The 72,089-nt window shown below is 43.7% G+C and overlaps 1 long non-coding RNA gene across 2 annotated transcripts; it reads left to right on the top strand.

Moving 5' to 3' along the window:
- Positions 1–43,127: 43,127 nt before the first annotated feature.
- LOC133388411 (uncharacterized) lies at positions 43,128–48,992 on the top strand. 2 transcript variants are annotated; one of them, XR_009763793.1, is made up of 3 exons: positions 43,128–43,291; positions 46,700–46,801; positions 48,649–48,992. It is a non-coding gene; the product is annotated as an uncharacterized LOC133388411 (long non-coding RNA). The 2 variants fall into 2 exon arrangements; XR_009763794.1 differs by lacking the exon at positions 43,128–43,291 and adding an exon at positions 43,337–43,432.
- Positions 48,993–72,089: the final 23,097 nt, after the last annotated feature.

Below are 72,089 nucleotides of genomic sequence, written 5' to 3'. Positions count from 1 at the left end.
AGCCACCTCAGCTGTTTACCACCTACAGTTAGTAATCTCAGGAGTTGGTCAGGTCTCCATAGGGTAGGGATGGGGAACCCATGACCAATCAGATGTTGGTGGACTCCAAATCCTATCAGCCCTAGCTAGTATGGCCAATGGTCAGGAAGGATGTAAGGATGAATATGTTCTCAATGATAAGGCAAAATCCTTCATATGCTTTAGCGTAATGAGGCATTATTGCAGAGAAAACCTCTGCATGTTTAGTTGGTTGGAATGGAGTCCTACTATGTTCAGTGGGGCTTACTCCCAGGTAAATGTATATAGCTTCTATTGAACTCAGTGGCACTGAGCAGATTGGCAATAAAACGCCTTTCACTGCAGTTCTAGGCAGTAGGCATGCCTAGGGTTGCAGTGGGAAAAAACATTTATGTCAGTATTGTTGCTACCCTTTGTCTTTGAGCATTAACTGGAATACTTTTTGGAGAAAATCATTTTAACCCTTTCCCCACTGTCTTGGCTGAAGAGCTAATGTTAGTTCTACAATTCATTGAACTAATTTAAAATAAATTAGTGCAATGAATTCCACTTCCATTGAGGAATTGCACTAATTATACTAATTAGTGTAGTTCATTCCACTTTCACAGACAGAAAATAAGGAATTTCCTGAAATATTTGGCGGTATTGCTAACTTAAGAACAAGAAAGAGGATTTGGAGGTAAAGAATATGACCAAATATAGACAGGGAGTAAATACATTTAAGTGCAGTAGCAAAAAACTGAAACACATACTAGATCTTTCAGATCATTTCTCTTGGTTGCAAACAAAGAGCAGGGCTTTTTTTTTCCACGGCAGGGAATTTTCACAACAAAAATGAGGAAGAGTAAGTGTACATTTTAAACAATAAACTGGGGGAAAAGCTACACTATTGATTATTCAGAAATAAGCAGTACACTCATTGCAAGCAATGTTCCTGGCACTAGTGTTGATTAATGCTTCACATACCCCCTGGGTTTCACAAAACCAGCTAGACCTCATCCTGGTCTGCCCCAATAAAATGCAACATTTATTTTGTACAGAATATGTAACTATGGGATTTCTCAGGAGCTTTCTTTAAAGGAGTACAGGTTTTTTTTTAATGCCAATGGTGTGTTTTTCAAATAAAATAATGATCATGCTGAATCAATATTTTATGTCGCTTTTTAAAATATCCATAACTAGAATCGCATACCAAAGGCTGAAATACATTTCATCTCTCTTCATATTTGCCAAACACCCTTTTCAGAGTTCCTTTCCTCCTGCATATATTGGAATGAGATACTCTGACAGCAGCAACAACAAAAGCTAACAAACAAAAATCTTGTGGTCATTAAGTCTCTCTGTTTCTTTATTAATATATATTAATGCATAGTAGTACATCTCCTTCCTTTCTAGTTATACTCAATGTAGCTAACATTAAAAGCATGCCAATTCCCCCACCCCACCCCATGCTAATAACCTAAGTCTTTGGGAAGCCTTTGGCCCTCCAGATGTTGCTGAACTACAACTCCCATCAGTGACAGGAAGCATGGCCAGGGATGACGGGAGTTGTAGTTCAGGAACATCTGGAGAACCAAAGGTCTCAACACACCTGATCAAAGTGTGGGAGGAAAACTCCTCAGACATTTGAGGTGCTCCAAAGGACAGAGTTTATTGATAGATACATAAACCAATGGAACATTGGGAGAGGGGTCATCAAAGACCGTCTCTGCACAAAATATGCCAAGCAGAGCTTTATAAAGTGATTACACATAATACAGATGTCACAACAAAAAGCACATCTTATAACCATATATAGCAGTATCTTACACATTTTTGGGTGGTCACCTTACACATTGTTGCCCTGCCCTATCCATGTGGCAGGTTGGTACCCACCTCAATCTGAAATCTGGTAGTTCTGTCTTTCGATCATACCATCCTAAAGAAATCACTTACAAACAGCTGCTTGCAGCTTAACATTTAAACTGACACTCAGATGTGAAATCTTTCGCTTGACCAGAACTTTCCTTTTTGCTTATCTTGGTTCAGTTCCAAGCGGCTAGCTGGCATCACTCATTTCCTTTGTGACTGCAATATGTAACTTAAGATGTGAAAGAAAGCCTCCCGACTCTTATAAGCAGATATAAGCATATTGATTATAGAATCCTATTTATCAGAAAGGTCAACGTTCATTATTCTTTCACAAAAGCAAACAAGGAAATAAAAATAGCAGAAACAGATAACTGTATTTCAATGGGAGAGTGAAACATATAGGTGTGAGTGAAACACATGAGTCAGACCGTTGGCCCATCTAGCTCAGAACTGTCTACTTTGACTGGCAGTGGCTCTCAGGCAGGGACCTCTCCCAGCCCAACCTTGAGATATCAGTAATTGGACCTGGGACTTTCTGCATGCACAACTGATGCCCTGCCACTGAGCTACATGCCTACATGCTTGCCTATCTCACATTGAAATAATGGGCCACCAAGATGCTTACCTTGGGTTGGATTGTGCCAATAGATTTGTCTTGTTATTGACACATCTTTTTTAATGTATGCTGGACAATCTTCTTTTGTCCGATCTAGTGGTAGGAGTGGGAAGAAATAGAGCTATAACGAGAATCCTTTTAGATCAAAAAATGACAGAAATTAATTGTCTAGTCATATCTTTTCAGAAGTAGGTCAGTAAGTGGGTATATAGGATTGCAGCCAAAGGGCATGGTACAGTCTAACAGTACAATCCTATGCATGTCAACACAGAAGTAAGTCCCACTGAGTTCAATGAGACTCATGTCCAGCTAAATGTGCATGGATTGTTGCCTAAGTTAAGTACTTTTCCATTTCATTGAGACCAACAGGACAGTTAAGCATGTACTGAACTCAATGTTATTAACAAGTGCTTCACTTAGGCTGTATCATGCCCTAAGCAATGGGCAGAACAATCCTAAGAGAAGCTGGGGAGCCACAGAGCAGTGGGTCCTCTGCTGCATCCACAGTTCTACCAGCTACTCCTAGCCTGGGCAGAAGGTGTTGTGTTGATGGTTTCCCCCCCTTTATTTGCTGCACCAGCTCCAGGTTGGTACAGCAGAATGGCCCAAATAGGGCTGTTGTCCAGGAAATGGTCCAGCCTAGGGTAATAGATTCATGGCTGACCCAAATCCACCCTGCCCTATTCTGCTGAATGCTGCTGGCAGAAACGTCTTTGGTTCTTGCCTGCTCATACTTTTGGTGGGCCCAGCAAAGGAATATTTCTGCCTGACTCTGGATTTGCCCCCCAACACCACTCACCCCTGGCACCACAGAGGAGGAGGAGGCAGGAGAGGAGGGTCCTGGCTGGAAGGATAGAGCAGAGGCCACAGGAACAGCATCCCCAGCAGGGCCAGACCACCAAGGAGGAAGAGGAGGTGCCACCCTGCAGGGCACAAGACAGGTTGCAGGCTGGAATGACAAATATACACTTAATCCTGAGCAGCCCCCTAGTCGGCCCTGAGCTGATGTTTTGCCCATCCCAGCCTGCAGCCTGTTACTTGCTTTGTGTTGTGGTACCCCCTCTTCCTGTTCCTCCTCCATGGTCTGGCCTACTCAGGGAGGCTTCTGTTGCAGCTGCCACTCTCTCCATCCACTCAAGGAGGGCCTTTCCTCTTCTGTCTCCCTCCATGATGCCAGGAGTGAGTGGAGCATGGCAGGGTAGATCAGATCAGTGGCAGACAAATCCCCATCCCTCCTTTAAATACATTAAGAGAATAAACTAAACTAAAATACTAGCAAAGCACTATGGCAAACTGGTCATCTCATTGACATTTATTATAAGGCCTAGAACCCTGGTACAGATAACGTGTGTTCTGTAAACAACATTTAATTCACTTTTTAAAATACAGCTGCTTCTTAAATGAGAAAAGCCTTGCTATTCTAAATTATTCCAAGGCTGGGGAAAAAGTAAACAGAATTGTGTAACTTATAGTACATACTTGCCTATTTCTTTTCTGGTTTCATGACTAATTTCTGTGGGCCTCTAATGTACAGAGCTCTCATCAATGTGTCTGCTTCTTATGGCCTGCCAGAATAATTATGTCTGTGTTAGGTAACCATGAACACAGATCCACAAGGCACTAGTATCACCATCATAGAGCTTAGAAAGTTGCAGAGTCATCCTGCATTAACTACTTTATCCATCTTCATTTGTCTCCTTAGATTTCATAGCAAAATATTGATTTCCAAACTTTCCTCTTCAGGTGGAAGTGATGGAACACCCAGATTCTCCATCCTTTATGTCTGCTGTTGGTTCTAGCAATGGAGATACTGTGGGCTGATTGGGTGGGTAATAACCCGATTCAGGAGTTTCTCTCAGGCCAGAAGGCTGAGATCCCTTGGGTCCTGCACTTCTCTCTGTAGAACATGCCATGTTTGTTAGTTGGACATCCTTTCTTCTCATATGCATCATTCACTGGGTTTCTTTGTTCAGTGCATCTGGTAGCCCTGGTCTTGTTGCCAACTGCCCTTTTACCACTGATATCTCCCTGGAGATTCTACACCTCAAATCCCCCAGCAGCATTGACTTTTCTTCTGCAGTTTCTTTGGGGATTAATCTCAACCTCATTTCTGGATGGGATTCCAGTGGCTTCTCCAGCTGCATGTGTGCAATAGAGCTAGAATTAGCTAGAGGGTGAATTCTGCACCATCATTGTTTTTTCTTGTGGGTTCCAGCAGTTCATTTGAGAGGTAATGTGAGCTGTTGATGGTCTTAATCAATGTGTGAACAAATGAGTCTTCATCATAGTGCTTTTACAGGCTTACAGTGCAATTCAGTACATGTCTACTCAGAAGTAAGCTCCACTGGTTCAATGGGACGTATTCCCAGGTAAGTACATATTGGATTGCAGTTTTAGCTAGCTTATTGAAACACCAAACCTGTGAGCTAAGTTGATGCTATTCCCATTTTTAAAGAGGGGAAACTAAAGCTAAAAGAGAGTAACTTGCTCAGAACTACCAAGTAAGCTGAGAATAGTATGCACACTTGCTTATTTATATAAATATTTTTATTTATTGAAAAAGATTTCGAATATATTTATATTTGTAATGCCACTAAGTCAACAAAAATCTCTAAGTGGGTCACATAAAACAATATAAAATATACGTAAGAAAATGCTGATAAAAGCAAACTTTGAAAACAAGTAGACATAAAATCTAAATTTGTTTTTAATATTTGTTTTTAATGTCTTTAATTGCCATAAACCGCCCAGAGAGCTTCGGCTATGGGGCGGTATATAAATGTAATAAATAAATAAATGTACACAATAAAATTACATGTCTGGGTAGGCTTGCCTAAACAGAAAAGTTTCTAGCAGGTGCCAAAAGCAATATAGCAAAGGTGCCTGCCTAACAGTAATGGTCGATTTCAGTGGGACTTCTTTATGTTTAGACATGGATAACTGGGGTGCAATCAGATGCACAATTACCTGGGAGAAAGCCCCACTGAGAAAACATGCCTGGGAAGCTCTCAGCAAATACAAGAGTTTGCTACACTACCCTCTCTACCAGCTCTCACTTTACACATATACCAACAGCTTTAAGTCTTTTTCAAAAATTGCAATACATAAAATGATATCAGGCATTCAGCCCGGATACCGAGAAGGCTAATTTCTTTCCTCTAGAGCACAAAAATGTATTTGTATGAACAGCGTCTCAGAAAATTTCTCATCATTAGTAGCCTGCCCTGCAATAATGGCCTGGAAGAGCCAAATGACCAGAATTCAGTCCGCAGTTCTCTATTTGGCCTTTTAAGACTTCTATTGATGCAGCGGATGACAGTTGTGACAGAATGGCATCTTTGATTGCACAGCCATTTCTCTGCTAGGTATTAGACTGATTTCACAAAGGATCTGAAATGGCTGTCAAATGCTCCTGTCAATCTGATACAGCTTGGATGGGTTACCTGGAGATTAAAGAAAACATCTAGGATTCTTCTTGCTCTCTTGACTATGATTCACATCTTGACAAACCAGCCAGATTTTCATTTTTGTGCCTTCCAGCCTTATTATGACCTCCTTACTCCCTGTTTTGCCTTGCCTTCCTTTTAATCTCTCTTTTTTCATGGTTTTCCATTTCTTTGAAGGGCATGCATGTTTCAAATAACATCCATCTTCAAATAAATGCATACAACTGTCTGCGTTTGTGTCTATTCTGAGGTGGCCCCTTTCTCTTGCTAACTGTGAGCAGTTTCTCTCCTCTGGACCATCAAATATCACAAGTGTTTCAGCAAATATAGTATGTTATATAAACTCAGGATTCTTTCAAGGAGAGCGGTATGAAATATTGAGGCAGAGATTCAAATGCCAACAAATACACTGTGTTGCTTAAATTCCTGTGATATTTGGAAATTTTTGCATGTGAAATTTTAAGACTGATTGCCAGTCATTTGTACTAAGTGCAAATTGTGTTGTCGAAGTGTTCTGATTATACATTTCAGAAACAGAGTTTCTCTCCTTCACGATTTGTTACTCGGGGTGCAACTGTTTGGTACCGTGTACTCGGAAATGAATTCACTTCTTCCCAGCTTACCTCTGGAGTTATGCAGGCAAAATTTTCAGACCCCTCAATGGTGCCAGTTGCTTCGTCATGGGCAGGACCAGCTTAAGATTGAGAAAGTACAAGGTGCTCTCTAACGGATCTCCTTGAGCATCTAGCAGGTCCCTGGCCCTGCACTTTCCTGGCAGCCATTTAAATTTCCCAGAGCTTGGAAAAGTTACTTTTTTGAACTACAATTCCCATCAGCCCAGTCCAGTGGCCATGCTGGCTGGAGCTGATGGGAGTTGTAGTTCAAAAAAGTAACTTTTCCAAGCTCTGAAATTTCCAATAATGCCCTGGAATTATGCTATGTAGGAGTATTGTCAAAAATTAAAATGGTTGTGAGCCTTTTCATCTGCCAGCTAAGCCTGCAGCTCGGGGACCTGAAAAATTGTTAACAAATCAACAGCCCAGTCAAGTAAATGCAAATGCACTAAACCTAGCAGCTGTCCAACAGTTCTGAGGGCTAATGCATTGTCTGCTCTTGGGTCCATGTGTGTTTGGATTGAGGCCCTCCATTCCATGGAATGTGCAATCTGTCTGATTTGGGAAGCACATGTATAGGTCCAAGCTTCCTGGCCATGAAAATAACACCCACAGTATCTATTTGTTTTGATCTGTTCCTCATTCTGCAAGGGATGTGTGGACTTAATTCAGAAAATTTCCCCCCTGCTGGATTGGAGCAATGCCCTTCAGAGTCATTCTCCTGAAATCAATAGGCCTTTGCCCAAATAAATGTATTTAGGATTAGGCTGTAAATTGGTAGCTGCTCAAATATTATTATAGCAACATTGATGTTTACAACTTGCAAATCTGTGGCTTACACATTATAAACCAGGCACTGCAAGCTCTGCAAACACTTAAATTAGGAGACATTTATCAAAGTCCTTAAAGAATGAGAATTTGAGTTCAAGCATTTATGAGAGGAAAGGTAGATAGGACAAGCTCTTAAAATTGCTGTTACACACCTGCTTCAATTCTGCTATATAGCACACATGGAAAAAAACCCTCTGGTTATTCAAAACATGTTACTGGATCATGCATTTGACAACAGGATGTTGCTAATGATTCACTCTGCTGAGCTAGCTGCTCACAGGAACAGGTATAAAGGTTGTATTACTAGAACAAGATGAAACTCAGAGCCCGAATGATGAAGCTAGAGAGAGCTCTGGGCCACATAGAGTACAACACTCCAGTGCAAGGACTGCTTTGTCATACTAGCAAAGTAGGGACAAGAGGAAGGCAAACTTTCAAGTGTCACAGCAGATATCCCTTTGGATTATGTAAATCAGATGTTATGTTAAATGGATCATATAATTCTAATATTGTTACTTTCATTAGCTGTCAGTTGGGCTGTGCATGGACTCTCTGATCCGATTTATGACTCTGATTTTAGATACAGATTAGGCCCAATCTGGTCTGGACAGATTCAAACCTGAACCAACCCGCTTCAAATCTGGATCACAACCTGAATATTACAAATTGCCGGAAATCCCATTGATTTACATTGCAAAACCAATAACTTTCTTTTTTTCTGACCTAGAGACTGTTGGTCAGTGAAGCATGCTGTGAGACTCACAGACAGGGTTTTTTAGCAAAGAGAGTGAAACCTGAAGCAGAAGGGTTAAACTGTGAGAACAGAGCGCCAGGTTTGCCAAGGTCAGTAGCTGGCTGGGAAGCCTGATAAGGTGGGATGCTTGGAAAAACTCAGTGTGGGGGAAAAGCTGTCTGTGAAGAGAACTGTGTCTAATGTCTTTGCCTAGTAAAGACTCTTACAAGAAACTTGCCTGGCCTGGCTTATTCCTGTTCTATACAACTCTTGGATTCCATCCTTGTATGATCTATACACGCACGCGCAACAGGGGTTATGGGCCCAGCTTATCATACAAGGTAGCGGGTTCGAGAGTCGTTGACGTGACGTTGGTGCAGAGAGAACCAAAGTGCAAGTAAGAGGCAAGTAAGAGTGGGCAACATGGCTGTAAACCAATTATCCGGGATGCCGATGGAGAGGCTGAATGCTGTAAACTACTCCAGCTGGAAATGGAGAATGAGAGCAGTTCTGATTAAAGAAGAGTTGAATGATGTCGTAGAAAACCCCCCTCCGGCAGCTCCTTCAGCAGCGTGGTTGAAGAAAGACGAGAAAGCGAAGGCTTTTATTACTCTGGGGCTGTCTGATTCTCAACTGTTGCTGGTGAGTAATGAGCCGACCACTAATCAGATGTGGGAAAAGCTAAGAGCCGCTCATGTGCAGCAAACTGCAGGGAGCAGGCTGTGTTTAGCATGGAAACTTTATCAGATGCGTTTTACAGATGAAGTGACTATGACAGAGCATCTGGCTGAATTTCGGAGATTAAATGCTGAGCTGCAAGATAGAGGAGTGCATCATAGTGACATTCAGATGGTCTATATACTGTTATCTTCATTTGATCAAAAATGGGATGTCACGGTCTCTAGCCTGGAAACTTTACCCGACGGACATCTGAATTTGGACTTTGTAGAACAGAAACTTCAACAAGAGTGGAATAGAAGACAAGAAAATAAGAAAACAGAGTTAAAAGAGACTGTGGCTGTACAACAACAACAATATCAAAGAAGCAGGCAAGAGAATAAAATATGTTATTTTTGTGGGTCCCGTGGACATATACAGAGACATTGTTTAAAGAAGAGAAATAACAGGGACTTTGGAAGTCAGAGAACAAGCGTGAACTTTGTTACTAAGGAGGACAATAAACTCATTAACTCTAAGTGGCTTCTTGACAGTGGAGCGTCTAATTGCCTAATCACAGACTCTAGTTTATTTTACACTTCAAAGCCGGCGCAGGAGAAGATTTATCTGGCTGACGGATCGACTCAGGACGCGATTGCGAAAGGCACGCTCAGGTTACATAATTTGGGAACTATATTAACAGATGTGTTATTGGTTTCTGGTTTAAAATATAACATTCTATCAGTAAGAAAATTGGCTCAAATAGGTTGTAAAGTTACATTTGAAGGGGATAGATGTTTTGTGAGAAAGGATGGTGAAATATGCATGCAAGGGAAATTACAGAACCAGATGTTTATGGTTGAGTGCAATCTTGATAAACCCACGTGTGCTTGGATAGGAGTTAATAAAGATAAACATGATAATTGTTTACATGAATGGCACAGAAAATTAGCACACACACTTTTCGAAAAGATACAAAACACCCCAAAGCATAGTCAAGATTTGAAATTAACACATTGTGAGCATGTGGATGAGTGTGAGGTATGCTATAAAACAAAAATGACTGTGACTCCGGTAAATAAGAGCTGTGAAAGCACGACCACTGAACCCTATCAGCTCATACATGTGGATTTGGCTGGACCTTTCCAGTGCTCAAAAGGTGGAGCAAGGTTTTATTTAGTGATTGTGGATGACTTCTCCAGATTTACACATGTGTTCTTATTGAAAAAGAAAAGTGAAGCAGAAGAGAAATTGAAGGCATTTATACAGAGAACAGAGACACAATATGGGGTTGTTATCAAAAATATCAAATCAGATCCAGGTGGGGAATTTACCAGTAATTCATTTAAAACATATTTGGAAAAGAAGGGAATAATACAAAGTCTCACTGCTCCCTTCAGCCCATCCTCCAACGGAACTGCAGAGAGGAGGAACCGGTCATTGCAGGATTCAATGAGAGCAATGCTAGCAGATGCTGATATGAATAACACTTATTGGGGTGAATGTATTCTGTACACTGTTTATATTCAGAACCGTCTCATGCACAGAACAATAGGCATGTCTCCCTATGAGAAACTGACTGGAAGAAAGCCCAGGGTGAAACACATAGAACGTTTTGGGGCAAAATGCTGGGTACATGTTGCAAAACAGAAAAGGCATGGTAAATTAGGCTCAAGAGCTCAGGCAGGACGCATCTTGGGATTTCAGAATTCATATTATAGAGTTTGGTTGCCTGAGAAACAACAAGTAGTGTTAAGCAGAAGCATAAAGGTGATAGATAAACCATGGAGAGACAGTCAAACAGTGATCCTAGATAGTGCAAGCAAGCAGGAAGCAGCAGATGTTCCTTTTGGGCAGCAAATTCCATTAAAAACTGCATTGACTGATCTAATACACGGTGGCAAACGTACTGTAAAAAGGCTGAGAGGTGAAGACATGGCAATGCAAGATACAGAAATGCCAAGTACCAGTGCAGGCACAGGTGCAGGTCCAAGTAAAATTGAAAGTGAGGAAGAAATGGAAATAGATAATGTTAGAAGGTCAGAAAGAAAAACGAAAGGTCAACCACCTCAGAGATTCACATTTAATGTTACACAACAGAATAATGAAACAGATGAATATCCAGTAGAATGGGAAAAAGAAGGACCAATAGATAAAGAAACAATGGATCTCATGTGGAAGTTTTGTGTTGAGGAATGAAATATAAATGTATTATCAAATAAAAGTGAACAAAATGACTCTGTAAAACCTGTGTGAATAAAGAAATAAAGAAACAAGAACTGAACTGAAAAATGTAAATAGAAACTGTAAGAAAACAAACCATGTACTGATATGTATTGTAATGAAAAAGTTAATATTGTAGAAATGTAATAATGAACAATGAAGTTTTGTAATCTGTGAGTCTCAGGTGGGGGCTGTTGGTCAGTGAAGCATGCTGTGAGACTCACAGACAGGGTTTTTTAGCAAAGAGAGTGAAACCTGAAGCAGAAGGGTTAAGCTGTGAGAACAGAGCGCCAGGTTTGCCAAGGTCAGTAGCTGGCTGGGAAGCCTGATAAGGTGGGATGCTTGGAAAAACTCAGTGTGGGGGAAAAGCTGTCTGTGAAGAGAACTGTGTCTAATGTCTTTGCCTAGTAAAGACTCTTACAAGAAACTTGCCTGGCCTGGCTTATTCCTGTTCTGTACAACTCTTGGATTCCATCCTTGTATGATCTATACACGCACGCGCATCAGAGACATGACATTTACAGACTTGGTAGCTGATATACAGGAATACCTCGCTTCACTTTACGGACACTTGCGAGTACGTACATACAGTAGCACCATTCCCCTGTTTATGTACTTCGCTTCGCAAGAACGGACACTTGACCTTTGGTAGTGGCCTGTTCTTTTGGTGGGGGTGGAAAGAGACGTGACCACGCGACCGCGAATCAGCTGGGAGGTGCGATCGCGATCAGCTGAGAGGCATGGCAGCACAGCAGCAGAGGCTTTAGTGCGGGGCTTTGAGGCTCCATGTGAAGGAGAGGTGGCACAGTGGCGGGGCAAGTGAAAAGAGACTATTGTGAGCTACAGATCTGTACAAATCTCTATAAATCAATTTGGGACTAGCTGATCTGTTCCATAGACATTTGTAGCTGGTTTAACCTGACTTGGACAGGACACAGATCAGCCCAAATTGGCCCAATTTATGATTTGTACAAATACAGCTATCAGCTTGGTTCTGGGTTAAATTAAAAATGCTGGTTTGTTCCAAACAGTCTGGGACCAAAATACGATAAGAACTACCTCCTCTGTACAAACCTTCCAAGTATTAAGATTAGGGTTGCCAGGTCAGAAGCATCCCAAACCCTGAGATTTCAGGGATGGGCCCTAGTGATGTCATTAAGCATGGTACATTAAGCATCAACCACAGTTGCTTGGAGCATACCACTTAAAACAAAAACATCACCCTGACTGGAAATTAAGATAGAAATCTTAGATATATGAGGGTGTTTCCAGGTCCAGCTGAAGTGATGGGATAATTCCTTCTCACCTGCTTAGAGATCCTGGGTAAGGAACATTTAATCTAGTCTACTTGCTTCTAGCATGAAGGGTCGAAGTGCCCTCAGGCCAGGCCAGTCACCAGAAGGCCATTGTAGGAAGAAAGCCTAGTGTTGTGGAGATGTTAGATGGGAGCACTCAGGAGTAAAGATGGATGCCCCTGAAGGCTGTGATGAGAATATTTTAAAACTGGCAAAAGGGTTGCCAACTGCTCACCTCAGTACACCCGGGTTACAGTGTGCGAGTTGAGAGTTCCCACTTATAAAATCTAAACAGACCCAGATATCATAAAGCAAGACAAAAACACTTCTTGATCAAAAAGGGGCTTTCAAGCTTACGTCGGCACAGCAGCCAGGCAAGAATGAGAGCCCTCGTTTATTTTTGGGGCTAGGTTATATACTTTTCTATAAGGCATTCACGCACAGTCTAGGGGTACATAAAATAAACATAAAGATACAATTACAGACTGCATATCGGAAGGTTACAGTGTGCATATCAAAGGGTCAAGATGTTCTTCTTTGAAACCCAAACCATTTCCCTGGTACATCCTTGAGATAACGAAAGAATGTGTGCCAAAGTAACACTCCTTTAAGCCATAAAACAAAGAGTGGTCTACAATTAACATTTTGGGGTCTTCTTCATTGATTAACAATACCTTGTCTGATAATACAACTGGCAGTTTAGTTACAGAGTTTGTTTTACATTTAAAGGGATGAACAACATAAACATTGAGTAAATCTTTATTATCTAAGCAAAGGCAAAACCTGTGAAAGCAGGAAGGGGGGAAGTAACAGGACTGTGAAACAATCAAGGACATTGCAACTGATCAGCAGCCTTATATCAACTGTAAATTACATCATGTCTGCCTCAGCAGACATGGAGGCACCATTCTTACCAGCTTATGGTGTTTTAGTGTAGCCCAGGTCATTTCCCAGCAGTCACTGCAACTTTGGTTCAGAAAACCTATATGCCAGGCCTATGTGTCTCTATTATATGTAAGGCCTGTGTGCCTCTAGATTAATTTTACCTAACAGCTGCAATTCTAAACACACTTACTAAGGGACTAAGCCCCATAGAACTCAACAGGACTTACTTCTGAGTAGATATGGTTAGGATTGTGCTGTTGGTAAGGCTTGACTAGGGGTCCTCTGGAAAGATATCCAAATCAAAGCAGGATTGGCAACCCCCTTGCCTGGAATGTCCTGCCTGCCTTTTAACATGGCTGCTCCAAACTTCTTTACAGACTTGACCCTTCACTGCAGAGAGAGGTTTGAGAAATGAGCAGAGCTTGGAAAAATTACTTTTTTGAACTACAACTCCCATCAGCCCTAACCAGCATGACCACTGGATTGGGCTGATGGGACTTGTAGATCAAAAAAGTAACATTTCCAAGCTCTGGAAATGAGTAAGAGTTAAGAAGATTCTCTACTGTTTCCTGCCTATTCTGTGGGTTGCTATAAACTCACTTTAACAGCCAATCCAATTCCAGTGAGTAAGAATTGACAGAGAGAAAACACCCATGGTTTGGTTTACCTTCACAGGCAGTAGATTGGGAACAATAGCAAATGAAGCCACACTTTCCTGTATGTGAACTCTCTTTTACCACTATTGGGCAAGAAACAGACCGTCATGCAAATAACAAGGTTCATCATCAGAGAGTTTAAGGGGATTGAGCTGACCACATGGAACCACTGTTGTTGCTTCTATGGATGTAAGGTCAGAGGTAAATGAAATGCCAATAGAAAAAGAAAAGACAGTGATGATTTCCTAAATGCAATACCATACCAACCACAAGATTCCTATGAGTAAGACAGAATCCTCAGCATCCCACAATCAGTCAGGGTTCCTAACCAAATTAAAAACATCCTGGCAGCCAGTCACCCAAGGTCACAGAAATCCCCATGTAGCACAACCTGACCCGAGGGGCTGCAGTTAGTGCAGAATGCTGCAGCACGATTGCTGACATGATAATACCTAGCACATAGCACATCACGCCTCTGCTCTGAAATCTGCACTGGTTGCCGATTTGCTACCAGGGCAAGTCCAAGGTGTGCTTTCCATACTACTTGTTCTGCTCTTGTAAGAAATCAGTCCTTGAGTGTGGCAGTACCTATGCTTTGGAACTCCCTGCCTATTTTCATTAGGCAGGAGCCTTCATTATACTCATTTTGGCACCTTCTAAAAACATTTTTGTTTAGGCAAGTCTACCCAGGCTTGTAGAAGCTATTATATTTTTAATCTGTTTTTTAACTCATTGTTGGTTTTATTATTTTGAATGTTTTAAAAAACCTGTCTTTAACTGTTTTTGCCAATAATTTTATTGTTTTAATTCCTTCTATAAACCGCTTTGAGGTTTTTTTTTACAATAAAGTGGTATATAAATGTTATCAATAAAATACATAAATAAATTTTGCAGTCACTGTGGCCCTTGAGTCTCTTTCCTCTTTTATACTGAGTCAGGCCATTTGGTACCATCTATCTCAGTACTGATGACATGGACTAGCATTGGCTCTCCAGGATTCCAGGCAATAGTCTCTTCCAGAGATTGAATTTTGAACCTTTGAATGAAAATCATGTGCCCTACCACTGAGCCACAGCCCTGTTTAAAAAAGCATATTTAAATTTTTGTTTTTCAATTCATAAATGAATGCACAGCATACTAGGACAGTTCCACACCATGCATTTAAAGAACATCCAACATACATTTGAAGCACATGAATCCCACTACAGAATCATGGGAACTGTAGTTTGTTAAGGGTGGTGGGAACTATAACTGTGAGGGGGAAACTACACTTCCCAGGATTCTTTAGGGGAAGTAATGTGCTTTAAATATGAGTTGGATGTGCTTTAAATGTATTATGTGGATCTGCATTACTTCATAAACTTTGCCAGTATATAAATCATTTTAATTAAATTTTGAAATGGAAATAAGCTACAAAGTATACTGGGTGACTATGGGCTACGCACCATTTCTCAACCTAATCTGCCCCTCAGGGTGAAAAAACATAGGGGGACCATGACCACCCCAAGGAAGAAGGACACACTTAAAATGTAGAGGAAATAATAATTTACAACCATAGTGTGAAATCAGATACATATCAAGACATAGTATGAAGGAATATTTATATAAGCATGAATGTCAAAAATGTTTACTATTAACATAACATGTAAAGATATTTATAGTGCAAGCCTATGCATGTTTACTCAGAAGCAAGTCCCAATGTATTCAGGGAAGCATGCACATGACTGCAATTCAGTGATAAGGAACTTTACTCACCCAATCCAAAATTCAGAATCATGCCATGTTAAGGTGTTTTGCAACTGTTTTATATTTGTGTTATGATTATTGGATTTTAAGGGCTTTATTTCTTGTTGTGAGCTGTCTTTCCAATCCTACCTCACAGAGTTGTTGGAAATATTCCATACACACACACACACAGGAGATGAAAATATACATACACCCCCATATCATACTTTATTGTCAAAACCAGTTGGTCATTGCAGAACATTTTTTAAAAAAAATAAGTATTAGTTTCCTGCCAAATAAAAGCAGTGACACCTAATAAGTCCTGCCTAACTGCTTTAAAAATGATTGGAGGGGAGAGAAAGATTTACAACACAATCCTTTTCTATGCTCACTCAAAAGTCCCATTAATTTTCAGCACAATCCTAACCATGTCTACTCAAAAGTAAGTCCTACTGAATTCAATGGAGTTAACTCCCAGGTATGTGGAATTAGCATTGCAGCTTTACTCCCCAAAACAGGTTATGAATAAGACAAATAAACTGCCCTCTTCAACAATCCAGTAAAAATTGAACTTGTTTGAGTCCTTAATTAGAAAAGTATAACACTGCAGCATGTACACTTTTTAAAACCTCTGCTCAAAAATTATTTGAAAGATAAAATGTACAATATGTCATTTTTGCAAGTAATTAAAAAACCCTGCATGTACAGTTTTATGCCTACCAAGATCCTGCTGTGATCTTCTGTTGTAGTGCAATCCTATGCATGTTTACTCAGAAGCATGTCCCAATCCTCTACAGAGAAAGTACTGTTTATGCTGCTGAAAGCTATATATTCACTGAATTCCTGATGTGAGACAAGCAGAAAAAGGAAACTGTGGGTTTAGCTATTGCCTGGGGGTCAACAAATCTTGTCAATCACAGCCCTGACTTCACATTGGTTCAGAGGCAAATGTTACCAAATTCTTCCAAGCTACATAGCAAGTGGATTGGACTGTGAAAGACCAACCCAAATTGTGTTTGCACTTTTATAAATTTGTAGGGCAGTACGATATCTCAGAGGTCAGGTCTCCTGCTCCTCTGGTGCATTCACCATAGCTGCCCAATTCCCCTTCTTTTTAAAGTTTTTAAAGTTTGATAGAAATATCTGCTGGCTATAGCTATATTCTTAAACTGCCAGGTTTTTTTGCCTATTAGTGAATTTTTAATTAATTTCAACTGATTATGAGAATTCTGACAGAAAAAAGTCCAAAAGGGTTCTGGTTTTTTTCTCTCTCTTTTTATTTATTTATTTATTATTTGATTTATATCCTGCCCTTCCTCCCAGCAGGACTCTTGATTCTCTCTGACTGTTTTATGTATCGCAGAGCTTGGAGAAGTTACTTTTTTTGAACTACAGCTCCCATCAGCCCAATCCAGTGGCCATGCTGGCTGGGGTTGATGGGAGTTGTAGTTCAAAAAAGTAGCTTTTCCAAGCTCTGGTGTATTGCCATGAAAATTAAGTGGGTTGTTAAGCAAGCATTTCTGACTTCAGGACTCTTCAAGTAGAGCTTGAACCTGGGACCTACTGTATGCAAAGCAGATGCTCCAGCACTGCACTAGGCTTTTTCCCCTAAGTGGGCCATACTGCCTTCCCAATGGTAGATCCGGATGGTGTCAAATGTTGGTATTATGTGGCACTTTGTTATGTTTCCCTAAAAGCAGATGGTAAGAACATAAGAACATAAGAAGAGCCTGCTGGATCAGGCCAGTGGCCCATCTAGTCCAGCATCCTGTTCTCACAGTGGCCAACCAGGTGCCTGGGGGAAGCCTGCAAGCAGGACCCGAGTGCAAGAACACTCTCCCCTCCTGAGGCTTCCGGCAACTGGTTTTCAGAAGCATGCTGCCTCTGGCTAGAGTGGCAGAGCACAGCCATCATGGCTAGTAGCCATTGATAGCCCTGTCCTCCATGAATTTGTCTAATCTTCTTTTAAAGCCGTCCAAGCTGGTGGCCATTACTGCATCTTGTGGGAGCAAATTCCATAGTTTAACTATGCGCTGAGTAAAGAAGTACTTCCTTTTGTCTGTCCTGAATCTTCCAACATTCAGCTTCTTTGAATGTCCACGAGTTCTAGTATTATGAGAGAGGGAGAAGAACTTTTCTCTATCCACTTTCTCAATGCCATGCATAATTTTATACACTTCTATCATGTCTCCTCTGACCCGCCTTTTCTCTAAACTAAAAAGCCCCAAATGCTGCAACCTTTCCTCGTAAGGGAGTCGCTCCATCCCCTTGATCATTCTGGTTGCCCTCTTCTGAACCTTTTCCAACTCTAGAATATCCTTTTTGAGATGAGGCGACCAGAACTGTACACAGTATTCCAAATGCGGCCGCACCATAGATTTATACAACGGCATTATGATATTGGCTGTTTTATTTTCAATACCTTTCCTAATTATCGCTAGCATGGAATTTGCCTTTTTCACAGCTGCCGCACACTGGGTCGACATTTTCATCGTGCTGTCCACTACAACCCCGAGGTCTCTCTCCTGGTCGGTCACCGCCAGTTCAGACCCCATGAGCGTATATGTGAAATTCAGATTTTTTGCTCCAATATGCATAATTTTACACTTGTTTATATTGAATTGCATTGGCCATTTCTCTGCCCATTCACTCAGTTTGGAGAGGTCTTTTTGGAGCTCTTCGCAATCCCTTTTTGTTTTAACAACCCTGAACAATTTAGTGTCGTCAGCAAACTTGGCCACTTCACTGCTCACTCCTAATTCTCGGTCATTAATGAACAAGTTGAAAAGTACAGGTCCCAATACCGATCCTTGAGGGACTCCACTTTCTACAGCCCTCCATTGGGAGAACTGTCCGTTTATTCCTACTCTCTGCTTTCTGCTTCTTAACCAATTTCTTATCCACAAGAGGACCTCTTCTCTTATTCCATGACTGCTAAGCTTCCTCAGAAGCCTTTGGTGAGGTACCTTGTCAAACGCTTTTTGAAAGTCTAAGTACACTATGTCCACTGGATCACCTCTATCTATATGCTTGTTGACACTCTCAAAGAATTCTAATAGGTTACTGAGACAGGACTTTCCTTTGCAGAAGCCATGCTGGCTCCGCTTCAGCAAGGCTTGTTCTTCTATGTGCTTAGTTAATCTAGCTTTAATTATACTTTCTACCAGTTTTCCAGGGACAGAAGTTAAGCTAACTGGCCTGTAATTTCCGGGATCCCCTCTGGATCCCTTTTTGAAGATTGGCGTTACATTTGCCACTTTCCAGTCCTCAGGCACGGAGGAGGACCTGAGGGACAAGTTACATATTTTAGTTAGCAGATCAGCAATTTCACCTTTGAGTTCTTTGAGAACTCTCGGGTGGATGCCATCCGGGCCCGGTGATTTGTCAGTTTTTATATTGTCCATTAAGCTTAGAACTTCCTCTCTCGTTACCACTATTTGTCTCAGTTCCTCAGAATCCCTTCCTGCAAATGTTAGTTCAGGTTCAGGGATCTGCCCTATATCTTCCACTGTGAAGACAGATGCAAAGAATTCATTTAGCTTCTCTGCAATCTCCTTATCGTTCTTTAGTACACCTTTGACTCCCTTATCATCCAAGGGTCCAATTGTCTCCCTAGATGGTCTCCTGCTTTGAATGTATTTATAGAATTTTTTGTTGTTGGTTTTTATGTTCTTAGCAATGTGCTCCTCAAATTCTTTTTTAGCATCCCTTATTGTCTTCTTGCATTTCTTTTGCCAGAGTTTGTGTTCTTTTTATTTTCTTCATTTGGACAAGACTTCCATTTTTTGAAGGAAGACTTTTTGCCTCTGAGAGCTTCCTTGACTTTGCTCGTTAACCATGCTGGCATCTTCTTGGCCCTGGCGGTACCTTTTCTGATCTGCGGTATGCACTCCAGTTGAGCTTCTAATATAGTGTTTTTAAACAACTTCCAAGCATTTTCGAGTGATGTGACCCTCTGGACTTTGTTTTTCAGCTTTCTTTTTACCAATCCCCTCATTTTTGTGAAGTTTCCTCCTTTGAAGTCAAATGTGACCGTGTTGGATTTTCTTGGCAATTGGCCAGTTACATGTAATTTAATAGCACTGTGGTCACTGCTCCCAATCGGTTCAACAACACTTACATCTCGCACCAGGTCCCGGTCCCCACTGAGGATTAAGTCCAGGGTTGCCGTCCCTCTGGTCGGTTCCATGACCAACTGGTCTAGGGAATAGTCATTTAGAATATCTAGAAACTTTGCTTCTTTGTCATGACTGGAACACATATGCAGCCAGTCTATGTCCGGGTAGTTGAAGTCACCCATTACTACCACATTTCCTAGTTTGGATGCTTCCTCAATTTCATATCTCATCTCAAGGTCTCCCTGAGCATTTTGATCAGGGGGACGATAGATCGTTCCCAGTATTAAGTCCCTCCTGGGGCACGGTATCACCACCCACAACGATTCTGTGGAGGAGTCTGCCTCTTTTGGGGTTTCGAGCTTGCTGGATTCAATGCCTTCTTTCACGTATAGAGCGACTCCGCCACCAATACGTCCTTCCCTGTCCTTCCGATATAGTTTATATCCAGGGATAACCGTATCCCACTGGTTTTCTCCATTCCACCAGGTCTCCGTTATGCTCACTATATCAATGCTCTCCTCTAAGACCAAGCACTCCAGTTCTCCCATCTTGGTTCGCAGGCTCCAAGCATTAGCGTACAGGCACTTGTGGCCAAGGGAGATTGGAGGGGGCCCAGATGCTCTTCAGAGTCCTCTCCCAAGGACAGCTAACCCCAGTCAGTATAACCATAACTGAGCTAGATGGGTCACAGCTTATGATTGTTTTACATGGTTTTGTGTAACTTGCATTTTGCACTTATCCATGTGACAACTCCAGTTGAGAACAATGCTCTCTTTTAGGGGAGAGATTGCTGTAAGAAGAAGCTTGCCACCAGTTTTCTCTGGCAGGGCTTTTCTGTCTTAAGCAGCTCTGCAACGGGCTAAAATGCAGCAGGTGATTATCCTATTCCTGGTACAGCAGTAAGAAAAACCAGATGACAGTTTTACAAGAAATGTTAAAAATGATTTTGGCATCCAAATAAATTCAATTCCCATGTTAAATGTTTTAAGTTCTCATTTTGAATATAGCTTTTCAGTGGACCTGTGTATGCTCAAGTACACCAGCATCCTGCATTTCTGGACCAGCAAACCCAGCAATCTGCATTTTTGGACCAGCAATAAACAGAGAGAATAGCAGCTCTCCTGGCCTGAGTGAACCTTATACAACAGTTGCCTAGCAACTATTAAGGCATTTTGTAACAGCAGCAAGTGTCCCTTTAGAGCCATACATTGCCTTCTTTATAAAATGCAGTGAGATGTAGAAAAAAGCATGCTATGCAGTCATTTGTCCATCTAGAGCAGCCTTTCCCAACCAGTGTGCCTCCAGATGTTGTTGGACCACAATTCCCATCTTTCCTGACCATTGGCAATGCTGGCTGAGGCTGATGGGAGTTGTGGTCCAACAACATCTGGAGGCACACTGGTTGGGAAATGCTGATCTAGAGTCTAGACTATTGATCCTCAGACTGTGAAATGAGCCTCACTAGGAAAGTCTGGACTATCACAAGATGGAGGCATGTGATTTTTCTCTTTGTCTTCACTCTCAGTGTTTTGATTGGACTAAATGAAGCAATGGCAATTTCCAGCCCACTCCACCAATGCAAAATAGATGCTCCAAAAATGGTACTGACTGCACATGCAGGTGTGCAATAGGGTGCCAATCCTCCCATTTTAAACGAACTGCTTGCTTCTCTAGATGTTGCTTCCTGTATGCATTGAGAAAGGTGCAAGTACAAGATGTGGTGAAGCTCAGCATACTTGTTGGGAGTTACAGCATGCTAAACTGGATGCACGTTCCTCATATGTCATATCCCAGGTGTGTGAGAACTTAATGGTAAGGGAAAGGCATTCTCCAGTTATATCCAGAGGCACTCCTTATGTGTATGTTGCTGGGTTCTAGCATTTTCTGGGGCTAGGTAAATTCAATTATGTCCTCTGAATAAAAATAGTAACTCCTGGGATATTGGAAGATAGTGAGGTTTCCTTCCTGAAATATGAGTGTCATTCTGAATCTGCACGCTGTAACTGTATAAGTAAGGCTTCTGCAGGGTAACATTTATTTACTATCCAATTTCAATAAATATTATCCTACATCAGTGTGTGTCACTATTTTTATTTGTTACAATTTGCAATGATTGTTGGGTCTTCATTGGCTGTTTGTCTTAAAACGTTGTAGTCTTTTTGTTATCACACGAGCTGCATAGGCTTTCCAAGTTACTTACTGGTATCTGCACCCTTCACCTTTCACTGTATCTTCATCTTTGCTAGCAATCTGACTTGTGCCCAAAAGTGATAATATGGTCTCATGCCTGCTATCCATTATGGATAACTTTGAGCTCCTGAAAGTGTATTTTGCCTGGTTTCCATTGAGTTGAATTCTTTAATAATTTAATAGGCTTGTATATAAAGATGATTATGCAGTTTAATAGCAATCTGGTTCCTATAATTATTTTTAGTACATCATTTGGAATTCCACAGCAGGGATACAACTTTCCATTTAATTCTTAATGGTTTTCGTGGAGAGGTGAGCATGGCAAGGTAGGATTTTTCCAGCCAGTAATTCAGACTTGGAGGATGCACTGAAAGGGAAGGTAACTTTTCCCCTCACTTCCTTAGTAGCATAATGGCCAGTTGGGGTGCCAGCATTCAAGGGGTTTCCATACTTCATTTGTTCTTAATTTTTAAAATATATTTGTTTTGACATGCATGCACAATGCACACATATGTGCTTGGCTGGAAGAAGTTGATGTGTGTATATTGATGTGTATGCCCATATGTGTTCAGAAATAATTTCAGATCATGCCACATTGCCTTGATGTAGCACATGAAGATATTTATTTATGAATTAAATTTATATTCTGCCCTTTCTCCCAAAAGGAGCCCAGGGCAGCAAACAGATGACAAAACAGCAAAAAGTATATAAAACTCTTAAAAAGCAAACATCTCATTAGAAAATCTTAAAAATATATTTAAAAACAAAACATCTTAAAAATGAATTCCAGCACAGATGCAGACTGGGATAAGATCTCTATTTAAAAGGCTTGTTGAAAGCGGAAGGTCTTCAGTAGGCACTGAAAAGACAGTAGAGACAGGGTCTGTCTAATATTTAAGGCGAGGGAATCACAAAGGGTAGGTGCCCAAACACCAAAGGTCTTTCCTATGTTGCGTGGAGCAGACGTCCTGATGATATGGTATCTGCAGGAGGCCCTCACCTGCAGAGCACAGTAACCGACTGGGTATATAAGGAGTAAGATGATCTTTCTAATATCCTGGGTCCAGGTTGTATAGGGCTTTACACACCAAAACCAGCCCCTTGAACTTAGCCTGGAAGCTAAGCAGTCAGTGAAATCCTTTCAGTGTGTGTGTGTGACATGCTGGTGATGTCACACCAGCAACACCTCTGGACCAATTCAATGGCAGCCCTGCACAGACTGCATTACAATAATCCAGCCTGGAGATTACCAGTGCATGGACAACAGGGATCAGGCTATCCCAGTCCAGAAACAGCTGCAGCTGTCTTACTAGCCAAAATTGGTAAAAGGCACTCCTAACCACTGAGGTCACGTAGGCCTCTAGTGACAAAGATGGGTCCAGGAGCATCCTTCTGTTCTTTCAGAGGGAGTACTATCCCATCCAAAGAGGGCAATTGACCAATTATCTAAATTCAGGAACCACCAATCCACAGCAACTCTGTCTTGCTATTCATTATTGGACCTCATCCAGCCCACCACTGAGTCTAGGCACTGGCCCAGGACTTGCATGGCCTCTCTCGATTCAGATGTTATCAAGAAACAGAGCTGGGTATCATCAGCACACTGCTGACACCTTGCTCTTAATCTCCTAATGACTGCTCCCAACAGCTTCATATAGATGTTAAATAGCATTGGGGACAAGATGTTACCTCACAGCACAACTGCCAGGGGGCTGAAAGACCATCACTCAATGCTATTCTCTGAAACCAACCCTGGAGATAGGATTGGAACCACTGTAAAACAGTGCCTCCAATCCCCTCTCACTAAGTTGGCTCAGAAGGATACCATGATCAATGGTATCAAAAGCCAGTTAGAGATCAAGTAAGAATAATAGGGTGGCACTCCCCCCATCCTCCCAATAAAAATAATCCATTTGGGTGACCAAGGCCAATTCAATCCCATACCCAGGCCTGAACATTGATATAGCATATAAAAGGTGGCAGGTGAGCAGGCTGCAAAGAGGAGCTACCTCCTCACTGACTGTTTGCTGTCTCTCTTGGGTATGCAACTACTAGGTATTGCAACTTTGTATGACCAAGTCTACCCATGTTATTGTCTAAAGTCCAGAAGTGAATGCTGCTATGTAGCCAAAATACATAGGAAATAAAAATGCAATAGAAATACAATTAAAAATCATATAACACCTAGCACAAGGCATCACGATTGCTACAACAGGCAGAAAAATCACTAAGTGGTCCACCTAGATCCTCAGCCATTTTCAAGTGGTCCATGGAGGGAAACGTTTGTGAATAGCTGCTTTACAGTCAATATCCTCCGAGCTGCTATCTTGGAGCTTTCCTGTCAATGGAGGGACTTGAGGTGCTTCCAGACGTCAGTCTTATGTAGCCAAAGACCATTTTTCTGTGTGCATAATTGGCATGGGACTGTCCATTCACTCCATTTTGTTAGCCTAAGATTTGATGGAATTCAAATTGTAATACAATAAAATGCACCATAAGAAATACAAATCCATAAAAATACTGTTGAAAATCAATATGAATATTTAATGTGGACATGCTGCAGACTATCTGAATGAAACTCACGGACCAATGGTGGTGCATGGACTACAGTTTGGGAACCCCTGCTGTAAAGCATAAGCTATGGATAGAGGCCACAGATCTGTTTAAAATCAAATACTAAACTAAACTGGCTGATTAGTCTTAATAATAAGTGTTTATTTAAGATACATATATATGTATGTATATGCATATATATATATATACACACACGCATTTACTTTTTAAGTAGAGCTTTGTACAGTTTACCCTAAACATCTTTTTTAAAAAACAACACCTGAATAAATCTGAGAACAAATTCTATAGTACTTTTAATAGTGCAACATATACCAGCTGTTTCATTGTTTACATTGGAATATACAAAGGCTTGCATTTTATACTTGAGGCATTGCATAGTTGGGCAAAAACAGTTTCCTTTGCTGTCCTTTTATGCACTTCTAAATAACTGATATGTTTCAGTATTCATCACCATTTTGATAATTAATCATCTTGCAATTATTCCAGTTCTGTCCATTTCTGAATTGCCTAAGGTATAAAACCATCGCTTTTAAAATAAATGAACACATTAAAAATGAATTAAACTTGTCTGTACTCTACTTCAAGAACAGGGCTCCCTCTATCGGGACGGGAATCCAGATCAATCAAGGTTCTCATTCCAGTGGAGAGAGTCCTGTGAACATGTATATGCTACCCTTTAGACTGGGACACCAGTTCTGTGTCACCTGGAGGGCATGGTCAGCATTTGTATGGACATCTAGAGAGTGCAGCTAACACACAGGTCTTGATAGCTTCTTCACATATTTAGTACACATGGGTACCAAATACCTGAAAAGGGCTACTGATAGCTTTAAAAGAGGATTAGACAAGTTCATGGAGGATCAGTGAATGAGTTACCAATGGCTACTGATCATGATATCTATCTGTTGCCTCCAAATTCAGAGGCAGTGTACCTCAGAATACCAACTGCTCAGAAAACAACAGCTGGAGAGAGCTACTGCTCTCATACCGCCCTTGTGGGTTTCATACCGTCCTTGGGTATCATAGGTGTCTATGTCAATGTGGGACACAGGATGATGGACTAGATAGGCTGTTGTTCTGGTCCAGCAGGGCTCTTAGGTAAATTATTCACACAGTCCATGGGGAGCATGTACCTTGTACTCTGAATGTGGTTTTACAAATTTGCTGCCTCCTCCTTGAGCCTCTTTCTAAATCACAGGTACTTTATTCCTTTAAAAAAGACTTCCTGCAACTGTGTCATTTATTTTAATAGTATGCTATACTGGACAGTAGGGATTGATTCTTGAATCCTCCCATAGTTAACGATGAAAAGAAATCCTCTGACCTGCAGCGCTGTGACCATCTTTTCAAGTATATATATATTTTTCTTTGATCTCTACTTCCATTTTACAAGTCCAATTCCGGCTCAGATTCCAATACAATATTCCTTCTTTAGGATATGAACTTCAGTAGTTTAAAGCCTCTATCATTTTATTCTTCATTTGTTAACATCAGTCATGGTGCTCCAGAATACTGACAGCTAGATGGACGCCAGGTACCATACTGTAGTAGTTTAAACTGATGGCTGCAACCAAGTTTCTATTCAGCCAAAGGGTTCTCCTTTTCAGAAAGGGGATGCTGCAAATTCACATGACTTATGCATGCACACACTTCCATTCAAATGACTTGCGTTTTTATGCACCTTGGCATTCCTTTGATTCTTATTTAATCTTCCCTTGTATGCCTTTGGACATTTTTATGTAACATTTTTCACTGGTGACTTTACCTCTCAGTTCTGAGCTCTGTTCATTGAATCAACTCAGGTGACTAAGCTAGAACTCACAAAACAACAATATGATAATGCCGTTGAGACTGCCTAAGCACAAGTATTCATGATGTGGACCTCAAGCTCAGAGTCAGAGGAGGATGAACTAGCCATGTCCACAGCTGCTATACCATGAGCTGAGGAGCTGCACTAGGTTCCTGATAGTGAAGCTGAGGCTAGTGATCAGCAGCCTGCAGAACTTGAGCCTGGTCCCTCATGGATACCTTCACCCAAACCCAATTCACCTGAAGCATCAAGTACCTCCTACTCTACTATGTCTGTCCAACTGTGCAGAGAATGCGTCAGGCAGGGGCCACAAAAAGGAGGAGAAATTTTCACCTTCAGAGGAGGGGTTGTTTCTTTAAGAATTCACACTCTTGAGACAAAGGGGTGGAGCTTAGGAAGGGTGTTTATTTATTTATTGTATTTACTAATTACCCTTCTTCCAAAAGGAGCTCAGGTTGACTGGATGGAGAGACACACAAGGCCTCAGTCCACCCCCAGGCTTGCCTGGTTGATTTAGGTCCCCAAAGATCTTCAGAAGGATGCCACAGCTGTTTTTAGCAACATGTATAATTATGCAGGGGCAGTGGAGGCTGATCCACTGTCTGGGACAAACATGGCACTGCTCTGCCAAGCTCAGTCTGTCCTCACCCATCCCAAACCTATCTGCCTCCTAACTTGCAAGCAGTCCAGGGGATGGCACTGGTTGTCAGCCTCCTTCTCCTTATTCTCAGTGGTGCCCTTGTGGAACTCAGCCAGGAGGGGGACATGGACAAAACCAGAATTAGTTGGCTGTTCTGTGACTCCAGCTGCTGCTGGCCTCCCTGTTTTCTGCCTTACCAGTCCCAATGGGCACTGTGGGCCTCCATTGGCCAGGGTCCCAGGCCAACTTGAACTGGTAAGGAGCAGCAGTGTCAGTTCAGCTTTGTCTTCTCTTCCCAGATATAGGGCTGTACATATCATACAAGTGCAGAGCCCATCATATCATCCACAAGTGAGAGAGTTTGCCCCAGCCTCCAGTCCTCAGTAAGACATTCCATATCACACTTCTGTTTCACAGGCCTGCCCTGCAGAGAAAGAAGAAAACCTCAAATGCAAAGCCTGGGCTGGAAAGGTGATGAACAGAGTAGTAGATGATGTGGAAAATAAGGGTAGAGAATTTTAATTTAAAGGTAGAATGCATTACAGCACTGACAGAAGAAGACAAGATGCACACCAGGCCTTTTTATGTGGGTTCTGCCTGGAGATGATCTGCTAGTTGCCGGTGGGCCCAGTTTCACTTCTGAGTTAATGAAAAAAGGGAGCATTTGCCAAATCTAAATGTTGTCTTGGATTTTTCCCATAATCACCTTAACTACTTCCCTTTTCCCCCTAAGTGAGAAGAGGAAAACAATGAAGGTGTTACCAGCGACTAGAAAAAATGAGAGAAGAGGATTTCAGTAAGATGCTACATGCCACCCTTTGTCTTGAAACAGGGCTCCCCTTGATAGAGGCCCGTATATGGATGCTCAAGATTAAGTACTGGCTAAAACTTCTGTTTTTACCTGTGGGATTGGCTCCTCTTGTATTATCAGATGTATTTCAGTCAAGGTGGAAGAAAACCCTAATTACGAACGTTTTGAGTTTAGGATTTTCTCCCACTGCTATTCTCTTGCTAGGCCTCCCCAAAGTGAAGTTGGTAATCCTCCAACGAATTTTAGACGTAGAACTTCAAAACCATCTTTCTCAATTAGTGTCCAACTCTGGCCTCATACCTAGCACTGGGCCCTTTGTTCCCGCATATTATCTGACTTCCCTCCCTATTCCTAGGCTTAGAAGAGCTTTCACACTGGCCAAGTTCAATGTATTACCATCAGCTCTTCTAGCTAGTAGATATCAAAAAATTCCCTATGCTCAGCGCCTATGCCCCTGTGATGCGGGTGTAGTAGAATCCGTGGGCCATGTTTTATTGGACTGTGCTTTCTACCATGATCTTCGACTTTCACTTATTACCCTGATCATGCAAAAATTTCCGGGCAGGGATGCTGCATTTTATGTTAGGTATCTTTTATCTGACCCAAATATCTCAGGTCACAAATAAGGTTGCGAGATTCTGTGCTGCAGCTATTGCACACCGAAGAGCATGGTTAACCCAACAACCAACAAAGACCTGAGAATTGGGTCCCTATTTAGAGTCTGTTTTGTCATGGAAAACGTGTCCTGTATTAATATTTTAATTTTTGATCTCGTGTATTTTATGCTGGTCTTTGACCGTAATAAAAGCTTTTTTTATCTCCTGTTGCAGTAACATGCTACAAAGCAGTTTAGTGCTGGGGATGGGGAATCTGTTGCCTAGCAAGCATGAAGGGTTAAAAGTCTTTTTCAAAGACATCTTGGTTTACTCAATTTGATCCCAAAAGAATCTTGCATTTTGATGTCTCCTAGACTGATTATTTCCTCAGTTAGTGACTTGCCTTCTATTTAAGGCTACTGTCTATGACAAAATGTGCCCTGGAAAACCGTGTAATGAGCTGCTGTGAGTCCAATTTTTATTATTTATTAATTTATTAAATGTATACTCTACCTTTCCTCCAGGTAGGAGCTCAAGGAAGCAAACAAAAACACTAAAGACACTCTCTAAAACATCTTAGAAACAGGCTTTAAAATATATTAAAACAAAACATCCTTAAAAACATATGAAAACAAAACATCTTTTTAGAAAAGCTTTAAAAAGACTTAAAAAGCAGTTCCAACAAAAACACAGACTGGTATAAGGTCTCTGCTTAAAAGGCTTGTTGAAAGAGGAAGCTCTTCAGTATGCGCTGAAAAGATAACAGAGATGCAGCCTGTCTAATATTTAAGGGGAGGGGATTCCAAAGGGTGGATGCCACAACACTAAAGGTCTGCTTCCTATGTTGTGCGAAATGGACATTCTGATAAGATGTTATCTGCAGGAGGCCATCACCTGCAGAGCATAGTGATTGACTGGATATGTAAAGGGTAAGACGATCTTTCAGGTATCCTGGTCCTAAGCTGTATAGTGCTTTGTACACCAAAACCAGAACTTTGAATTTGGCCCGGTAGCAAATGGGCAGCCAGTGCAATTCTTTCAGCAGCAGGGTGACATGTTGGTGATGCTCTGCCCCTATGAGAAGTTGTTCTGCCGCATAGTGCATCAGCTGCAGCTTCTGGACCAGCCTCAAGGGCAGCCTCACATAAGCTCATTACAGTAATCCAGCCAGTACCAGTGCATGGACAACAGTGGTCAGACTATCCTACTCCAGAAACAGCCACAGCTGTCTTACCAGCCAAAGATGGTAAAAGGCATTCCTAGTTACTGAGGTCACCTGGGCCTCTAATGACAAAGATGAATCCAAGAGCACCCTCAAACTACGGACATGCTCTTTCAGAGGCAATATGACCCCATCCAAAGCAGGCAACTGACCAATTATCTGAACTCCAGAACCACCAACACACAGCGCCTCCGTCTTGCTAGGATTCAGACTTAGTTTATTGGCCCTCATCCAGCCCACCACCAAGTCTAGGCAGCCGTCCAGGGCTCGCACAGCCTCTCATGATTCAGATGTTACAGAGAAATAGAGCTGGGTATCATCAGCATATGGCTGACACCTCACCCCAAATCTCCTGATGACGGCTCCCAAGGGCTTCATATAGATGTTAAACAGCATGGGGGACAAGATGGTTCCCTGTGGCACCCCACAGCACAACTGCCAGGGGGCACAATGCTATTCCTTGAAACCAACCCTGAAGATAGGATTGGAACCACTGTAATATGCTGCCTCCAATACCCCTCTCACCAAGTTGGCCCAGAAGGATACCATGGTCAATGATATCAAAAGCCGCCACCAAGAGATCAAGTAAGAATAACAGGGACACTGTCCCTGTCCTTGTCCCAATAAAGGTCATCCATCAAGGTGACCAAGGCCAATTCAGTCCCATAACCAGGCCTAAACCCAGACTGGAATGGGTCAAGATAATCTGTTTCATTGAAGAGTAGTTGCAATTGCTGGGCCACAACTCTCTTAGTCACTTTCCCTAAAAAGGCAGTGTTTGTGACTGGACGGTAGTTGTCACAAACCAATGGGTCCAAGGTGGGCTTTTTTAGGAGCGGTCAGATCACTGCCTCTTCCAGGATGGCTGGGACCAGTCCCTCCCACAACAACTCATTGACCATACCATGGATCCACTTGATCATACCTCTTCGGCAAGCTTTAATAAACCAAGAAGGGCAAAGGTCAAGAGGACATGTTGCTGGCCACATCATCACAAGCACCTTGTCCCCATCATTAGGCTGCATTAACTGAAACTGATCCCAAGAAGTTGCAGTAGACATTGCACTGGTCACCTCACTGGGGACTACAGAAGGTGTGGATGGGCATCAGGATTGCTGTGGAGGTGAGCAACTTTACCTTCAAAATGCCTTGCAAACAGTTCACAGTGGGCCTCCAAAGGGTCTAAAACTCAGTTTCCTGGAGTTGATATCAGCAGACCCCTGACAATACGGAAAACCTCTACTGGACAGCTATTTATTTTTATTTATTTTTTATTTATTTCGATTTCTATACCGCCCACAGCCAAAAGGCTCTCAGGGCGGTGCACAACATAGAGTAAAATACAATAAAATTACAAAGGTCAGTAAAAAGCATACATATTAAACAGTAAAACAGCCTGATAAATTGAAAGCTAAAAAATAAATTAAGTTAAAATGCCTGGGAGAATAAAAAGGTTTTAACCTGGAGCCGAAAAGATAAAAGTGTAGGCGCCAGGCGTACCTCATCGGGGAGACTGTTCCATAATTCGGGGGCCACTACTGAAAAGGCCCTGGATCTTGTTACAGCCCTCCGAGCCTCTCTGTGGGTCAGGACTCGGAGGAGGGCCTTTGATGTTGAACGTAGTGAGCGGGTAGGTTCATATCGGGAGAGACGTTCCGCTAGGTATTGTGGTCCCGGGCCGTGTTAGGCTTTATAAGTCAAAACTAGCACTTTGAATTTAGCACGGAAACAAATAGGTAGCCAGTGCAAACGAGCCAGGACAGGTGTTATATGTGCGGACCACCTGGTCCTCGTCAACAGTTTAGCAGCTGCGTTTTGCACTAGCTGTAGTTTCCGAACTGTCTTCAAAGGCAGCCCCACGTAGAGCGCATTGCAGTAATCCAATCTAGAGGTTACCAGAGCACGCACAACTGAAGTGAGGTCATCGCTTTCCAGATAGGGGCGTAGCTGGGCTACCAAACGAAGGTGGTAGAACGCATTCCGTGCCACCGAGGCCACCTGAGCCTCGAGAGACAGGAATGGATCGAAAAGAACCCCCAAGCTACGAACCTGTTCCTTCAGAGGGAGTGTAACCCCATCCAGAACAGGTTGAACATCCACCATCTGGGTGGAGAAGGCACTCACCAACAGCGTCTCAGTCTTGTCAGGATTGAGCCTCAGTTTATTAGCTCTCATCCAGTCCATTATCGCAGCCAGGCAACGGTTCAGCACATTAACAGCCTCACCTGATGAAGATGAAAAGGAGAAATAGCGTTGCGTGTCATCAGCATACTGGTGACAACGCACTCCAAAACTCCTGATGACCACACCCAGCGGCTTCATGTAGATGTTAAAAAGCATAGGGGACAGAACCAATCCCTGCGGGACTCCACAATGGAGAGTCCAGGGTATCGAACAATGCTCCCCAAGCCCTACCTTCTGGAGGCAGTCCACCAAGTAGGAGCGGAGCCACTGCCAAGCAGTACCTCCAACTCCCAACTCCGTGAGTCTCCCCAGAAGGATACCATGGTCGATGGTATCAAAAGCAGCTGAGAGATCAAGGAGAATCAACAGAGTTACACTCCCCCTGTCCCTCTCCCGACATAGGTCATCATACAGGGTGACCAAGGCTGTTTCGGTGCCAAAACTGGGCCTAAAACCGGATTGAAACAGATCTAGATAATCGGTTTCATCCAAGAGCACCTGGAGCTGGCTGGCCACCACACGTTCTAAGACCTTGCCCAGGAATGGAACATTTGCTACCGGTCTATAGTTGTTCAAATTATCTGGATCCAGGGAAGGTTTCTTCAGGAGTGGTCTCACTACAACTCATTGACCATACCATGGATCCACTTGATCATACCTCTTCGGCAAGCTTTAATAAACCAAGAAGGGCAAAGGTCAAGAGGACATGTTGCTGGCCACATCATCACAAGCACCTTGTCCCCATCATTAGGCTGCATTAACTGAAACTGATCCCAAGAAGTTGCAGTAGACATTGCACTGGTCACCTCACTGGGGACTACAGAAGATGTGGATGGGCATCAGGATTGCTGTGGAGGTGAGCAATGTGATGCGTCCTTCCCTGGCTCTCCCTGTCAGGTTCCTACCTGCGCGTGGCTACTGCCTGTCACTACGCACCACCAGGGACTCCACCAGTCCGGACCGTTCTCTCTTATGGTTTCTCTCCCCGCTCTAGCACAGATCTCAACAGATCCCCCTGCTAGGCAACCACCAGTAACGTCCCAATACTAGTATTCCCAGAGACTCTGAATACTGGTATTGTTATTCTCTTCACCGCTGCCACCATTTGTTACAGTTCCCCTTCAGCCTTGGTCATTACCTTACCCTCCCTTCTGGTCTGTGAAACCCCAGCCAAGGATCAGGCCTTTGGTAACCAAATTAAGTATTTATTACAGATAACAAAGCTAACAAGATTTCTTCTTAAGGCACATAAGCATATGGTTTTACTCAATACTAATCCGAACTCCACCCCCCTCCTTCTTCACTCTCTCCTGGCAAACCACTCTCTCAAACCCCACCAAGCAACCCACTCTTTCTCTTCTCCCCCTAGATTCCACTCTCACTCTTCCTTTTATACATTCAGCCATTTTAAACACTCAGCCAATCATCTAGCATTCTACTGCCCATTCACTCCCCCTCCTCTTTCACTCCACTTACCATGTATCTTCTAAACAACCAACACTTACCATATATACATTAATATAGGAACATCACAAGCAACTTTACCTTCAAAATGCCTTGCAAACAGTTCATAGTGGGCCTCCAAGGGGTCTAAAACTCAGTTTCCTGGAGTTGATATCAGCAGACCCCTGACAATACGGAAAACCTCTACTGGACAGCTACTTGAGGATGTGATGGTGGCAGAGAAGTGGGCCTTCTTCGCCATCCTCACCACCACACAGTAGGCAGTTATAAAGTTTTACTTGTGCCTGATCAGCCTCACTGCATGTCTTTTGCCACTTGTGCTCTATTCGTCGTCCCGTCTGTTTCATTGCACTTAGTTCACTGGTGTACCAAGATGCAAACTGGGCTGCACAATGCTGGACAGAGGGCGCTCAGGGGCAATCATGTTAAGTACCTAATGCGTCTTTTTGTTCCACAGTATGACAAGGACTTTGACAGGGACACCTGCTCTATCTAGTGGGAACTCCCCAGGCATTCAGGAATCCTATGGATTCCATTAGTGTCTGAGGACGGACCTTCTTAATCTGTCCACCACCCCTGCAGGGGAGGATTGGAGCCATAAATCTAACCTTCACCAGGAAGTGGTCTGACTATGACAATGGGGTGACATCCAGTCCCCCATATCCAGACCACTCCTTCCTTCATCTAGAGCAAAAACTAAGTCAAGATGTGCCCTGTGCAACGTGTCAGGCCAGTGAGTACTTGAGGCAGCCCCCATGGTCATCATGGAGGCTATGAAGTCCCGAACTGGAACTAGAGGCAGCTTCAGGACATTTAAATCACCCAGGACTATCATTCTGGGCTCCTCCAATACCACAGCTGAGACTGCCTCCATCGGCTCAATCACAGAAGCTGCTGGGCAGCATGGTGGACAGTACACTGGCAGCAGCCTTAGTTTACTGTCTCCTTGGCTTGACACCAGGTGTAGGCTCTCACAGCCAGCTCCAAGACAGAGTGGTTTCCTGGTGACAGAGATGAAAGTTCTGTAAACCACAGCAACCCCTCTCCCCCATCCCTGCAGCCTGTGCTGGTGTTGCACTGAGTATCCAGGTGGGCAAAGCTGAGTCAGATCAACTCCTCCCAGCTCACCCACCCACTCATCAAATTGATGCCCTCATCCATGATCAAATCATGGTTGAGTGTGGTCTTATGGTGTTAAACAACAGCACACACAGGCCAGTGGGCACAGCAGATGATCAACCAGGAACCCATCCATGGGAGGAGTGGGAGCAAGAATAGCCTTGCCCGCATCTTCCATGGTAGCTCATTGCCTCCCCATGGCTATACCTCCTGCCACCCATGATCACTGCAATTGGGGTGGTATCATCCATGTCCCTCCTTACTAAGACTCCTCCTAAACATCTGATATGGACACAAGAAGAGCCTACCAACAAACCTACCAGAACTAGTTATCCCAGTATGCCTCTGAGTGAATTGGAAACAGTCAGACCCACTCAATATCCTTCACACAGGGCACATCTGCTCCCCCCATCTCGCAGCGAGACAGAACAGTGAAAGGGCCATATAGCTGATAAACAGGGATACTGTGTTTTTTTTTCTATTTTGCAGGAAAGTTTCATTGTTGCTCCAAAATAAAAATGCTTATTGTGCTTTGGACATGTAATACAAAACAAATAATGAGCAAATGAACAAAAAAGCACAACCTGGTTCAATTGAAGGAGATAATATTAACAGCAAGAATACAACAGTATTACAAAAGCACTATTAACTGTGTGACTTTCTTTGCCCCGATCAGCCAAACTCATTCTCAGAGTAACTTCTTGCAGACCATAACCCTGTCCATATGCAGCAAAAGAGAAGTGTTCCTATTCATAAAGCTATATGTGCAACTAGGTCAGCAGAGACAGCATGAACTACAAATGCAACATATCCTTACTTAAGAACAGGAAAGCCGTGGTTGCAGCCTTCATGTGCAGGACTTGAAGCAGAGAAACAGCAGGCATAGATACCCCTAATTCAGGAATCAGGGGTACTTTTTTTAATTCAGCGCTATCTAGACCTATAGGATAATTGAATATATGCTGACCGGCCCACACTTCCATTCCTCATGAGTGGAACAGTATTGACTGAGCAGGAATAATATTGACTGAGTAGTCTGCAAAAAATGGGCTGTTGGACAGATCAAGAGAGTACTGTTGGGGAAAATGATTGACTTTTCCTGGCTTCTTAGCCCCTAAGTCTACCAAGTCTACCATGCAAGGTTATGATCTAAATAAAAGGTGCTGGTCCTGTTCAGACAAATTGAAGTTAATAGAATGACTAATTCAGGATAATTAATTTCATTGAGTTTACTGTGAGTAGGACTTCGATGAATACAACCCAAAATGTAAAACTCATATTCTGGTTTCATTTCACTCCCAGAAAGAGCCTAATTGAATCTGATTCACTGTTAAAACTGTTACATTTGAGGGACTCCCATCAATATTCTCTTCTTGCAAGGGAGAAGAAATTCTCTGACAGTTTCTTGGAGATGAATCCAATCCTATCATTAGCAACTGCAGTACCACAACTTTCTTTTTTCTCCCTCAGATTTTTTGTTTTTGGCCCAGTCACCATTTTGTATCCTCCACAATTTCTCAGATATAGCATTACTATGGTTTATTATGGGGGAGGGGGCATGGTGACTATCACACACACACACAAGTGGACAATCTTCAGAGAAATTTCTGCAAAGTGATCTTTTTCTGGATGGACAGGTGATAAAATGTTTCTAATTTGTTAATTACTTCATTTCATGGATCAAACTTTTCATGTTGCTTCAGTTTTAGCCACAGGTGGGGAGCTCCCTTATTATCAGGAGCTGACTACCTCTGTTCTGCACTGGCTGTGTGTTTGAAATACATGCTCAAGCACTTGGAAATGCCTCAAGTAGCTCTTTTAAAAAAAATGTTGGTGCCCTTTCTCTCAAATCTTTTCATTGAATTACAAGCATCACTTTATCCATTCCAAGCAGACATGTTTTCCTAGTGAGAACTGATTATCTTTCTTGTTTTTCTTATAGCAGAATAATCCCAAGCCCCAAGATAAATGGGTCCTTTTTCTTTTCTTAAATTGTTTCCAGATGTAAGGTTCCAGTTGGCAGAGAGACAGCTATGCAGATTGATTGTGTCTAATGTTTCTGCCAAACCGCGTTCTTAACAAGACCTGAAAGCATGAAGAATGTCCTGTCTATTGTTATTAGAGCTTTCTGAAGTCCCTGCATTTGGAAAGTGTGTGGTCCAATTTGGTGTGCTGCTGTTGTGTGGCGGCACATGTAACTTCCACAGTAACATCTCTTGAGGTTCTTCTCCTTCCTAGGGGAGGAAAATGCAAGTACCCTAAAAAGAAACAAACAGAAAAATTGAGGCCTTTTTCACAAGGGACAAAAACGTTCAAAAAATAATTGGCACAGAACTATTCTTAAGAGTCCAGGATGGTTGGATAATGTTTCTTCAATGGGAACTAATGGCTGAAAAATAGCTGGAAATTTTTCTGAGTCTCTGAAGGAGACACCTAATAGAAGCTAATAGAAGGGATTGTGTGTGTGTGTGAAAAGGAGCAGTTTCTATAGCATGCAAACTCAGAGAGATCCAGGATGTCCATCCCCACGCCTCACCCTTATGTATTCCTCGATTTGTCAGAATCTTGAATGGAGTTATGTTTTAGACTCTGAGAGGATCCATCAATTTCTTATGTGATAAACATCAGCAATTTGGATGACACATTTATCCATGTGGTAAAATGGGATGACACTTTCCCCCAAGTTTTGTACGTATTCATTTTTCTGAGCATCAAAATTAGTGCCTCCATTTTTAGCTATTTTTTCCACATGCACTGAAGACATATTCCTGTAGTAGCTTCCCAGTGCAATTCTCTACTCCTTCTTTGCCCTAACTGTTCCTCACTGTCCCTGCTTTAATTTGTCCTCATTGCCATTTAAATTAGAGGATGTGGCAACCTAAGTGATTTGTTAATAATTGTAAGTCGCAATGTCTTACAATGATAACATTATGGACAACCCTAACAACTCCTCCCCCCAAAATGGTCTAGGAAATTCCTCGGGCCCCTTATTCTGAGTGCTTAACAACATGAGTGGGAATCACTTTGTGTGTTTTAAAAATTAAATACCAGGCAAGGGTGCAATTGTTGTCATGATTGTAGTGTGCAGGGAGTATTCTCTCTCCCAACTGCAATCTCCATAAAATTTTCCCTCCCTGACATGGCAGTTAGCAACACCATAACTTCGTCCAAGGAAACCATATATTGTGCACAATCAAAAACCGATCAAACCAAAACTATAATTTGCAGGATAGTCTCATTTTTCATTGGTAATCAAAACATTCATTAGGGTTATGCACCCCCCATCTGCCCTGTTGCTCCAATCCAGGAGTCATCAGGCCAACCCACCCTGGATTGACCTCGGGACCATCACACTGCCCCACCTCGGATTCACTCCCAAATAAGTTTAGGGACAGGGCTACTGTTTAATTAGAGTTTTAAAACCATAATTAAACATGTAGCAGGGAGAGGGGCTGGGAGAGGAGACCTTGTGCCTCCTCCCACACCTGTGATGGGGGTCAATTCTACAGGGTACTGTGATGCCTTCCTCCTGATCCATGCCTCATTGTTTTCCTTGATGAAATATTGGGCATTGAGTGTGTTGAGAGAGTGTGTTCCATGAATTTTAGGGACAAGGTCAAGTTCTTTACAGGGGTGCCAAATTACAGAAACACTGCTATGATCATCACTGGCATACTTGCTGCCAACTGCATAGTGCTGACTTAGACTCATAAGTAGAAGTGTTGTGGTCAATGGGAAAGCAGGGCCCGACTATCTGTGGAAACAGATCTTTATATCCTCTATTACATGCCATCATTGACTGAGCAAGACCCTAGACAGGCTGTTTTGCATTGGCTGCAGAAGAAGGAACCTAGGGTTCAAATCAAACTCACCTATGTGAGATGAATACAACAATTATGCAATGCTTATAATGGCTTTATTACTCACAGGGTAATTTTGATTTTTTGATGGCAAAATAAATACAAAAATTATCTTTGAATATATGAAATTCATGCTATTCTAATGATTTTAAGCTGCACTCCATTGGCAGCAGTAAATTTTGCTCCACCGCCAAGATCCAACACAGGGCATTGGACTCCAGTCACATGACCCTAGTTACACTACTGACAATAAGCAATAGGAAAACAGTCCTATCAATGCCCATGGGAGCTTTCCCCCTAATGCTAATTGCTGCGGTAGGAGTGGATGGGTTTCATGGAAATGGCAGCTGGGAGAGAAGGCTTAAATTTACCCACTCATGTAGTGTGATTGTGATTTCAGTTCCCCCAACCTGCACCTGGTATTTAACTTTTTTAAACCCACAAACAGATTGCTAAACTGAGAAAAAATGAAATTGCATTGGAAAGCTGGGCTTTGATCAACTGAATTCAACTGAACTCAGGTTGTCAAAATCCAAAGACTCTAACTTCATAGGTTTGTAGCTTGGATCTTAAGTTCAGCTAGATGTGTAAAGAAGCACTGGGAAGGCTATGTCTTTTAAGCCACCAGGGTACCAGACACCTGCTAAAATTGTCTCCAGGCTTCCTGTAATGCCCTTAAAAGCATATTTTATATAGATTTTAATGCTCATCTGCACAGTCACATCCTCTTCTTAAATTGGATTGCACATATTTTGCATTGCTTTGATATTTGATGTTATTTACTAAATAAACTGTTTAAACAACCTTGTGGGTTTTGAAATGTTTGCCTCTACTTGGTGTAAGAATTTTGAACTGACCTTGACTGTGAGTGGATAAAATGAGTGTTCAGAGATGTTATTATACAGCCACGAGAGTGGCTGTATACTATAGCCAGTGGGGATTTTCACATTCTGCAATGTTAAATTGAAAATACCCCCATGCCATTCTGATGCTTCCCATAAGCTCATTTCAAAACAAAACCTTACATAACTTATAGTCCTGAACTCAGAAATGCTTAATAACCCTGTCAATTTTCATGGCTATACACAAAACAGTCAGAGAGAATAGACAGTTCAAAGTGTAAAAAGAGAGAGAAAAACCTTAGAGCGCTGTTGGACTTTTTCTCTCTCAGAGTTCTCATAATCTGTTGAAATTCATTAAAAATCAGCCATGTTCACAGAGTACCTGTAATCCTAATACTGACATTGCCCCATACTCTGACCTTCATCTGCTGTAGTTTAAAAGTTTAAAAAATGCCTGGCTGATTTTTAATTAATTTAATAAATTTTGGCTGGAACCCAATGATAGCACGGAGCATGCTCAGTAAGAACCAACTGTCAGAGTTCTAAAAGCCTCACAGTTGCTGGGGTTGCCTAATCAGAGGGCCACACCCACACCAGACTTTGATTTCATGTGAGACAGTCATGGCTTCCCTCAAAGAATCCTGGGAAGTGTAGTTTGTGAAGGGTGCTAAGAGACTCCTATTCCCCTGAGAGAATGGTTTAACAGTCAGCCACTCCGATTGAAGGTCTGTGAGGGGAACAGGGCATCTCCTAGCAACTCTCAGCACCCTTCACTAACTACGCTTCCCAGGATTCTTTGAGAGAAGCCATGACTGTCCAAAGTGAAATAAAGGCCTGGTGTGGATGTGGCCAGGGAAAGCTTTGGTTTAAATTTGGGTGGGAGGCTACATGTGTCTGCTGTAGAATAAAAAGGTGGGGGAAAGCCTGAAAAAGAATGATTCTGTTTACAATGTTTTCCTTCTGGAAAGGAAAAGGGCTTCCCTTCTGCCCAGTGTCCACCCACCCGATTTCCTCCCCTCTGACTCCCTGCCCCTTCCCTGGGTCAATGTTGGACTACAACCTGGGAGACCAGGGTTCGAATCCCCACACAGCCATGAAGCTGACTGGGTGACCTTGGGCCAGTCACTGCCTCTTAGCCTCAGAGGAAGGCAATGATGAAATCACCTCTGAATACCATTTACCATGAAAACCCTATTCAAAGGGTCGCAATAGGTGGGGATTGACTTGAAGGCAGTCCATTTTCATTTTCAAATATGATTGCATAGAAATAAATCCCACTGAACTAAAAAAATATGCAAATGATCAAACCCACCCTCCCTTCTCTTTCCTCCTATCCCCTCCTCTTGCCCCTTCCCTCCCCCTTCCTTTGCCCCTCACTCCCCATCCCCTTCCAATCCCCTCTTTCCCTTTCTGCTTCCCCTTCCCCCTCCTCCCCTTCCTCCTCCCCATGGTCAGTTTTACCTATCTTAAACATGATTGCACGGAAGTAAATACCATTGAACTCTATAAGCATGCAAATGATCAAACCTGCTCTCCCCTCCACCTTCCTTTGCCCCCCTCCAATACTCTCCTTCCCACTCCCCCTCCTCCTCCCCCATGGTCAGTATTTCCTATCGTAACCAAGATTGCATAGGAGTAAATCCCAGTGCAAATTTTATTTATTTATTTATTAAATTTTTATACCGACCGACTAGCAATAGCTCTCTGGGCGGTGTACAACAGAAAATACAAAATACATCTCATAAAAAGTGCATAATAAATATTACAAAAATGTATAAAGTGCAAAAAATCAGATTACATAATATTTTAAAATTGAAATTAAAACGCCATAGGAAAGAGGCAGGTCTTAAGCTGGCACCGAAAAGACAGCAGCGTCGGCGCTGTACGCACCTCAACGGGGAGACTATTCCAGAGTTCGGGGGCCACCACTGAGAAGGCCCTAGTTCTCGTCACCACCCTCTGAGCCTCTCTATGAGTCGGGACTCGGAGGAGGGCCTTCGATGCAGAGCGCAGTGTCCGGGCAGGTTCATATCGGGAGAGGCGTTCAAATAATCATGCAAATTATCAGACCTGCTTTTCCCCTCTCCTCTCCTCTCCCTCCCCCCTCCCCTCCCCTCCCCCCTCGGTCAGTTTTATCTATGTTAAGCATGATTGCATGGGAGTAAATCGCACTGAATTTAATAAACATGCAAATGATCAAACCTGTCCTTCTCCTCCCCTCTCCATCCTGCCTCCTCCCCTTCCAGTCCTCCCCTCCCCCTCCTCCTCCCCCTCCTCCTCCCTCTCCCCCTCCCCCTCCCCCTCCTCCTCCTCCTCCCCCTCCCCCTCCTCCTCCCCCTCCTCCTCCCCCTCCTCCTCCCCCTCCTCCTCCCCCTCCTCCTCCCTCTCCCCCTCCCCCTCCCCCTCCTCCTCCTCCTCCCCCTCCCCCTCCCCCTCCCCCTCCTCCTCCCCCTCCCCCTCCCCCTCCTCCTCCCCCTCCCCCTCCTCCTCCCCCTCCTCCTCCCCCTCCCCCTCCTCCTCCCCCTCCTCCTCCCCCTCCCCCTCCTCCTCCCCCTCCTCCTCCCCCTCCTCCTCCTCTGTGGTCAGTTTCACCTATTCTAAGCATGATTGCAGGGGAGTAAATCCCATTGAACTCAATAAGCATGCAAATGATCCATCCATTCTCAGTAAACTTGCACAGGATCCCATTTCTTACCTCCCGGATTAAAAAGAAGGGACAGTCACTAATAGGCAAGCTACACAGGAAGTGGATTGGACTGTGAAAGACCAACCCAAATGGTGTTTGCATTTTGACCAATTTGTAGGTCAGTACAATATCTCAGAGAGGAGTTCAGGTCTCCTGCTCCCCTGGTGCATTCACTATAGCTGCCCAATTTCCCTGCTTTTTAAAGTTTGATAGAATAGGTGTGGGCTATAGGTATGTTCTTAAACCGCAAGGTTTTTTGCCTATTAGTGAATATTCTAATTACTGTAGCATGACTATGCAAAGCAGACATCCATTATAATAACGAGTATTATTATTATTATTATTATTTAATTAAATTATATATTTAAATTTATATAGCCTCCCAGAAGAGGTGCAGGGCAGCATACTCATAGGGATATTTTACTACTCATGGTTGAATTGTGAACTTATCACATGGAGATTTACTGTGTGTCTGGTGCTACTTGCATCCCCTTTTAATTCGCATGGTTCACATGACATTACCGGCAAACAGAAGCCATCACACAGTTTCCCCCCTGTAAATCTGTACTAACCAATCCTCTGATAATTCCAAAAAAGAAAGGAAAAAAATCTCCACTTCATATCTCTAGGGCTTGCAGAAGCTTTGCTCCAATGCTTTTAGGTGGGTGTATCAATCATTCCCCTCTCCATGCCCACTCCCTCCTCCTCCCTTCATTCATTTCATTTCCTGTGTGATGAACAGAAACTCAGCTTCTTTATCCCATTCTGTAAGCTTCTTTTATGTTGCTGCAAATGGTGCCTTTATTTTCTTCCCCCCCTAACTTGTGCACAAAAGCGTAACACTGCTCAAAGATTTAGATTTCATCTGTACTGTATCAGTGAAAATACAAATAATTACACTTCCAGGTTGTGTTTTTTTTTAATGAAACTTCCTGGTAGAACAAACTGAGCATGCTCAGTTGCCAGGTAACGAGAGGGAGTGGGAATATTAAATTAGAGGGCGTGGTCTTTAGGAAACTGCATGATTGATGCTTCCTCTCAAGTGTGACTAGAAAACACCATGTTTGCAACTGGCATTGATCCCTAACTGTAGATGGTGCAAACAGAAAAAGGAGGTAAAAACAGTGTCATTAGCACGAAGTTATTCACCCATGTGGATAAGCCATTACAGATATCAAAATGTTGTCATTATAAAATAGTATTTCAAAAGAGACTCTGATTAGATTCAAAGGAAGCAGAACAACCCTTCATATTTGGTGTGCCTGTATATGTGAAGTTCATTTTTTTCTACTTGGATTTGAGAACCAGTGTGGCCTGGTGAAAAAAGTGTTGGTTCAGAACCATAAGACAACATTGGAGAACAAGGGACAAGGTCTGAATCCTGTTCTTATGGGAAAATGCCCAGCAACAGACAAGAATTAATTAGCCAGTCAGTGGGCTTTCTGATAATGAAACCTTCTGGAACTTTCGTGCCTAATTGTCATGCATTCACCAACCTTCCCAGGCTAGTTGGCCTTGAAGTACCAGTATCAACTCATAAGCAGGTGTTCTTGCTTATAGCTTAATTAACTAGCTTCATCTGTGAGAACTGCAATCTCATGGCCTTCTCAGAGGCCTCATTTCAGGTAAGATGTCCCCCCTCACACACAATTCCTTGCCTCAGAACCATGTCAGTTTTTAACTTTCAAACCAGGCATTCTTGACAATCCCAGGCTCCTTCTGGGAAGAAGGGCAGGATACAAATTAATTAATTAAATAAATATATGGTAAGGTTCTTGTTCCTCAGTTTTGCTTTGGGTTCTGTCTACAGGCCCAAATTTTGATGATCCCTGCTTTAAAGTCAGTATTTTCTTGACAGTACTACAAAGTTTACAGCCCTGCTGAAGATGTAATCATGAATCTTAATCATGATCTGCTATTTATGCACCATGACAATAATACAAAAACAATAGGTTGTCTCTTGGGAAATTCATTATTATCTCTATCATTCATGTAAACAAGTTCAACCTTTTTAATATCAGCTGTATTTATAGTAACATGAGTGGAATATCACAGCAAAAGTATTGGGTGTGTTAATGACATAAAGTTTGTGATGTGTTTTGAAATCTGCTGCTGAAAATAACCTATGGAAGTGTTTATTATTCTCCTGTAAGTTTATTATTCTCCTGTAAGAGCCATTTTGAATGCTCTATGTCTGTATTTCTCTCTTTTGGACTTAGGAGGAAATGTAAAGCACACAACTAACAGAATTTATATTACTATTGATTTCAACAGATTTTAAAAGACAAAGGAAGAAAAGTATAGTGGGATTATATTGTGATTGATAGTAGAGGTACTGCACTGTGCAGGTTATACCAAAGCCAGCGTGGTGCAGTGATGACTGTTGCGCTAGGCCTGAGAGACCTGGGTTCAAATCTTCACTAAACCATTAAGCTCACTGGGTGACTTTTGTGCTAGTCACCTTTTCTCAGCCTAAACTACCCCACAGGGTTGTTCTGCTGATATATTGGAGAAGTGCACTTGGCGAGTCTGTTGGGGTGTATGTCACTTTGAGCTCCTTGCAGGAAAGGTATAATACAAAGGAAATAATACAGTAAATAAGACTACAATCCTATGCACATTTACTTCAGAGTAAGCTCAATTGAATAATGGAATCTACTTTTGAGTAAACTGTTTGGGATTATTTTAAAACACAGGAATAACTATTACCCAAAGCTTCTAATATTTATTTATAATTATCATTTCTGAGTAATGTGTTACCTAGACATTAAGTTATTTTACTATTGCAGTTGTGGCTGCAACTATTATTCATTATATGTCATGGGATTTGGAGCAAGTTTTAAGCAGACTTTTTAAAAATCTGTTTGTGGCACAATCCTGAAGAGTAGCTATGATAGTCTGTAGCAAACAACAGCAGAGTCTCATGATGACACAATGAACATTTGACTTATAATATTTATTGATAAATCACCTAGTATTTAAAGGGAAAAAATAATTTAGACATTAAAGGCTGCAAAAATCTATACTCACTTACTCCAGAGTAAGCCCCATTAAACTCAGTGGAACTTACTTCTGAGTAGACATGGTTAGGATTGTGCTGTCTCTTTAGATTCCTAGTCTCCCTCCCCATTACTAGGTTACTAATTTCCAGCCTACTTCCACCTTCTTTCAAGACAGCAATTCTCACTTGCCTACACCCACAAGGGCCACACAAACTTGCTTCAGTTTTAGGGTCCCCTCCTAATTTTTCTCTCTTCATTACCTCTCTGCTGTCTTTTCACCTCTTCCTACCTTCCCCTCAAAGTGATTTAATTGATTGATTTATATCCTGCCCTTCCTTCCAGCAGGAGCCCAGGGCAGCAAATGGGTATGAGTGCAGTGATGCTGCACTCATACCCTAAACCCACTGACCTGGGAGTAAGTCCTATTGAGCTCAGTGGGATTTACTTCTCAGTAGAACTACTGAGGATTATACTATGAGTGAACACACACACAAACTCTCTCCCCTCCTTTTCTCTGCCTCCCCCTCAAACTGTATTTTCTATGGGGCTGGAATCCTAACCTTTCTTACCTGGGACTGAGAGTAAGTTCCATTGAGCTGAATGGGGTTTGCTTCAGAGTAGACATGTTAGGACTGCACTGTTAATGTAAACCAAACTTTTTTTTAAATTACAGTTTAGACAGTCTATGCCTAGCTCTAGCTTTCCTGACTGGGCTCTATCTTTTTTTAGGCAATCCTAACTCCACTTGCCTGGGAGTAAGCCCCACTGAACTGAGTGGGACTTACTTCTGAGTAGACATTTTTAGAATTACAGTGTGAGCCCTCAATACTTCTCCCTGCACCCCTTCTCTCCCTTTACTAGGTTTCTGGTTTCTGTCTTCTTCTGCCTTCTCTCAATATAGCAATTTTCACTTGTCTGAACTCACAAGAGGCTTGAATTCTGTTTAAGTTTGTAAAACAAAGTTAACTTTTAAAAATTAACAATTTAGGCAGTCCATTCCTCGATCTAGATTCCCTGATAGGACTCTGACACATTTTTAGGCACTCCAATAACCTGGGAGTAAGTCCCACTGATCTTAGAACAAAGCCTCAGGCTCTCCCCAGGAAGGAAAACTAACTGTTCAGGATCAAAGCCATGTGGACAGTGTGCAGGGAGAGTCAACAAATGAATAAAATACCTCTTTCTTCAGGCTACAGCTACATGTTGAAAATGTTTTTCTAATCACCAGTCATTCTTCGAAAGCCCTGCATATGCGGGATGTCTGAACTGTAGCTTATGGCACCCCCACACGTTACAATGCAATAGTGTTTGTGATAAGTACACAGGTGTTCTGTAGCAACTATTTCCTGTAGCAAACATGTAGGTTTGGATCTTGAGTTCCTTTCCACTGGAGAGAGCACCCCTTGAGTGGAGTTCCATTCATGGGACTCCCATTGGTGGAAGTGACAGAAATGACTTTCACCAATTCTTCATTTCCCTGCAGCCCTTTGTACCTGGAAAATCTGTTCCAGAGGATTGGGGGACCCTCTGGAACAGTGTAGGGAGCTGTAAAGGGAGGGAGCACAGGTAGCAACATAGGGAATAAAGGGACAGGAAGCTTTCTTTCCATGTACTTCTTGACTCAGCAACCAGCAAACTTTTGGGGCTCATGGGCCCATTTGCAAACCAAAGAAACTGCTGTGGGCACCACACACCTCATAATCAAGCACACACCTCAATATATACTCTTGGCTACAATAGAATGCTTATTTCAAGTCTAATTTCAGTAAGGGGAGAGGACGTGGTGGGCACCAGAGAAGACTTTTGCAGGCATAAGTCTATGGACATCAGCTTGGTGACCCCTTCCTTAAGTTAAGTTATCTTAGGATCCAAGCTGATATTTTATTTGAAAACAATAACAACAAAGCTTTTCAAATGCATAATGAGAATCTCCAAGGAACCATGAGTGATGATTATCTCTGGAGGAATGTGCCAGATGTGTATGTTTGTTTATTTATTATTTGATTTATATCCTGCCCTTCTTCCCAGCAGGAGCCCAGGGTGGAATGTTGTAATTCTTGTCAGTGAATGTGGGGGGGAACCCCACTTAGATTTCTACAGAAAATGCTATGTCCTGTTACCATACAAAGCACGGTAAGCTATTCTTATTCCTGGCAATTTACCAAGATGAAAACAATAATAATAACAATGACTTCAAAGTAAGTTAATCATGTGGAATCCATTTTAGTGCATTGCTGAAAAGTGAACGCAAGTAGCCCACTTCAGATGCAGGCAGCCTTCCAAGATAAAAATGTAGACTATTAGCACTTTTAAAACTGAGTGATTAATTTTTTTCCTCTGTCCCTCCAGGGCAAGAGGTATACTGTGAAGAGCCAATTACAAACATATAGAAGTGGGGAAAGGGATTCACCTTTCCTCCAAAGAGGTCACAAAGCATTAAAGTATACACCAGGCTTTCACTCAGCTTAAACTCATGAAGTTAATGAGGCCAATCAGTTCTGAAAAAAATATTAGTGCCATGAGAACAATCACTCTCCTTATTGCTAATGTATTTGGTGACAGCCAATGTTAGTCATACTCAGAACAGACCAACTGAAGTCAATGGACTTAAGTAAATTGATTTAAATGAGCATACTCTGACAGCCTTAGTCATACTCCATTTATGGTCTACTCTGAGTATGACTAAGGCTGCAGTCCGATACACACTTACCTGGGAGTAAGTCTCATGGAACCCAATGGAAGTTACTTCTGAATAGACAGGTATTGGATTGCAGCCTAAGTTGGATATTGGGTACATCACTGACCGAGAACTGTTGCTCATCATGACCGATATTCACAAATCAGTTAAGAACTCAGTCTCCCATTCTTTTCTGGATTCTACTTTTCAAAAAGAGCTTCATGTGTGTGCACTGCAGCCCCGCCTGTTGGAATGAGAAGGATAGTCATGCATTCAGGAACTGCTTGTACATGTCATTTGCTCATTTATACAGGCATGCCCCGCTTTAACATTCACAATGGGACCGGAGAGAATACTTTAAGTGAAAATCTACTTTAAGTGAAGCAACTGTCTTCACTTGTACTGCATGCAATCACCACTAGATGGCAGCGGCGTCATGCCAATAAAATGTACATTATTGCAAAGCACGCGAACGTTAAGCGGGGTATGGGGACGTATGGAGCATGTACGTTATAGCGAGGCAACGTTAAGTGAAGCAACGTTAAGCGGGGTATGCCTGTATTTCTTAATTACATAGTTTATATCCTGCACCTACAAGATAAATTTATGCTCCCACAGTGGCTAATAGAGTGATAAGGAACAAAAAAAAGTACAAATAGCAGTTGGCATCATCTTCATCATCATTTGGGGCAAATATGGAGCCTCCTTCCTGATACAGGTGTTGCTGCTGTTTACTTGGATGGGGCTGGGGTAGCAGTGAGTTGTACTGGCAGAGGAATCAGAGTGGCAGTGGACATCCCATCCATGCAACTGAGTTGTCCCCAACCTCCCTACAGCCTCACCTCAGTCCCGTCCAGGTAAGCAGCAGAGATGCCAGTACTGAGATGCCAAACATGTCAACACTGATCATCATTATTATATTAATATTATTATTAAGCACGCAAAGTAATTGATTGATGGCCCTCCTGTACCTCTATCTGGACAGGGATAGCCTAACTTCAGTTGTCTACATTATGGTAGCCTCTAGATTAGACTACTACAATGAGTTTAACATGGGGTTTGGAAACTGCAGCTGGTACAGAATTCAGCAGGCAGATTGTTGACAGGGGTATGTTGCTCTGCACAAATAATACCAATTCTGGCAAGATTGCACTGGCTACCAGTTAGTATCTGGGCTCAATTCAAAGTGCTGGTTTTGACCTATAAAGCTGTATGTGGCTGAGGACCTCAAAGAGCGCCTCTCCCTGTATTTATTTTTTATTTTATTTTATTTATTAAATTTATATCCTGCTCTTCTTCCCAGAACTGACCCGGACCGTGCATTCATCATCAGAGGCCCTTCTTCATGTGCCCCCTCTATGGGAGGCTTGGAGGGTAGCAACATGAGAACTGTACTTTTCAGTGGTGGTCTCCTGGCTGTGGAATGCTCTCCCCAGGAAGGCAAACTTTGCAACATCTATATCCATCTCTAGGGACCAGACAAAGACCTTCTTCTTCACTCAGGCCTTTGGCTCTTGATGTGTGGTGTCCCAGCTGCTCTTTCTGTATCTGATGGCTTCCAGTAAGTTTAGTAAGTTTTTATTGATTATTATGTATGTCTTCGTTTGTCTTTTAATGTATTGATGAGTTTTAGATTTTATTGACTGTGTGGTTTTATCTGGTTTTTTAGTGAAGTCACTTTGAGTCACTTCAGTGAGTCAAGCATCTAACAAATATAACAAATAAAATAATAATAACAACAAGCACTTTGGACAGCACCTTGAGAGTTTGGACTAAAACTGGGAGTGGATTCCACTGCCCCACTAACATGGAACCACTAGCCGCTACTGATCCCTGCCAAAATTTGCTTTCAGAATAAGTTATTTTTATACATAGAAATAAAATTGTAATACAATGGTAATAACACCCATAAGTTTAAAAATCAATAGATTCAAAGTGGACAAGGTTCATAAACAATTGATTATGAAAAATAAGCATAGAAAGATGGCAGAAATTATGTCAAACATGATACATTTCTTAACATTCCTTGGCCATGGTGTGATAGATCTATACAAAGGTTTTACTGGCATTATCTCCTTCATCCTAATAATGGCCTGGGTCCGGGATCACAGATATAAAACTGCGTTTTAGAATAAGCAGCAAAACCAGACAGATGGAAGAACAGTAACGCTTTTTGGCTTATCTGGGAATTCTCTAATGTGCCAATCAAGTCTATTTCAAAAAGAATACCTTATAGCCACTGCAAATCTAAAGTACAGTATAGTGCCACCCTAAGGTGAGGTTAACTTTAATGATCACATAACGTTTTCCTTCCTCCTCTCAACCATAACTGAAGTTTGGTTAGAAACTCTCCTTAGATTCAATTAAAATATGAAACATTTCTTTATGGGGAAGGGGACATGTATACTCAAGTCTTGGGAATCCAGAGACAGAAATCCTGGCCTATTTGCAGGTTGCATTATTATCAAAGCTATATTGTTCTCTTTTATTCAGGGAGACTATGCACTGGCTTCTGTGGAGTCATTCACCAGCACTCAATATCTTTCTAACCATGATTAATTGCTTTGGTATTTCTGGGTTACCATAACATTTATTATGTGGGGCAGAGTATTAATTAGAAACTAGACTGTAGGAATCCACCTCCCTTCTACATTGTGATTTTATTTTAATTGATGCCATTTTCTTTAAATCATCTCCTTCGTGAATGTATCCCGATTCCCTTCATCTATTCATGAAATACATGGGCTTTGATCCAGCACCTTTCTATAGTACAGTATTATTCTCAGTTGATATTAATTATGGGACAAGATGTATTCTCTACAAAATCACATTTGGTTAGCAGCATGTATTTAATTTAGACTGAGATTTTTTAAAAAAATAACCTTAAGAACCTCTTCATATATGTTTTTTAAACTTTTTTCCTAGTGTTGGAAGAAGTCACTTTGGCACGTGGAGAGCGTATATAAATGGATTCTTGAAGTCCAGTGTTAATTTTGGAATACACCCCAACCATAATTCATCAAATTATTCCACAATTCTCTTTTTTATATGCTAATACTCAGATTGGGGAGGGGCCACAGGTTGGTGGTAGAGCACGTTTTGCATGCAGAAGATTCTAGGTTCATTTCCCAGCATTTGTTGTGTGTGTGGGGGGGATACCCCTGTCTGAAGTCCTAGAGAATCACTCCCAGCCAGTGTAGACAATATTGAGCTGGATGGACCAATAGACAAGTTTCCAGTGTTCATATCCTCCTGCTTCAGCTGCTGTAGTGTTTGTGCAGCACTGCTGCAGTGCACTGCAGTGCTGTAGGGTTTAGCTGTCGTTGCTAAAGCAGGTCTGAGCCTAAAGGATTTTCGGGGACATTTTGATAGTGCATCCCCTTTTTGCTACTTTTTCAGCACTCTTTACAAAAAATGTTCACCATTTCATTTACATTGTCCCTCTTTGCTCTTTACTTTTCTTAAGTGATGCCATCACATAGCCGAACATAAGTGGTTGCATAGCATTATGGCATTACCCATTGAGCTGGATCTTTTGTATGACTGGTCAAGGAAGAATCGCCTTCATTTACCCTCAGTTACATCACTGTGTAGCCAAATCTGATTAGGTATGTAGTGTTGTGATAGGGTTCCAGAGGCTTCTCATATTCTTGAGCAGCACTGCTTGCAGAAACCCGATTTGCGAATGCTTACAGATGAGGTGAAAAAGATTGATAACCAGATCCTAAAAACACTTGGTTGAGACAATCCAAACTGAAGATCCATCTGGATGATCAAGTTAGGATCTGTTGGGTCTCTGGCTCAGCCGGCTGAACCCCTGCTCAGCCAGGGCTATACCGGTGTAAGTCCTCAACCCCACTCAGCTGGAGATACATCAGTGTAAGCCTCTCCTCTCAGCTTAGCTGGGGCTCAGCTGGCTCAGCCAAGGCCAGCATTTGTTGTTGTTATATGCCTTCAAGTCGACTATGACTTATGGCGACCCTATGAATCAGCGACCACCATAAGTCCCCCAAAAGGGGAGTTCCAGGGGCATGGTGGAGGGTGGGAGCAGGGGAGTTATGCTGAACTAACTCTGTTTGGCTCAGTCATGTGATCTGGCAACCTGGCAGAATTTGCACTAGCAAAAAGGGTGGTGTAAGTCAAACTCTATTTTAAAATCTTGCCTCTGCCAGGCTTGGGTCAGCTCAGCTGGCAGAAGCCTAGCTCCTGAATGGGGTTTGGATCTGGTGTACTTAGTGTACTCTGGCTTCCCATAGTAAGGATTGCTCCTATTGATTTAAACGGGATGTATGCCAAGCCAGCCTTCAGAGTCCACATTGTGTTTTTCCACTACTGTCATGAAGACGGAGCTAACTCCAGTGCAGGTAGTCAAAACAGACTTAGCATAGCTTCAGGAAAAATACATTGCATTGACCTCATTAAGTAATGACTACAGATCTGGTGCAGCAGACAGCTGTCATGTAGATAGATTTTGCTTCACTGTAAAATTGCATCATGTGACATCTGGTATCACCAAGAGTATCTCCGGAACTCTTCATGTCTGAAATGAAATTGCCAATGTCTGACCTATAATGGAATGGTGTCTTTATCAGCAGGGTGATACAAAGAAAGAGGAAGGGCAATCCAACCCATTGGAAGCCTCAGTAAGTTGTGCTGGAGCAAGGGAAGCCGGCGTAAAGTTCCTCCACATCTAATTGCCATTCAGGAGCCTCTGAGTTGGCTGAACACTGGCTCAGCTGGGACCTGAAAGTAAAACCTGCTTTCCCAAATACCCCTACCGGGAAGGAAGCCCTCTCCATTGACTTCTATTGTAATTAGCTTCTTAGGCCAACCTTTTTCCCGGCGTAACTTTTGCCTGGATTGGGACCTGCAGGAGTGCTCCAAACACAAACTGGATGTAGTCTGTCCCCTCATCTTGATCCCTCCTCTGACACACCCCTAACATGCTCCTTTTTGGGGCCTTACACTGGCTTATGCCGGCTTCACTTACACCGGCCTCAGCTGTGACGACTGGGTCCCGGCTCAGCCACTCCAGCCTGGCTGTGCCCTGGCTGAACTGGGCTGAGGGACTCACGCTGGCATAGCATGGCTGAGCCAGAGTTCCCCTACGTTCAACTCCCCTCAGTCAGGCATAAAGTTGGATTGTGCCCTAAACAGATATATTTTCTCTTTTCACTATGATGCAAGAAACTTCTATTTGATATTCACCTTGCAAAGGGTCAGAGAAACATTTTACGTCAGTGGTGGAGGGGCCACTGCAACTCTCACTCACTCACCATATCTACATGGTCTTGTATTCACTTCTTTAGCTACATGTGGCTTCTGCATTACATAACCATCATTGCTGAAAAGAAGCAAGATCAGAGTACACCATTTGATCTCTAAGGCATGTCCCCCTTTGCTTCCAATGATGGGAAGAAATCAGCTTAATGATTGTTGAAATGACACAACATGGAATCAACTTGGAGCATTCCACATTGGCATGACACAGACCTGGTTTGGCTAGATAAAAGCAGTCAGAATCTTGAGCAAGTGCATACATTCAATGTGTCTTTGATTTTGATTTTTTCAAAAGGGTTTTACAGACTTAGCAGTCAATATATTTATTCTAGACTATTTAACGTTACATGCTAATTTCTTTCCTTTATAGTTCCAGCTAGTTTCAGTAGCAGCTGCCATTATCTATTGATTGATAGGCCAGTCCTGGAGCTGATGGAAGTTGTGATCCAGGACATTTGGAGAGTGTCAGTTTGGGGAAGGCTCACCTATATAAAGTGGTCTGTATGTAGAAGTCACTTTGGGGAAAAGGCTGTAGCTCAGTGGTAAAGGTGGGGTGGAGGTCAGGGCCAGTGCCAGAGGGTGGCCAAGTTGGGCCCTGGCCGAGGGCCCCTTGGGCCAGAGAGGCCCCTGAAGGACTCTTCAGGGTAGGAGGGTAGCGCTCCTGTTCTGTGACCTGTGGCAGCGTCAGCTCCTGACTGCCATGAATCACACAGAGAGAGAGCTCTCAGACACTCCCCCCGTATAACTGCAAGGCCCACAATGCTGCCTGCACACCCCACCTACCTGTCTCATTGTGTTGAATGCTGTGCACACTGTGTGCGCATATCTGCCATCAATCAAGATGGCGGCCGAGGCTTCCCTAAGGGGCTGATGCCCCTGCCAGCATCTTGGTTGATGGTAGGCATGTGTGCGCAATATGGCCAGCATTCACTGCAGCAGGAGAGGTAGGTGGCACATGTGGGTGGGTGCTGTGGGCCCAGGGCAGGCTGATGCCCAGTGGTGGATTGAAGTGGTGGATGATCTGCTACTTCCGAAGCCCTGCCAGCTCATGGTGGCATGGGCAGGAAAGGGGAGTGGGTTTTTTCTTCATTCTGGCTCTTCTTCCTCCCTCCACTGGTTTCAGTGGGAACAATTAACTCTGCCAGAGCCAGTAGTTGTTGGGCTCAGTTCTGGACCTTTCACAGGAATGGAGGCCTTTGGATTCAGTGGATCCTTGACCACCACTGATAAGGGCACCCCATTTTGGGAGCTGCAGCCAGTGGAAATACATCCAGTGGTAAATAAATGGCTACAGAGCTTTCTCTAGGCACAGCAAGGGCTGCTGGGGTGGAGATGCCTCCCGTGCCAGTAGAGCTCCCCTCCACTCGTGGAAGAGCACTTCCACCCCACCATATCACCCTCTCTCCAGCCAATACATCTAGGGGTAGGTTTTGGTTTGCTACAGGGCCAGCCCAAGATATTTTGTTGCCTGAGGTGAAACAGCACATGGAGCTCCCGCTCTCCACTAGTCAAGAAGCATGATGTAACACTTCAGGTTGTTTTTGGGTTACCAAAGATGAGATGCAGACAAGAGATTTGCTTACAAAGAGTTAAAATGTATTGAGTAACTTACAAGCATACAGCCAAGTATCCCAATAAAAGTGGAACAGTCCCACAGCTCTGCAGTAGCTGGGTCAGACTGAACACCCCATTGAGCACAAGACACACTTTTATAGCATAAAAATTGGCATACAACTATTAGGATTACATACAATATTGGCATGGTTAATGAGCATATAGACATCAAAATCACATTATCATGGCACCTGTGGCCTATAATTGGCTATTCTGACCTTATGACAGGACACTTTCAAAAGCAGACTAATTGCTAGAAAACTATATTATCTTTACTGGAAATACCCTGGCACTCTTCCTTGGCAAACTATATGCTTACCATATTTTCTCTATCTTCGCTAACAAGCAGCTACTGCCCTATCTTATCATTGACCGTCCCTTGACTCATCCACCTGTTTATGCCAAGCAAACCTTTGACTCTATGCCTATCAGCTTCCTTTAATGTGAGTTAACAAGGTACCTTCCCCTAACAATGCTTCTTTCATGTCTCAAGGTAACGAGGTGCTTTCCCAGCATCATACTGGGCAAGCCATCATATCCTCATTAGAACACCTAGATAAGATCCCAGGTGGTCATGAGGTGAACTGGCATACCCAAGGATGCTGGGGCTCTAAAGGGAAGATACAATCCCTTTGGCTAACAAATACACACTGGATATATGCTTAACATAAGGGCTATATGGAACGAGTGGTTGCTTGCCAGCTCCAGGCGCTATTGGATGAAACTGATTATCTAGATCTGTTTCAATCGGGGTTTCAGCCCAGTTTCGGCACTGAGGCAGCCTTGGTCGCCCTGTATGATGACCTATGTCGGGAGAGGGATGGAGGGAGTGTAACTCTGTTGATCCTCCTTGATCTCTTGGTGGCTTTTGATACCATCAACCATGGTATCCTTCTGGAGAGGCTTGCGGAGTTGGGAGTTGGGGGTACTGTTTGGCAGTGGTTCTGCTCCTACTTAGCGGGTCGTCTCCAGAGGGTTGTGCTTGGGGAACATTGCTCGACACTGTGGGCTCTGCAATGTGGAGTCCCGCAGGGTTCGGTTCTGTCTCCCATGCTTTTCAACATCTATATGAAGCCGTTGAGTGTGGTCATCAGGAGCTATGGAATGCGTTGCCACCAGTACGCTGATGACACGCAGCTCTATTTCTCCTTTTCATTCTCCTCAGGTGAGGCTGTCGATGTGCTGAACCGTTGCCTGACTGCAATAATGGACTGGATGAGAGCTATCAAACTGAGGCTCAATCCAGACAAGACTGAGATGCTGCTGGTGAACGGTTTCCCGGATCAGATGGTGGATATACATCCTGTCCTGGATGGGGTTACACTCCCTCTAAAGGACCGGGTTCGTAGTCTGGGGGTTCTTTTAGATCCTTCCCTGTCACTTGAGGCCCAAGTGGCATCGGTGGCACGGAATGCTTTCTACCAGCTTCGGCTGGTAGACCAGCTACGTCCCTATCTGAGCAGGGAGGACCTAACATCAGTCGTACATGCTCTGGTAACCTCACGACTGGACTACTGCAATGCGCTTTACGTAGGGCTGCCTTTGAAGACAGTTCGGAAACTACAGCTTGTCCAAAATGCGGCAGCCAGATTAATAACGGGGACCAGGCAGTCGGAACACATGACACCTGTTCTGGCTCGCTTGCACTGGCTGCCAATATGCTTCCGGGCTAGATTCAAAGTGCTGGTTTTGACCTATAAAGCCCTATATGGCATGGGACCACAATACCTATCGGAATGCCTCTCCCGATATGAACCTGCTCGTACACTACGCTCCACATCGAAGCCCCTCCTCCGAGTTCCATCTCATAGGGAGGCTCGGAGGACGGTGACAAGATCTAGGGCCTTCTCAGTGGTGGCCCCCGAACTGTGGAACAGTCTCCCCGAAGAGGTGCGTATGGCACCGACATTGCTCTCCTTTCGGCGCCAGGTTAAGACTTGCCTCTTTGCTATGGCGTTTTAATATGTAACTCGTTTTAGTTTTAAATTTTGCTGTAATTGTTTTTGATTTCTTGTTTTATATATGTTTATGCTGTATTTATTATGAAATCTGAGATGTTTTGTATTTTTATACTCTGTTGTTCACCGCCCAGAGAGCTAATGCTAGTCGGGCGGTATATAAATCTAATAAAATAAATAAATAAAATAAATATAATATCTTGCTATAGGCCTTTACTTGCTTGCTGGGATAATAGACGGGTACAGGGTATACATTCCACCCCTGGATGATCAAAGGACGTGTCCATGCTCTTTGCATTACATCTCTCTTCTTACCCCTGAAGGGGCCGGTTCTTCATTGCCCTATCGTTCGATCACCCGGGGTCCCATACATATCTACCCATTAAAACTATGCCAGCAAGACAAACATATGCATATCAATATAATACCACAAATGAGAGTGAGTCCAATGGAGAACAATTGCTTCCATCAGCCCCCTATTCCCTGGAACCACTCAAAAATGGGGTTTAGGAAGGAATCTTCTTCCAAATGCTTGATTTTACTGCTTTGTTTATACAGAGCAGCTACACTATGATTCACTACACTTTGTTTATCTGGGATATACACACAGCACTCCTGTTGTAACATTGTGCATGTTCCCCCCATGCTCGAAGTTAACATGTCCAAGGCGAGCCTATTCTGCAGGACTGCTGCTCTCATGCTTGTCATTTCTATCCCTATAGCTTCTAGGGCCAGAGCTGTGGCATTTAAAGCTACTTCCATTGCTCTCCCAAAGATGTTTACTTTATACATTATATTACCCACCCCTCCACCGGGAAACAGGGCCCAAGCATACTCAGCTGAGCTGAAAATGTGTCTTTGCCATCTGACTTTCCAAGCTCTATAATTCCCCACTAAAGGGCTTTCTAGGGTTTTCTCAAATCTATGTGGACCCCATAGCAATCCCAGAGAACATCTTCCTATCCATCCTGGGGGCAACCATGGCCAGGCCTTTTCTCCACAAATCCAATAACTCCCATTAGGGGCTACCCAGTTAATGCCAGGTCGTAGGGCCCAACTAGTACATATCCAGCCCTGCTGACTATCACTGGGACTGGGACATGTATGCACTGTCTGACACCCCCTATTGAAGCCCACTCGCCTCTGTAACCTAGCTTCTGTTCTATTATGCTTTACTTGTTCCCAACAGACTTCAGGCTGTGGTGGGGCATTTACTCTCAAGGGGGTAACCCATCCTAACCCATCATGTAACTGCTCAAAACCTCCCCGGATCCGGACAGTGGCATTAGACTTTTGGGTATCTATTCTAACTGCTCTGGCTTGGGTGGCCCTCACATCAAACCATTTGGGTCCTCCCTCAATATCATGTGGGGTGACTACTGACTGTAAGGATTTCTGCAATTGCTTGGTTTCATTTAGAAAATCATAAAATGCACACAATAAGCTTTTATTAAAATCCACCACCATTAAGGGAAAACCAGCAGCATGATGAGGCATCACTGAGCAAATCCAGCAGTCATATTGATTTTCCAGCTTGGCCAGGCTATAGCTGAGTTCTACATAGGAATTAACTTCAGACGCTGTCCAGACCAATGGAACGCAGTATAACATCCACAAGCATGCAATAAACTTCATCATAACTGGAAAAGGAAAAAATAAAGAACTTAACAGCATGGGCAGATGTATTGTGACAAGACCCCCTCTATTTGGTGAAATTCATGAGCCACATAATCCCACAACTCTACAACTCGGGGATCTGTCAAATCAATGTGTTCTTCCTCTCCCTCCCCCATCATTGGGCAAGCGGGGCCTACCCATACCCCTTCAAACCGAGACCAAGTGCGCAGTTTGATATGCACTACACAGGGGGGTGAATAATTTTCGGCTGCATCTGAAGTGATCATTACTGTTCCCAATGAGCATCTATACCAAAGTTGCTTTACTACCATATGGCGGCAATATCTTTGGCGCATCGGTGCTTGTTTCCGCCAATGTGTAAATATCTCCATATGAGCCACCCAGGCCCATGTGGGAGCAATTAGGGGAAGCTGCTGCCCTTCCATCGTCTTTAAGAATGATAGAAAGGGAAAAACTCGGGACAAATCAGGTACGCTATTTCCCTATACAAATTCCTGCCCCTGATTAAAACTCCCCTTAGCACAGAACGAAATGCATACTGTGCACTCAGTACCCATATACCATTTACTGCACTGGGTACTGTTCTCTGGACATTAAAAATTTCTCTCAAGACTTCTTGCTCATTGGCTAATGTCTACAAACAGGAAATTCAATCAAAGCCTCGGGGAAAAAGTCTCTGGTATAACTAAATGTCCAGTATGGGCAAAAATCTCCTGCCACTTCCTGATGCTCTACAAGAATATAACGGTGCACATGCAAGGGTACCAGAAATAACATCATGCTTTGCAACCGTGGGAAATCATCTCTATCACTAAAATCTGCAAACTGATCTCGAACATGATATTCTAGGGGGTCAGCCATTTACAGTTTGAAATACCAGTACATGAAAGATAGGGCCAAAACTAATATCATGCCTGGTATGGCTACAGCATCTTCCTTATCCCTCTCCTCCCAGGCCATTATCTACCATACAGACAGTCGGCAGGAAGCATACGTGGTGAATCTTCTCCCTTCAACAGCACGGCATAGGTATTTCCGGAGCCAGCGTACAGCACTTCTCCTTCCGTCAGACCAGCCACCCCTGGTAGCTGTGCCCACATGCGTCCTCCTGTGGATCCAAAGCCTCCAGCTCCTCTTGTCGTTTGGTCAGCAGGCTGAGCGATCTTGATGACTTGTGGGACTAGGAGGGCTTTTTCTAGCACTAATTGCTCTAGCCTCTCTCCCTGTTCAAAAAGGCAAGAACTTTGAGACAAGTTATGCAGAATCACCTTCAACTCCCCCCGGAAACTGGATCAATTACTCCTCCCAGTACTGTTAATGCCTTTGGCAGCCAGACTGGATCTAGCAGCTAGGCGTCCATATACCCCGGGAGGGGTTTGGAGCCCTATACCCACAGGTATAGTAGCAGTCTCACCTTCCCCCAATCTGAATTCCCTGGGAGTGCGTATATCCAAACCTACTGCCCCGGGGGTTCCCTGGACTGGGATGCAGGCCTCAGGCACCAACTTCCAGACTCTGAGCCCTCCTGCATTCGGCAGTGGAGGTGGGTTGACTAGCTGCTCCATTGGTGAGCCTCCCCCCGGGAGCCCTCTCTGATTGAGCAATCGGACGGCTTCCTCCAGATTTCTTCACCACCTCTTCAGGTCAGGTTGACCAGTTAAGAGTTTTATCTGCTGTTTCAGGAGACTGTTAACCCTTTCAATTAGGCCAGCAGCTTGAGGATGATATGGAATATGGTAGATCCAGGCCACTCCTTTATCTTCGGCCCACTGCATGATTTCTTTGCCTTTAAAGTGGGTGCCATTGTCACTTTGAATCTGTTCCGGAGTTCCATACATGCTCTCTAAGCTGTTCAGTCCTCTGATGGTGGTTTGCTGTGTTGCTCGGGCAAATGGGAAAGCTTGCGTTACACCGCTAAAGGTGTCCACACATACCAGGGCATAATGGGCTCCTTGATCTTTTGGCATGGGTCCAATATAATCAATTTGCCATACTTGCCCTGGTTTAGCTCCATGGGCTATATGTCCCCAGTTCTTCTGTCCCGAGATCTTGTGTTGCTTGACTTTACTGCAGACTGGGCAATTCTGAATGAAGTCTTCTACATCTTTTTTGGAGATAGGCAAGCCTCATTGTTTGGCCCATTCCCATGTGGAGTCTATCCCTCGGTGTCCAGAACGGGTGTGCGCCCAATCTGCCGGAGCTGTTTCTATCCCTCGGACTTGAGCTAGACTGTCCGCTTCCATATTTCCTGGAGGAGTGGTGAGAGCATGAGCATCCACATGTCCTACATAGTTTCCACCCTGGCAAGCTATGGTATATATATCCTGCCACATATCTGCTCCCCATACTGATTGCCCATGAGGGGCCCAATTTCTGGCATGCCAATTGGTGATCCATAAAGTTGCTCCCTTAAACACTGCCCAGGAATCGGTGTAGATGTACAGGGGTCTTCGCGTTTCCCCCGTTATTACCATCCATACAGCCCGTAACTCAGTCCATTGGCTGGACTGCCTCAGACCTTTATCCCAGTAAAGAGTTTGATCCTCTGGCTGGTAAGCAATCGCTATCCAATGGCGTGCTCCTGCAGGGCCTGTAGCTGATCCATCAGTAAACCAAGCATGTTGCTGCTCATCTGGTGGAAGTTGGACCAAGGAGACTGCCTCTTGTATTGGAGACTTAGCACTGATCAAGTCTACCTCATTTTCAGCATTTTCCTTGGCTTCCCAAGTGACGGTTCCTAAATAGGTTGCCATTTGGTTACCGATAGGAGATGCCACTACATGACTTCATTGCTGCAAATAAATTCGCCATTTCACCATTGTTGGATTTTGTGCTGCTCCAGTTCGTTCCAGCCTTGTGTCTGTCACCCAATTAGCTATGGGATATTGTGTCCTCACTTGGATCTGCTGAGGCCCCGTGATTCGTTCTGTTTCTATCAGCGCCTGATATGCTGCACAAATCTGCTTCTCCAGGGGGCTATAATTCTTCTGTGCTCCTTTCCACCCATTGGACCAGAATCCTATGGGTCTGCGCTTTTGCTGGTCACTTCTCTGCCATAGGCCCCATGCCATTCCATCATCAGTGGTTATGACATCTAGTTCAAAGGGTCTATTCAGATCTACAGGATCCAGAACAGCGTGTTGTCGCACCAATTGCTTGGTGGCTCTGAAGGCAGCTTCTTGCTTTTCTCCCCAGTCCCAGATCACCTTCTTTTTGCACAAGTTGTGCAAGGGATGAATAGTTTGAGCCAGCATAGGCACGAAGGGACGCCAAAACCCCAGCAATCCCAGGAATGATTGTAGCTGCTTTTTGCCAATAGGTGGCGGAGCCTTCTCAATTTTGTTGAGTGCTTTCTCTGGAATGACTCTTTGTCATCCATCCCAGTAAATGCCTAAAAATTTCACACTCTCGGCTGGCCCTTGCACTTTGCTGGGGTTGATGGCCCACCCCCTACTCAGGAGATGCTTCATGACTGTCTTCAGGGCAGTTTCCACTTCTGCTTGATCTGTTCCTGTTAGCATGACGTCATCAATGTAATGATATAGGCGCACTGCCTGTGACAAAGGGACCTCCGCCAGATCTCGTGCCACCATTCCGTGACATACTGTGGGACTATGGAGATACCCTTGTGGTAACACACAGAAAGTGTACTGCCTCCCACCCCATGTGAAGGCCAACTGATCCTGGCTCTCTGGGGCTATCGGAATTGAAAAGAAAGCATTTGCCAAATCAATGACAGCATGAATAGTTCCTGCATTCTTCGCCAGATCTTCAATAAGTGTCACCATATCTGGAACCGCTGCATGGAGAGGAGGAGCACATTTGTTCAACTCACGGAAGTCTGTTGTGAGTCTCCGTTCTCCTGTGGGCTTCTGGACTGGCCAGATAGGACTATTGAATGGGGAAGCTGCAGGTCTAACAATTCCCACTCTCAATAGTTCCTGTATGGTCTGGCTGAATTCTTCTGCTCCTCCCGGAATTCTGTACTGCTTCACATGTACAGGCTCCTTTGGTGGCGGTAGAACTACTGGCTGCCACTTTACGTGGCCCCTTAATACTTGCTTCACACTGAGGACATGAGATGAACGGCCAAACTGAAAGACTCGTGTTTCAGTCTCCACAGTGCGCCCCTGCAATAGGTCTATACCTATGATGTATTCTGGCTCAGGGGTAATAACTACCCACACATCACACAGTGGATTATTGCCAATTCCCATCTTGACTCGTGTCCATACCCCTTGGATGATCTTTCCTCCATACCCATCAATACAGATGGTCTCTCCCGGATGCCGTTTTTGATCGCCATGTATTAGGGTCACTTCTGCTCCTGTGTCCAATAACGCCATCACATGTTGGGTATTTTTCTGATTCCAATGGATTCGCAAAGGCACACGGGGCTGTCGGTCCCCCATCCCCGCTACTGTTCTGACTTGGGCTGTGGCGGGGAACCGGCCTTCCCGTCATTGGGGACTCGGTGGTGTCCATCAGGGTAGGTCTGACAGGTCGGGGTAAAGCCCTAGCTTTTTCCTCTTCTTCGGGGCTTCTTTCCCTTTACTTGGACACACTTTCTCTTCCTCTTCCTCCTGCGGAGGAGTGGTAGGTATACATGGCTCAGGATTTTGTGTGAACTGCTTACTTTTTGGCAGTTTCTTCCATTTCTGTCGGGAGGCAGAGTTGGGGTCCCGGGGGGTTGGAAGAAGAGGATTCAAACGGATGGCAGGGAGGAGGGGGAGCAACTTTGCCCGAGTGGAGCGAAGATGAAGCAGAGGAAATGCCAGAGATAGGGTTGCTTAGCAACGGAGAGCCTGAGAGCTTTGGAGTTTCAGAATCGCCCCTGGACATTCCCACGCCTCCCCTTCTCCAAAGCTCAGAACAGGAGGGAGAAGAGGGAGGGCTGCCCAAGGCAGAAAAGCCGCGAGGCAGTTTACCATCAGCCCCCCTTTATCCCCCATACTGGAATCGGAAACTTCAGAAGAGGAGGGGCCGATGCTTCCCCCTTCACCGCACACATGAAGACATCTGAAAAGACAAGAGAGAAGGGGGAAAGGTGGGTAGTACCTGAGGGGCAGTTAAGGAGGAGCGAAAGGTTGCGCGCCCATTTGGCCCCTTCTTAAAGAACAGATGGGAAGCAGCTCCTTGCTCTGTCAACTTTCTCTCAATGCCGCAGGACCTGTATTTCTGTACTGCTTCATGAGAAGACACAGTCTTTGTTTGGACATTACTCTAATAAAAACTGAATTACTTACAACCCCTGGTCTGGTTCCTGAGTCTCATCCTGGGCCTGACAGCTTGACAGAGCCACCTCAATCACCCTCAACGCTCTCTTCACTTGACTGGGACAAGATGTCAAAGGGAGCAGGGGGGGAACGAACCCCACTTCCGAGACGGAAGAAGTGAAACTCTTGAGGACTAAGGTAGCTGATTTGCAGACGGATGTCCAAGCCCTGCTAGCAGCCATCAAGGCGTTGAAAACGGATAATCAAGCCTTGAAGACCACGATAGACCAGATGCGAACAGCCCCTCCAGTCGCCGCAGTAAAGGTTCCCATTGGATTGCCCCCAAAATATGCGGGACAGAGTGATCAGTTGGCAACTTTCGTGGCTCAATGTGAGTTATATCTGGATGTCAGGCACACAGAATTTCCAGACGATGGGGCTAAAGTCGCCTTCGTGATTAGCCTTCTGGAGGGAGAAGCTGCAAAATGGGTGACTCCATATCTGGTGAGAAAGGATACTGTCTTAGGAAGATACATAGGATTTATACAGGAGATGACCGAGATGTTTCAAGACCTGCAAAGAGCTGAAACAGTAGCGCGGCAGCTAGGCGCTCTGAAGCAAGCTAAAGGGACTGTTTCCGAGTACACTAACGCTTTTAAAATTTTGTCCCAGGAAACGGGTTATAATGATGCCGCTTTGATGTTTATGTACCGGAGTGGATTAAATGCTGAAATCCTGGATGAGCTGGCCAGGACCACCCCTCCCACTGACCTGCCAGGGCTAATCTGGCTATGCCTACAGATAGATCACCGGATGGAAGGAAGATGCCTGGAAAAGAAGCAGGAAGTCCCAAGATACTCAGCCTCGGCATCCCGCAGCAAGGCCCTTTCCACTGCAGGGGCGGCAGGTAATGCAACTGAGGGACAAGGAGGGGCTAGGCCAAGATTGTCAGAAGAAGAAAAGGAAAGACGACGTCGAGAACGTTTATGCTTTTACTGTTCAAGACCGGGCCATGTGGCCAGAGACTGTGGACTGAAAGGGGGGAAAGCCAAGCCGTTGGGAAACTAGAACACCCAGTCCACGTGCAGGCCGGTGGACTGGGGGCCGCGTTGTATAAAGGCCCTCCAACGATCCAACCTCCCTCAAAAGGGGTGTTGGTCTTACCTATTCAGATTACAACTTCCAGAGGAGTGGTGTTTAATTCTACTGCCTTGATTGACAGTGGAGCCTCCACAAATTTTATTGATGCAAAGCTAGCCAAGCGTCATGGAATTTCCCGGTGGAAACTGGACGCTCCCCTAGCTGTGGAGACTATCGATGGGAGACCCCTGAAGTCAGGAGGGGTGACACAAGCCACGGAGGAAGTGAAACTTCAAATCCCTGGGCATGAAGAGTTCATTTCGCTATACGTGTCAGATCTCTGGAACTTTGAGGTGATTCTAGGAATGCCCTGGCTAGCAAAGCACGAACCCAAGATAAGTTGGAAGGAGGCGGTGGTGTGGTTCACCTCACAGTATTGTCAGGAGAACTGTCAACCCAAAGGAATCAAGAACACCTTGGCGGCGGCAGCGCAGGAGAGCGAGCAAGTGACCCTACCGCTGAAGTATGAGGAATTCAAAGATGTATTTGATGAAAAAGAGGCAGAGACTCTACCCCCCCACCGCCCTTACGACTGTGCGATTGATCTCGTGCCAGGAGCCAGCATCCCATCGGGGAAAATTTACTCGCTCACAGAGACTGAGAGGGAGGCCCTGAAGGAATTTCTGGATAAAAACCTGAGGCGAGGATTCATACGTCCCTCACAGTCCCCTGCTGGAGTGCCACTATTGTTTGTGAAAAAGAAAGGGGGGGAACTCAGACCTTGTAACGACTATCGCGCATTGAACCAGATCACCATCCCTAACAGCTACCCGCTGCCCCTGATTTCTGAGCTGCTAGACCGACTGCGCTCCGCAAAAGTCTTCACGAAGCTGGATTTGAGGGGAGCGTACAATCTGATCAGAATGAAGGAGGGAGATGAATGGAAAATGGGATTCTTGACCGCTTATGGTCAGTTTGAGTACCTGGTCATGCCGTTCGGGCTTTGTGGAAGCCCAGGAGTTTTTCAAAAGTTCATGAACGACGTGTTTAGAGACCTGTTGGACACGTATGTAATCTGTTACTAAGATGATATCCTGGTGTTCTCAAAGAACCAGGAAGACCATGATCAGCATGTGAAAACGGTGCTGAAGAGACTGAGAGAGAATCACTTGTATGCCAAGTTAGAGAAATGTGGATTTGTCCTCAAGTCTTTGGACTTCCTTGGGTACCGAATCTCAGCGGAAGGAGTGGAGATGGACCCAGGGAAAGTAAGTTGTATATTGGACTGAGGCCTGCCTGTTACCAAAAAGGATGTACAACGGTCTCTAGGGTTTGCCAACTATTACAGAAAGTTCATTCCAGGGTTTTCCAAATTAACAGCTCCTCTGACTGACTGCTTAAGGGGAAAGAAGAAGTTTCAATGGACAGAGAATGCCACCAAGGCCTTTGAGGAGCTGAAGAGAAGGTTCGCTTCCGAGCCCATTCTGCGCTTTGCTGACCCGACCCGCCCCTTTGTCGTGGAAGCAGATGCTTCGGATTTTGCCATCGGGGGGGTCCTTCTGCAGTTAGACCAAGGGGGAAAGGAGCTGCACCCCTGCGCGTACTTCTCTAGGAAGTTAAAGCCAGCAGAGAAGAACTACACAGTATGGGAGAAGGAGCTGCTGGCCATCAAGGATTCTTTTGAGAACTGGAGACAATACCTAGAGGGGGCCTCTCATCAGATTGAAGTGCGCTCCGACCACAAGAATCTTGAAAGCCTCCAAACAGCCAGAAAGTTGAACCAGAGACAGATAAGATGGTCCCAGTTCTTCACTAGATTCAACTTCAAGATTATTTATCATGCCCAAGCCAAAAACCAGAGAGCAGATGCCTTATCCAGACAGCCACAATTCAAAGAAAGTGAATCAGATGACCAGCCACAGTACGTGATCCCGCCAGAGAAATTAACGCTGGGATCGTGTCAGCCTTCATGGGAAGAGGAACTCAAAAAGGCACAACAAGAAGATGTAGACATGCTAAGATATAGGCAGGAGACGGGACAAGATCAAGACTCAGAAGTAACTTTCCACTGGAGGAATGGACTGTTATGGTTCAAAACAGCCAGATATGTGCCAGAAGGGGAATTAAGGCTCAGAATCCTATGCCAGTGCCATGATTCCATCACAGCGGGACACTTTGGGATTTACAAGACCATTCAGAACGTGGCCAAGGGCTTTTGGTGGCCTAAAATGCGTTGGGATATTGAAAACTATGTAAAGTCCTGCTCTGTCTGTATGTGGACAAAAACACAAACAGGAAAACCAGCAGGACTGTTACAACCGTTACCTGTCCCACACGAACCCTGGAAGGACCTATCCATGGATTTTATAACTGATTTACCCAAGTCCCAAGGAATGACAGCCATTCTAGTAGTGGTAGATTTACTCACCAAAATGGCGCATTTTCTTCCTTGTGCAGGGGCCTTAGAGGCTAAAGATCCCATCCAGGCGAGGTGATGATGTTACGCACTCTGGCACGCTTGGGACACTTCTTAGTACGACGAATGAGTCTTACTGCTCGCTCTTCAGCTTTACGCTCCCATGCTTCATTGGTGGCAAGACTATCCTGCAACGTTTCCCTAGTCAGGATTTTGATGTCTCTTTCTTTCTCTAGCTCATCCTCGAGCCTCCCAGCTTTGAGCTTCCATTCCAGCTCCTTTTGCCTAACAGCTCGCACAGCTGTCAGCAAAAGCCAAGCTAGCGCTCCTGCACGCTGTTTTTCCCTAGCTGACCACTTTTCCAGCCTCAAGGACTCAACAGCTGTCACCAGGCCAGCTGGTGTGCAGTCCTTCTCTAGTTCTGGCCAAGCAATCGGTCCTGTTAGGACTGATAACTTCTTAGCCACTGGCCCCCACATCTCATGTTGCGGCCAGCCTGGAAGACGATTTTGCACCTCGACCTCCATCCTCTCCTCTTTCCCCCTGAGTCTAAACATGCTCAAGTCTGGCAACCCTGCTCGCTGTGCCAAATGTAACACTTCAGGTTGTTTTTGGGTTACCAAAGATGAGATGCAGACAAGAGATTTGCTTACAAAGAGTTAAAATGTATTGAGTAACTTACAAGCATACAGCCAAGTATCCCAATAAAAGTGGAACAGTCCCACAGCTCTGCAGTAGCTGGGTCAGACTGAACACCCCATTGAGCACAAGACACACTTTTATAGCATAAAAATTGGCATACAACTATTAGGATTACATACAATATTGGCATGATTAATGAGCATATAGACATCAAAATCACATTATCATGGCACCTGTGGCCTATAATTGGCTATTCTGACCTTATGACAGGACACTTTCAAAAGCAGACTAATTGCTAGAAAACTATATTATCTTTACTGGAAATACCCTGGCACTCTTCCTTGGCAAACTATATGCTTACCATATTTTCTCTATCTTCGCTAACAAGCAGCTGCTATACTATCTGGTCAGTGACCGTCCCTTGACTCGTCCACCTGTGGCTAACAAGCAGCTACTGCCCTATCTTATCATTGACCATCCCTTGACTCATCCACCTGTTTATGCCAAGCAAACCCTTGACTCTATGCCTATCAGCTTCCTTTAATGTGAGTTAACAAGGTACCTTCCCCTAACGATGCTTCTTTCATGTCTCAAGGTAACGAGGTGCTTTCCCAGCATCATACTGGGCAAGCCATCATATCCTCATTAGAACACCTAGATAAGATCCCAGGTGGTCATGAGGTGATCTGGCATACCCAAGGATGCTGGGGCTCTAAAGGGAAGATACAATCCCTTTGGCTAACAAATACACATTGGATATATGCTTAACATAAGGGCTATAATATCTTGCTATAGGCCTTTACTTGCTTGCTGGGATAATAGACGGGTACAGGGTATACACATGATACGTAAGGCTGGCAAAATGATTTTGGCACTTGAGGTAGGGAATCTTATGAGTACTTCTCCCTGGAAGTAAAGATGCAATAATTACAAAATAAATGACTAGCAATTGGCTGCCCTTTCATGACACCCAAATTCAACTATCTGAAGTGGCCATGCTGTTCTGCCTCATAGTAGGGCTGGCCCCGCTCTTTCCTATCAGGAACTTCCTTAAGTTAACTTTCTTAGGATCCAAGCCAATGTATTTGTTTAGCACCTCATGCTAGAGTGTGTGTGTGTGTGCATGCGTGTGTACAGAGGGGTTGTTTTTCTTTGTAAGTTTACATTTCAGTTACTTAGTTATGCATTGGCAAAGCAGATTATTTTTCAGTCTGCCTCTACCTCATCCCATGCGAATATATTCCCACTGCCTTCTTGGTCCACTTCATGCATCTGATGAAGGAGGCTTCCCCTAAACACAAAACTGTATGCCATAATAAAACAGTTTCATCTCAGGGGCCCTTACATATTCTGAAAACTTGGCTTTGGTTGCTTTGCCGCTATGAACCATAAATCACAGGATTCAAAACACCTAATTTCAGAATAATTTATGTAGCTCATATTACCTCTGCCTTGCAGTTTCCCCCCCTGAAACTTTGACTGATTGCACTGAATTTTCCCTCTCTGTCTTATGGATCAAGAGCCCTGTAATGCTGTTCAAGGCTTGCAGAAGGCAGGGCGTTTTCAGGAGTGAGGAAAAGAAAAGGGACATTGGTTTCCCTATTCCATTCTTGGGAATGGACCATAGCTCAGTGATAGAGCTTCTGACATGCAAAAGGTCCCAGGTTTAATCCCGAGTGTTTCCAGGTAGGGTTGGGGAAGAGTCCCTGCCTGATACCTGGAAGGCAACTGCTAGTCAGTGCAGACACTACTGAGCTAAATGGAGCCAAGAGTCTGACTCAGTATAACGCCACTTCCTATGTTCCTACCCTCCTGAAACTTTGTTTTGTTGTTCTTGGTTGTTGTTTTCCCCCCAGTTGCCAGAAGTCGCAGGAGGGGAGAGGGCTGTTGCACTCAGGTCCTGCTGGTGGGCTTCCCGTAGACATCTGGTTGGCCATCATGAGATCAGGATGCTGGACTAGATGGGCTACTGGCCTGATCCAGCAGGCTCTTACTATTTGTGGAAAGAGTTTATACCTAATCTCTTCTTGTACACCCCCTCCAAGCCTAATCCCTCTCTTAGGATGCTTACTATGAGCTGTTAGGGGCCTGAGTAGATACATTTCCGCTTTTTCTTCCTGCCTTCCAATTTCCTTTCTCCCCCTCCCTCCACAACTGGTACTTCAACATTCCATTTGTCCTGGAAGTTCATAGGTCCATGTCAGGCTTTAAAAAAATAAATGTCTTTTTTCTTTGAATTTACAAACCTCTACATTCTAGGCTGTGGAAACTGCTACCTTATTTGGGATGCTCCTGTTTCTCTTCCATACTGATAGGCACTCACAGCTACCTGAGTTTACTAATTTAGAAGGAATTATGAACTTGGAACTCAAGGCTGATTTATTCTACCTTGGCAGTCAGTACTCAAGCACTTCATTTTCTTAATAAAGAACCTTCCCTGGGCTACTGCAGATTACAGGAAATTAACAATAAATTCATGCTTACACGAACACTCATGCACAAAGCTGTCAGTCATGTTGTCTTTTTACTTGCTCCATGGTTACAATTTTATGGGAAATTGCATGGAAAACAACACAACACAAGAAAAGTATACTAGCAACTGGAATCCTAAAGGAGCCCTGCAGTCCTTTTCTTATGAAATTTACAAGGAAGCAATTAACCAGTGTTACAAGTTATTTCACTAACAGTCTCTCCAGACACCCTTTTATTGTGCATTTATGATGATTTGTGCTCATGATGCTATCAGGGCAGTTATATGCAATCCCACTTTCAATACTATTTGGGGTGCACATAATTCTTTGTTTCCCGTTGGTGCATGTCCTGTAGGTTCCTGCTGAAATCCTGTAATTTTTCATGCTTCAAATTTTTGTTTATAGTGCAAATTTTTGTTGTGCTATAGCACAAGAGTGTCTCTCTAGATCAGCCTTTCCCAACCGGTGTGCCTCCAGATGTTGTTGGACCATAACTCCCATCAGCCTCAGCCATTGGCATGCTGGCTGAGGATGATGGGAGTTGTGGTCCAACAACATCTGGAGGCACACTGGTTGGAAAAGGCTGCTCTAGATAGAAATAATTGCAGAAACTTTGCAGAACAACTAATGAAGCAGAATGACATGCAGTATAAATCCACCACTGATGTGTTAGACCAGTATTGCATCAATGAAGTGCAGAGCTTGGAAAAGTTACTTTTTTGAACTACAATTCCCATCAGCCTAATCCAGTGGCCATGCTGGCTGGGGCTGATGGGAGTTGTAGTTTTAAAAAGTAACTTTTCCAAGCTCTGATTACACCTTCAAAATCCACCACTCTGGAGGGGTCCTAAGAGAGAAACTCATATGGCTGGATATGCTGATCCCTATGTTTCAGGGAAGACAGTGAGGGGACTATCTTTTTTTTTTTAAAGAATCTCAAGAAAAGCAAAGATAGTAATGGCAGTTCTTTCACTGAAGAGATATTATTAACAGAGAGCTGACCTAGCTATCATGAGGAACATCTGGCAAGTGCAAGAAAACCACTTTAGATGGGATGCTCTTGAAGTGATGGTTTTATAGGAAAGAAAAGTGGATGGCACAATTCTTCCCTTTTCTTGAGCTAGAAATGAACTGAGAAGCTAATTTTGTTGGATTTGGGCCTCATAGGCAGTCAGGAATAGGTCTGCTCCATCCCATTCCATGCCATTCTGTTCTGTATCATTACGCTCATACTGTGCATACTTTTAAAATAAAGTACATACTTTTATATAAAATGCATACTTTGCAGTGCATTCCCAAGCAAAATGTGCATGTTGTATGTATCTTTTACATAAAATATGTGTTTTGTGCACACTTTTTGTATACAGAAAATGCGTTGCAAAATCTGGAGAAATGTGCAAACTGACTGGGAGCTTATTACTATTGGTTCAATTATTATTGTTGTTGAACATACAAAAGGTAGGAATAATATTGCCTCACACCTTGCTTTCCCCTTCCTGCATTGTGGTGGATGGGTGGTGGTGTTCTGCCCGAACATTTTGAAGTCAGACATGAACAAGGAACTGTACTTTTCTTTAGTAGTTTTAATAGAAGGTTTCAATTCAGAGCACTTTATGAATCAGCTTACAGGTTACACAGAATTCAGCATCACTACTAGGAGAGACTAGACATGACTTTACTGCACTAAGATGTTGCAGCTACTGGATGTGCCCTCTCACCCAGATTAAGTAAGGATGGGCGGGCGCCCTACTTACGTGATCTGAGTGTCACTGTTGGGAGTGTGCATGCATCTGAACATTCTGCCTCAGAGGTCTGTTGGGGCACATTGATCTTGCTGGTGTAACCGCCTCCATGTGCGAGGTGAGGGCAGCTGCTCTGCATCAGCAGGACCCTCCCCATCAGAGGGATGGGCACTGTGCTGGGGTGGTGGCAAAGTGGGCGTGGGAAGAGAAAGCTCATCGGGCAGAGTAGCAACTGTCTGACCAGTTTGGGTCTCCTCATGGGTAACTGGAGCTCTATGGGCAGAGTTTTCACTGTCTAGGGTGAGAGAATTCTGAGAGTCCTGTGCGCCAGTTGGCCCATCAGTGGAACTGTCTTTCCATTCCAGGTCCTCCTTCTCCTCCTCTGCAGTCTCACTGCTCCACCCCCATTTTGCTGGGCTCATGACAGGTGGCGATGGATTTCTGTCCACCAATAAGGAGAGGAGGCAAGAGAAGGGCATTGTGTAGCCTGGCAAAAGAGGCAAGTGCTATCAGGATACTCAAAGTTGGAAGTCTACCTCCCAGATGCACTTTTCAGGCCGCTCATTGCCTACTCACCCAGTCCTGCAATCTGGGGTTGGCTGGTCACTGCTAGGGCTAGGAATGGGAGGGAAATTTGGGTCAGTTCTCATTTAAAGGCAAATCTACATAATTGACACTTCCTGAAAT

Source organism: Rhineura floridana, chromosome 7 (assembly GCF_030035675.1).
Source record: "Rhineura floridana isolate rRhiFlo1 chromosome 7, rRhiFlo1.hap2, whole genome shotgun sequence".
NCBI classification, from domain to species: Eukaryota; Metazoa; Chordata; class Lepidosauria; order Squamata; family Rhineuridae; genus Rhineura; species Rhineura floridana.
This window is presented reverse-complemented; position numbering and strand designations above follow the sequence as displayed.